The sequence below is a fragment of the Musca vetustissima genome, unplaced genomic scaffold (assembly GCF_032173495.1).
Source record: "Musca vetustissima isolate MV318-11 ecotype Yass unplaced genomic scaffold, APGP_CSIRO_Mvet_v1 utg19239, whole genome shotgun sequence".
Classification (NCBI taxonomy): Eukaryota; Metazoa; Arthropoda; class Insecta; order Diptera; family Muscidae; genus Musca; species Musca vetustissima.
This window is the reverse complement of record NW_026873873.1, coordinates 1-72089: the sequence shown is the minus strand read 5'-3', so window position 1 is coordinate 72089 and position 72089 is coordinate 1. Positions and strand designations below refer to the sequence as shown.

Here is a 72089-nt window from a genome sequence, read left to right as displayed (position 1 = left end):
TATAGGGACTTTTGATGCACCATTTACATGAAATCGGACGAAACTATATATGGGAGCTATATCTAAATCTGGACCGATTTTCACGAAACTTGGCAGACATCATTCTAGACCGAAATGATTAGGCTGTACGAAATTTCGTGCAAATCGAAAGATATATGTGGACTTTGGTGCACCATTTACATGAAATCGGACGAAACTATATATGGGAGCTATATCTAAATCTGGACCGATTTTCATGAAACTTGGCAGACATCATTCTAGACCTAAATGATTAGGCTGTACCAAATTTCGTGCAAATCGAAAGATATATAGGGACCGTTTACATTAAATCGGTTAAATATATATATGGGAGCTATATCTAAATCTGAACCGATTTTTCCCAATTTCAATAGGGTTCGTCCTTAGGCCGAATAAGTGACCTATGCCAAATTTCATCCAATTCGGATCATAAATGCGACCTGTACTTTGTTTACAATTTAACATGGACAGACAGACGGACAGACGGACAGACGGACAGACGGACGGACGGACGGACGGACATGCATAAATCGACTTCAAAAGTGATTCTATGCATATTCTCAAAAGGAACCATGTGTCTATCTCGTTTCCTTTTGCCTGTTACAAACATATGCACAAAGACATAATACCCTGTACCACAGTGTGGTGAAGGGTATAAAAATATTGAAATTTGAATTCCTTTTTTCAAACGAATCCCATATATCTTCTTTCAAAGCCATTGCATTTTGCAGTCTAAAATTTAAATAATTTTCTTCCTCTTTGCCTTGTTTTTTTTTTTTTAAATTGCCAAGAAATTACAGAGGCCAGCACCATCACACAAACACCGACACTTACACACACTCACACCAACACTTACTCACTTTCACATATCCGGTACATAATAATGTTGAATTGTGAAAGGAAAAGGAATATTCCGTACAATGGCAATAATACTAGCAACGAAGCAACAGCAACAACCAACAACGGCACCAGCTACAACACTAACAACGATAATCTAGCCAAGCGACAAAAGGGGGGAGGAAGAGCAGCAAAAAAATGTTTGCACTTCCGGTATGTTAATGACGTTTGGTATGCTGCTGCTGCTGTTGCTGCTCTGTGTGTTGTTCCGTTCCGTTCTGTTCGGTGTAAATGTGTGGGCGGTTTGGTTTGGCATTTGGTATGGCTGCAAAAATATCTGCCATACATTTGCGTTGTTTGTTACAACGAACGCACCGAGGTATGAACATTCTCGCCTATCAGTTTACGCGAATTCAAATGAATGTATGTTTGGTTGTATGTGCGTACACACATACATATGTGTCACAAATAATCAGCATGTGTAAAAATGCAAAAAGAAAAAAGAAACGCGTTAGTATTTTAAAATTAAATTTAAACGGCAGGCAGCGAATGTAAAGGGACCTCTATCAGAAACATAGAAACGTAGATTTTTAAATAATTTTTCCATGGGACTATAAGAAGTGTAGATTTTTAAAAAATATTTTTCCAAGGCCAACATTAGGCGTGGATTATTTTAAAGAATATTTTTTCAAGGACTATAATAGGCGTGGATTTTTTAAAGAATATTTTTTCAAGGACTCACACAAGGCGTGGATTTTTTAAAGAATATTTTTCCAAGGACTCACACAAGGCGTGGATTTATTACAGAATATTTTTTCAAGGACTCACACAAGGCGTGGATTTTTTAAAGAATATTTTTCCAAGGACTATAATAGGCGTGGATTTTTTAAAGAATATTTTTCCTAGGACTATAGCAGGCGTGGAATTTTTAAAGAATATTTTTCCAAGGACTCACAAAAGGCGTGGATTTTTTAAGGAATATTTTTCCAAGGACTCACACAAGGCGTGGATTTTTTAAAGAATATTTTTCCAAGGACTCACACAAGGCGTGGATTTTTTAAAGAATATTTTTCCAAGGACTCACACAAGTCGTGGATTTTTTAAAGAATATTTTTCCAAGGACTCACACAAGGCGTGGATTTTTTAAAGAATATTTTTCAAGGACTCACACAAGGCGTGGATTTTCTAAAGAATATTTTTCCAAGGACTCACACAAGGCGTGGATTTTTTAAAGAATATTTTTTCAAGGACCATCCAAGGCGTAGATTTATTAAAGAATATTTTTTCATGGACCATCCAAGGCGTGGATTTATTAAAGAATATTTTTTCAAAAACCATCCAAGGCGTGGATTTCTTAAAGAATATTTTTTCAAAAACCATCCAAGGGGAGGATTTTTTAAAGGATATTTTTCCAAGGACAATAATAGGCGTGGATTTTTTAAAGAATATTTTTCCAAGGACAATAATAGGCGTGGATTTTTTAAAGAATATTTTTCCAAGGACAATAATAGGCGTGGATTTTTTAAAGAATATTTTCCCAAGGACAATAATAGGCGTGGAATTTTTAAAGAATATTTTTCCAAGGACAATAATAGGCGTGGATTTTTTAAAGAACATTTTTCCAAGGACAATAATAGGCGTGGATTTGTTAAAGAATATTTTTCCAAGGACAATAATAGGCGTGGATTTTTTAAAGAATATTTTTCCAAGGACAATAATAGGCGTGGATTTTTTAAAGAATATTTTTCCAAGGACAATAATAGGCGTGGAATTTTTAAAGAATATTTTTCCAAGGACAATAATAGGCGTGGATTTTTTAATGAATATTTTTCCCTCGACTATCAGACCCATAGGCGTGGATTTTTTAATGAATATTTTTCAATATTTTTTCAAGGGCGTGGATTTTTTAATGAATATTTTTCAATATTTTTTCAAGGGCGTGGATTTTTTAATGAATATTTTTCAAGGCCTATAAAAGGCGTGGATTTTTTAATGAATATTTTTCCAAGGACTATAATAGGCGTAGATTTTTTAAAGAATATTTTCCAAGGACTGTAAAAGGCGTGGATTTTTTAATGAATATTTTTCCAAGGACAATAATAGGCGTGGATTTTTTAAAGAATATTTTTCCAAGGACAATAATAGCCGTGGATTTTTTAAAGGATATTTTTCCAAGGACAATAATAGGCGTGGATTTTTTAAAGAATATTTTTCCAAGGACAATAATAGGCGTGGATTTTTTAAAGAATATTTTTCCAAGGACAATAATAGGCGTGGATTTTTTAAAGAATATTTTTCCAAGGACAATAATAGGCGGGGATTTTTTAAAGGATATTTTTCCAAGGACAATAATAGGCGGGGATTTTTTAAAGAATATTTTTCCAAGGACAATAATAGGCGTGGATTTTTTAAAGAATATTTTTCCAAGGACTATATATATATATTTTTTTTTTTTTTTGATAATTTACGCTTCATATAGTTATCGAAAAAATATTATTTCGGTCCCTTGGACTTAGGGGTTTCCTTGCTTTTCAATAACTCTTCAAAAATTGAAAAATAACTTTGTGTAGGGTGTGCATTACAATTGTAAAACACAAAACAGTAAAGAATTCAACACTCGTAATTTGAGTAGGTAGCCGACACACTGAGCGGAAGTTGTTCACACACACACACTAACTCACTTAAATACATACGTTTCGGAACGAATATATATCTCCTATTGCTTCTGTTTCTGTGCAGGTGGGAGAACGGACCCACAGCCCATTGTATAACACAAAAGACATACAGTCATATACAATTACACTATAGCTTCGAGGTGTATTGGACTCCCCTCTAAAATGTTCAGCGTGAAAAATAAAACAACACCAACGAGAACGAGAAAAAAATCACAAGTCAGGTTGTGCGAATGTGGTATTTAAAATATGGCTTTCACTGGCGGCTTGTGGAAATGTTAATTCCGTGTAATTTTTACAAACATTTCTCGTTTTGTTTTCAGCAGCACCGCACCACAACTCCACCTACTTCGTCCTGCCTTCCCTACTTGTTTGTTCACTCATTCCAACAAACACACACAAATTAAGCTTTAAATAATTTGCCATACCAGTTGAAAGAAATAACAAAAAAATGGAAAATTTTCGGTTGGTATGAGAGCGAGCGAGCAATATAATAGCAAACAAACAAAACAATTGAAGTAAAATTACGCTCTTGGGTGGCAAGGCCATTATAATTTGAAAACAATTGCCCGTGCACACACACATCGTCGAGTAAAAGTTAAATCTAGAAAATTTGCACCTAAGCGTTACAAATGTTTTTCAAGTGGTTACAATAATTATACCCAGCTAAACATTAACAAATATGGGCAAGTATTTATATAAATAATTATATACTTTTTGAAATGGCGGAAAATGCATTACGGTTTTTATTGCATAAAACGCATAGGGAAATTATTGTACGCATTAAAGGTCATGAGGATCTTATGGACATAGATTAGTAATAATGGAAAATCTACTTAAATAACAGAGATTATTTGTAAATGAATTACAAAATTAAAACATAAAATTACACTTTAATCTTTAAATGGAGGTCTGGTATTGAAAGGTTTGCAAAAAATCCAATTTAATGAAATCAAGCTGGAGCATGTCTAAATTTTTAAAAATGAGATTCCCAACTTCCCGGAGACCAAATGTACCAAATTGCAGTCACTAATTAAGGAATATATACCCCAAACCTCAAAATATTGAAAATTGTAAATTTATTTGGAGGTTGTACCTAAAGACGTTCTTATCCATATATGAAATAAATCGAGATTCCTACCGAATATCTTTTTTATATTAATATATTTTGCGTCTTTGTAATATTTTGTAAGAATGTAGACCAACAACCTTACGTAGGATTCGCCATTAGTGACGCAGCGAATATGTAGGCACTAAATCTATTGTACGCCTACTAGGTAGCGCTTTACAGACAAAAACTGAGGTTAACGCTCTTCATTCACCGACTATGAAATTTGGTAAGTTTAATAATTTGAAGACGTCCTTTCGTGTACGGTAACACGATGAAAAAGTTTATGTTTCTAAATATACTTAATTCGAGAATATATGCACAATGTTTGTAGGAGCTATATATACATGCGAACATATTTTAAACTCCATTCTCGCCGTTCTAGTCTCAATAGGTAGATTCTACTAATGTTCATGTCATACCATTCGTACGAAATTATATATGATGCAAGTTGTATATAAATATGAACATGTTTTAAGCAAAATTAGCTTACGTCATTCTGGACTCAATTGAGGTAATCGGGCAGAAATACTTCTGTGTACCAAAATCGGACGAAAAAATATAAGGGAGCTATATTATAATCTGTACTGATTTAATAGACCTCCGTATAAACTAAATTCGTAATGCTGTGCCAAATTTCGTGTCAATCGGATTTGTGTGCCAGTTACATGAAATCGGACGAAAGAACAAATAAAGCTATATTTAAATCGGAGTTAAAGCGAACTTCACCCACGGCATTTCAGACTCAATTTAGTACGCTATGCTAAATTTGTTGTCAATCGAATAATCGATGGATTTTCACACAATCGAAAGAAAATATGCGTGGAGCTAAATCTGGACTCATTCTCATCAATTTGGGGTCTTTGGGAGCATCGCAATTGAATAATAAATGCGACCTGAATATTAAAACAAACTTAAAATCAATTTTCGTAAATGAGGCGGGTATGTTATATGGCGGAAAAATTGCAAAGCTATATCTTAAGTATTGGAAGCTATCTCGCGATTTTTATAGACATATCATTTTATTGCAATAAAGAACATATCGCTCATTTACTGCAAGAGAGGCATAACTCAAACTCACTTTATATGGGGTAGAGTGTATAAGAGATATTCATATGTTTTTTTTACCCAATAATAGGCCTATTATAGCGAACAATCATTAACTCGAAAATCACGTTTTTTGAGTTATGTCTCGATTGCAGCAAATGAGCGATATATATTTCATCGTAAGGTCGATGTATTACATTTTGCTAGGTACACATTTGGCAAAATTTTAAGAAATTCTTAATGATTGTAATCTTTTGCTTTTTGTAGAAGTTGTTAACGTTTATATATTGGGTTTTCCGCAAACTATTAAGCGAAATTTATCATAATTAAAAAAAAAAAATATTATGATGCGAAATATTTCGATGAAAACTGTGACATACTTAGGAAAAGACTTCCGTACGTTTCATATGAGATTTAAACATTTTAAAAATATTTACCGTTTGGAAGGAGAATACTAAATGGAATGCACCGCCTTTAAAAAATTATAGAAGCTTAGTTAAAAAATGTATTTAAAATCCAATTGTTCGCATTAAATTATTAAATAAAAGTTGGGAGGAGAAGTGAACCGATATTCACAATTTTTCGAATTTGATTTAAATTTCAAAGATGTGTAAAGCTTGAATTAATTCGATAACTACCGCCGATAGTTAGCGTGCCCACCAGCCAAACACGCAATTGATTTGGTCTAAAGTAGCTTGAGGTCGAAAATCAACATTTCGATGAGACACAGATTTCTTTGTCATTTTATACCCTGAGCCATATTGTGAAAATCTGCCTCATCGAAATATTTGTTTTAGACCCCAAGTTTCTTTGAACTAAATCCGTTTCAGAAAATCTGGAGTCGATTTGGCCATGTCCGTCCGTTGTCCGTCTGTCTGTTTGTCTCACTGGCTGGTGCGCACGATAACTCTCGAAGGGAGCAACCGATTTCAACCAAACTTTGCACATCTTAATATTTCTTCCAAACTTAGTTTAAGTTCGAAGATGGGGAATATCGGCCCACTCTTTCTGGTACCTAACCCACAAAATGGTCAAAATTGAGCTGAAAATTAATTGTATAATAACATGAAAAGCGACTATCCGATTTTAACGAAGCTTTGTACAAGCCTAGATCAAGTTTGAAGATGGGACCCATTCGTCCACTCTTTCTGGTACCACCCCCACAGAGGGTCAAAATTTTCAATATATATTATACCAATATCAAGCTAATGGAATGTCCGTTTTGAACCAAACATTGAACAACCTATTTCCTTTACCAAGCCTAGATCAAGTTTGAAGATGGGACCCATTGGTCCACTCCTTCTGGTACCTCCCCCACAAAATGGCCAAAATTGTGCTAACAATTAATTTTATAATAACATGCAAACGGACTATCCGATTTTAATGAAACTTTGTACAACCTATTATTTTTACCAAGCCTAGATAAAGTAGGAAGATGGGAACCATGGGTTCACTCTATTTAGTACCTCCCCCACAAATGGTAAAAATATGGTCAATAATATTTGTAAATCCAATATCAGGCGAATGGAATTTCCAATGTGAACCAAACTTCGCACAACCCATTATATTTACGAAGTCAAGATTAAGTCCGAAGATTGGACCCATTAGTCCACTCCTTGTGGTACCTCCCCCACAAATGGTCAACATTTTCAATATTTGTAAATCCAATATCAGGCGAATGGAATATTCGATGTGAACTAAACTTTGCACAATCTATTATCTTTACGAAGTCTAGATTAAGACCAAAGATGGTACCCACTGGTCCACTTCATCTGCTACCTCCCCCACGAATTATAAACATTTTGAATATTAATGAATCCAACCTATTATCTTTACCAACCCTATATCAAGTCCGAAGATAGGACTCAGTAGTCCACTCCTTCATGTAGCTCCTTCACAAATGGTCAATATTTTATAAAATTGTATCAACATTAAGTCCGAAACCTCTTTGATAAAAATATTTTTCTTATATAAATCTAATAATAAAATCTGTGTGTAATTCCAAAAACCTCCCCAAATCATAGGCTGGGGGTATATATCTGTCAGCAACACCAACTGACACTTTTTTAAGCAAAGTCATTAGGTATAAGGCTTATGATATAAAAGATACACACCTGTAGTACTTATTTCATCTATTTTGTAAAACAGATCAAACCTAAGTAGATGTAAACTATAAATTTTCATGGAATCAGGATGAATATTATAGATTATATAGGCCAAAGCCTATTAAATGGAAGGTATATCGAATCTTGGTCCTATCTATCCAATTTTTGTTCACTTACTCTTCCAGCCCAAAATCCACACCACACACCACATTGACACGTTGAGAATCCCAAAAGTGACAATTCTGTGGAAAATGGTTTTATCGGCAGAATCAGCATTTTCATGTTTCAACTTCTCCAGTATAAAAATGGAGCTCGTGTACCATTTCTATACTGTAGAAGTTGCGACATCTTTAGAAAATATATTCATGTATTATACTTTAAATTGGTTGTTTCGTAAATATCTGAGAAAAGCTCCACTACGGAATCGGAGTCAGAGTTTGAGTAAAAAAAATTTTTTACAGACAACATTTATTTTTATGATTTTTTCTAATTCATGGCCTTAAATGATAAGTATATCACTGCACCCATCGATTGGCCTTAGACCATAAATAGCCATACATTTTAGGAAAATATGAGTATGTAGTAGAAGTGGAACAAAGTGTTTCTATATTGAAATCATTTTGCACTGACTCCCTTTTAGAAGTCCAATCAGGACAGGTAATATTTATTTATTACTTTATTGTCATACGTGTCCTAAGACGTTGAAACACACGACTATTACCTGTTTTAACTCCATTTTGCTTAAAATTTCTTTTATAAGGCTAACTTGCCTCCAAAGACCTTTTCACTATCTTCGATTGTAGTTTTTTCAAAATTTTATTTTTTTTATGTTTTTTTAAGAAATTGTAGGACAGTGAAAAAAACATAAAACTGTCATTGAAAAAAAAAAAACAGTTCTGATTGTTTTAGATTTCCAAATGATCCAATATATTTTGTACCGAGAAATACCCCCTTATTTTCATAAAAAAAATATTTTCCTTATTAACAAATCGATGTTTTATTAAACAATAATTTCAAACTTTGACTACACTTGATTTTTTTCGAATAGAAAAAAATATTTAAAAAAAAGTATGTGAAAAAGTCTTGGCTACTTGAATGTTTTAAATACATTTTTTAAATTTTCCATAAGACATGTAGACCTTGGAAGGAATTATAGTTTGGTTTTAACTATTTTAGTTTCGATTCATCTTCAAAGCTTCCACAGAAGTATACTAATTGAATTTCCTCCAAAAAAGTATTTATTAACCTCCTGCAAAAAAATAATGTGCTTAGATTTCATTTCGCTGGAGGTTAACAATCTTTGATAACACTTTATGAACCCGTTGACACATTTATTACAACACGTTCTGAACATTTTTCATATACATTGTCAACGGCTGCGATATAACCCGATATCTGTACACATACATACACTTCCATAACAGACATGCCAGCACCAAAAATCATAAAAAAAAATTCACACATTCACATGTGACACAATCAAATTACACAGTCTAATTGGCCCTCCTTTTCCCTCGAAAAATGATAATTAAAATCTGCGAACAAAAAAACCAAAAACGAGGGCGAGGGAGAGGGAGAGAACTCAGAATGCTATTAACCAAAAATTTTTCAGCACTTCATAATTGAGGGGGGTGGTTGGTTGGGGGTTGAATGGAAATGAGTTGGGTAAGGCAAGGTTGGGTTAGGTCGTATGGAGATACAAAATTTCAACCCAGCACGTGTTAGGTGAATTAAAATAAAATATACTTTTTTATTACAATTTCAAAATGATTTTCTAAAAAAAATCTCGTACTTTATTAAGGGGAATTGATTATTTTCCCTGGGGCCAAAGGTTAATGTTTTTGTTTTTTTTTTTTTAATTTTAATATATTTTGGAAAGGGTTTAAAACGAACCTTTAACTTAAATTCAAATTAAATTGAAACAAAAATCTCTTTACATAGAGTTGGGGCTATGACATAGCCATTGAATTACTTGGTGTTGAGGACGGACTTCTGGATATGATATTTGAAGTTTAATTTTTTGTTTTGGGTTACTTTAACGCGTTTGTTTTTGTGGGTGATTTTTTCAGATTTCTTTATTCGCTGGCAATTTCTTTATTTGCCACAATTTCCGCCAAAGAAAACAAACCAACCAAAAATATTGAAAGAGGAATTCGAAAAACACAACGAAAAAAATCTAAAATTTATAGAACACCAAACCGTTACCGGTATTATTTATGTTGTTGCGGGTTTTCGGTTGATAGCATTCAAACAGACGACGACGAAACGACACACTGCTGTAACACACTGACTAACTTCACTCTATATATAGATCACGTATTTTCTTTAGCTACGTTGTTTTTCTGGGATTTCTTTTTTTTTGGTTGGCCAAATAAAAATAAGAAGGAACCGAAATCGCTTGCTTGCTTTCTCTATAGGTATTTTCTTATTTTGTTGTGAGGGAAAGAAGAAATAAAACCAAAATTCCGCTAACGATTTACCGACTCAGCTGCACACACATACACAGCGAAAAATACATACGCCCGCAAAAAATACAGAACTTAGGGCAATGAAAAGAATTTGATAATTTTTACTAAGTGATGATCAAATTCGATTTGAGATTTTACTCGTTTCGTTTACAACTCGAACCGTAAAAATTATTTTTCTTTCTCCTCTTAATTTTTTTTACTTTCAATAAACCCAGAAAAAATGATTCGATATTTTTCTTTTAATTTTTCTCGCTTAGAATAGAAACACTTTTCACAATACAATTAGGTTTACGCGCTGCGTGAAAAAATTCCGCTTTATACATCCGTACGTTTTGATAGCAAAATTTGTACTAAACTTGTGTAGGAAATTTCGAAAATTCGTATAACAAAAAAGGATATCATCGCCGCCATACACAATGTAAAAATTCCTAACCATGGCTACAAGCAAATAGTCATCCCTCGCCACACACACACGAACAGACTTGCACAAAATTGTATTTCCACACAATACTTGCTCTTCATGTGAAAATACATATAACAGAGTATACTGCAAGTCCTTTGCCTTCACAGCAAGCCCTTCACAAAATCACAAACATTTTATTTTCCAAAAAATCCCTTAAAGTATGCTTCATTATATTACAAGCATGTAATGCTAAAAGTATGCCTCACATCTACACTCTTTTAAAGAGAAAATACAACTCTCTTTTTTATCTTCCCAAACTGTTATACAAAACAAACTCTCTCGCTCTCCCTCTCTCTAAAATATTACAACAAAATCAGCTGTTTTCCAAAATACCTAACTCACATGTTCTCTGTTTACAACTTTCAATACAAGTGTTTGCAAAAATTGTTCTCTCACTACCTTTCTCTCTCATCAAAATAAAAGTACTGCCTTACTACTCACCAACTGGCGAGTGAATGAAAATTTTGTGTACGACCGTAAAATTTTTAGTACAAAAATTCACACACACACTGACAACAGGCACCTGTTAGTGCTGTTTTATCCTTTCGTAGCTGTTATGGCCAAAAGGAATTCGTTATTGACGATAAGAAGAACGAGAGTGTTTTTTTGTTTCGGTGTTTCTGTCTGATAAATAGCACGTGCCGTAAACGAAGCCAGTATGTTTTTTGCCCGGCTGCCAAAGGGGGGTTTTGCCCATAGAGCATAATGAAAGGGTTTAATTGAAGACAATGTGAAATTAAATTTTATTTGTGAATTATTTTTGTGCTTGGTTGGGATAATAATACAAGTAAATATCAAATGAAGGATGGCGGGACAGAATATGCCAAAAAAAAAAAAAAAACAAAAATAATGACCATCAGCAAGTGAGGATTTTTTAAAGGAGATTTTTTAAAACATATCTTTTGGACGACCCATCCATGAGGAGTCGATTTCATTGAGAATTTTTTTTAAGGACCACTGCAGTCGTGGATATCTCCTAAGAATATTTTTTCCATATTAGCATAGTCGAGGATCTCCTAAAGAATATTTTTCCTAGGACCACTACAGGCGTGGATTTCCTATGAAATATTTTTTATGCACTACAATAAGGAGTAGATTCCCTAAAGAATAGTTTTTCAAAGACTTATATAGCGGTTTTTAAAATAAAACCAGTAAGGAAAGTAGTAAAGTCGGACGGGGCCGACTCTAGGATACCCTTCACCACTATGGGTACATTAAACAGGACTATTAACATGAAATTGGATGAAATAAAATATGTGATATTTATCTAAATGTGAATCTACCTAGATTTGTCCATAAAGTGTGTAAATCGACTTCAAACAAATATAAATAGGTCATCCGGTTGACTATGTCTGTACTTCTAGAAAACGCAACTACGTAATTCTATGCTCAATTTTGTACGTTGTGGAAAATTTGATGTCAATCTGACTAACATGAGGAGTATGATGCCCAATTTGCTTGATATCGGGCGAAAAAATATATGTAAGCTATATCCACATATTAAGCGATTTCAAACAAACTTGTCACAGGTTAGGTTATACTAACTTTAGAACGTTTTGTTCCTATTGGTTCCTTGGTGCGTCAATTACATAAAATCAATCTATAATAAAATGGAGCTATATCTAAATCTGGACCGATTTTCACGAAACAAGGCAGACATCACTCTAGGCTCAATTCAGTACGTTATGCCAAATTTCGTGCAAATCGAAAGATATATAGCGACTTTGGTGAACCATTTACATGAAATCGGACGAAACTATATGTGGGAGCTATATAGAAATATGGACCGATTTTATCGAAACTTGGCAGACATCACTCTAGGCTCAATTCAGTACGTTGTGCAAAATTTCGGGCAAATCGAAAGATATATATGGATGTTGGTGCACAATTTACATGAAATCGGACGAAACTATATATGGGAGCTATATCTAAATCTGGACTGATTTTCACGAAACTTGGCAGACATAACTCTAGGCTCAATTCAGTACGTTATGCCAAATTTCGTGCAAATCGAAAGATATATATGGATTTTGGTCACAATTTACATGAAATCGGACGAAACTATATATGGTAGCTATATCTAAATCTTGACCGATTTTCACGGAGCTTGGCAGACATCATTCTAGACCTAAATGATTAGGCTGTACCAAATTTCGTGCTAATCGAAAGATATATAGGGACTTTGGGGCCCCATTTACATTAAATCGGACGAAACTATATATGTGAGCTATATCTAAATTGGGACCGATTTTCATGAAACTTGGCAGACATCATTCTAGGCCCAATTAAGTACGTTATGCCAAATTTCGTGCAAATCGAAGGATATATAGGGACTTTGGGGCACCATTTACATGAAATCGGACGAAACTATATATGGGAGCTATATCTAAATCTGGACCGATTTTCTTGAAACTGGGCAGACACCATTCTAGACTCAATTCAGTACGTTATGCCAAATTTCGTGCAAATCGAAAGATATATAGAGACTTTGGGGCACCATTTACATGAAATCGGACGAAACTATATATGGGAGCTATATCTAAATCTGGACCGATTTTCACGAAACTTGGCAGACATCACTCTAGGCTTAATTCAGTACGTTATGCCAAATTTCGTGCAAATCAAAAGATATATAGGGACTTTGGGGCACCATTTACATTAAATCGGACGAAACTATATATGGGAGCTATATCTAAATCTGGACCGATTTTCACGAAACTTGGCAGACATCATTCTAGACCTAAATGATTAGGCTGTACCAAATTTCGTGCTAATCGAAAGATATATAGGGACTTTGGGGCCCCATTTACATTAAATCGGACGAAACTATATATGTGAGCTATATCTAAATCGGGACCGATTTTCATGAAACTTGGCAGACATCATTCTAGGCCCAATTAAGTACGTTATGCCAAATTTCGTACAAATCGAAGGATATATAGGGACTTTGGGGCACCATTTACATGAAATCGGACGAAACTATATATGGGAGCTATATCTAAATCTGGACCGATTTTCTTGAAACTGGGCAGACACCATTCTAGACTCAATTCAGTACGTTATGCCAAATTTCGTGCAAATCGAAAGATATATAGAGACTTTGGGGCACCATTTACATGAAATCGGACGAAACTATATATGGGAGCTATATCTAAATCTGGACCGATTTTCACGAAACTTGGCAGACATCACTCTAGGCTTAATTCAGTACGTTATGCCAAATTTCGTGCAAATCAAAAGATATATAGGGACTTTGGGGCACCATTTACATGAAATCGGACGAAACTATATATGGGAGCTATATCTAAATCTGGACCGATTTTCACGAAACTTGGCAGACATCATTCTAGACCTAAATGGTTAGGCTGTACTAAATTTCGTGCAAATCGAAAGTTATATAGGGACTGTTTACATTAAATCGGTTAAATATATATATGGGAGCTATATCTAAATCTGAACCGATTTTTCCCAATTTCAATAGGGTTCGTCCTTGGGCCAAATAAGTGACGTATGCCAAATTTCATCCAATTCGGATCATAAATGCGATCTGTACTTTGTTTACAATTTAACATGGACAGACGGACGGACGGACGGACGGACGGACGGACAGACGGACATGCGTAAATCGACTCAGAAAGTGATTCTATGCATATTCTCAAAAGGAACCATGGGTCTATCTCGATTATTTTTGCCTGTTACAAACATATGCACAAAGACATAATACCCTGTACCACAGTGTGGTGAAGGGTATAATAAAATACAGTTGAATAACAACACAATTCGGTACAATGTGTACAATTTTAATGGTGTAATTTCAATAAAGTTAGGGTATTTTGGGCTATATATATATATATATATATATATATACTAGCACGCAATTCGGGCATAAACGTTTGTTATTGGTGCAACATTTAAATTAATCATATAATTCAGACTCAAATCGATGTGCTAAATTTCGTGTACCTACATCTAAACCGATTTCAATCCGGAAAACTGAGTGTAGTTGGTGGGAAATTTGCATAAAATTGGTAAAAAATTGGATGAAATAAAATATGTGATATTTATCTAAATGTGAATCTACCTAGATATATCAATAAAGTATGTAAATCGACTCCAAACAAATATAAATAGGTCATCCGTTGGGCTATGTCTGTACTTCTAGAAAACGCAACTACGTAATTCTATGCTCAATTTTGTAAGTTGTGCAACATTTGATGTCAATCTGACTAACATAAGGAGTTTGATGCCCAATTTACTTGAAACCGGGGGAAAATATATATGGAAGCTCTATCCAAATATTAAGCGATTTGAAACAAACTTGTCACAGGTTAGATTGTTCTAATTTCAGAAAGTTTTGTTCCTATCAGCCTATTGATTCTTTGGTGCGTTAATTACTTAAAATCAATCTATAAAAAAGGGAGCTATATCTATATCTAAATCTGGACCGATTTTCACGGAAAAAAGCAGACATCACCCTAGGCTCAATTCAGTACGTTATGCCAAATCTCGTGCAAATCGAAGATATATAGCGACTTTGGTGCACCATTTACATCAAATCGAACGAAACTATATATGGGAGCTATATCCAAATCTGGGCCGATTTTCTCGAAACTTGGCAGACATCACTCTAGGCTCAATTCAGTACGTTGTGCCAAATTTCGTGCAAATCGAAGGATATATAGGGACTTTGGTGCACCATTTACATGAAATCGGACGAAACTATATATGGGAGCTATATCTTAATCTGGACCGATTTACACGAAACTTGGCAAACATAATTCTATGCTCAATTCAGTATGTTATGCCAAATTTTGTGCAAATCGAAAGATATATAGGGACTTTGGGGCACCATTTACATGAAATCGGACGAAACTATATATGGGAGCTATATCTAAATCTGAACCGATTCTCTCGAAACTTGGCAGACATCACTCTAGGCTTAATTCAGTACGTTATGCCAAATTTCGTGCAAATCGAAGGATATATAGGGACTTTGGTGCACCATTTACATGAAATCGGACGAAACTATATATGGGAGCTATATCTTAATCTGGACCGATTTTCACGAAACTTGGCAGACATAATTCTATGCTCAATTCAGTACGTTATGCCAAATTTGGTGCAAATCGAAGGATATATAGGGATTTTGCTGCACCATTTACATGAAATCGGACGAAACTATATATGGGAGCTATATCTAAATCTGGACCGATTTTCACGAAACTTGGCAGACATCATTCTAGACCTAAATGATAAGGCTGTACCAAATTTCGTGCAAATCGAAAGATATATAGGGACCGTTTACATTAAATCGGTTAAATATATATATGGGAGCTATATCTAAATCGGAACTGATTTTTCCCAATTTCAATAGGGTTCGTCCTTGGGCCGAATAAGTGACCTATGCCAAATTTCATCCAATTCGGATAATAAATGCGACCTGTACTTTGTTTAGAATTTAACAAAAGGAACCATGTGTCTATCTCGATTATGTTTGCCTGTTACAAACATATGCACAAAGACATAATACCCTGTACCACAGTGTGGTGAAGGGTATAAAAATGGGAGCTATATCTATATCTAAATCTGGACCGATTTTCACGGAAAAAAGCAGACATAACTCTAGGCTTAATTCAGTACGTTATGCCAAAATTAGTGCAAATCGAAAGATATATAGCGACTTTGGTGTACCATTTACATGAAATCGGACGAAACTGTATATGGGAGCTATATCCAAATCTGGGCCGATTTTCTCGAAACTTGGCAGACATCACTCTAGGCTCAATTCAGTACGTTATGCCAAATTTTGTGCAAATCGAAAGATATATAGGGACTTTGGGGCACCATTTACATGAAATCGGACGAAACTATATATTAGAGCTATATCTAAATCTGAACCGATTCTCTCGAAACTTGGCAGACATCACTCTAGGCTTAATTCAGTACGTTATGCCAAATTTCGTGCAAATCGAAGGATATATAGGGACTTTGGTGCACCATTTACATGAAATCGGACGAAATTATATATGGGAGCTATATCTTAATCTGAACCGATTTTCACGAAACTTGGCAGACATAATTTTATGCTCAATTCAGTACGTTATGCCAAATTTGGTGCAAATCGAAGGATATATAGGGATTTTGGGGCACCATTTACATGAAATCGGACGAAACTATATATGGGAGCTATATCTAAATCTGGACCGATTTTCTCGAAACTTGGCAGACATCAGTCTACGCTCAATTCAGTACGTTATGGCAAATTTCGTGCAAATCGAAAGATATATAGGGACTTTGGGGCACCATTTACATGAAATCGGACGAAACTATATATGGGAGCTATATCTAAATCTGGACCGATTTTCTCGAAACTTGGCAGACATCACTCTACGCTCAATTCAGTACGTTATGGCAATTTACATGAAATCGGACGAAACTATATATGGGAGCTATATCTAAATCTGGACCGATTTTCTCGAAACTTGGCAAACATCACTCTACGCTCAATTCAGTACGTTATGGCAAATTTCGTGCAAATCGAAAGATATATAGGGACTTTGGGGCACCAGTTACATGAAATCGGACGAAACTATATATGGGAGCTATATCTAAATCTGGACCGATTTTCACGAAAATTGGCAGACATCATTCTAGACTTAAATGATTAGGCTGTACCAAATTTCGTGCAAATCGAAGGATATATAGGGACCGTTTACATTAAATCGGTTAAATATATATATGGGAGCTATATCTAAATCTGAACCGATTTTTCCCAATTTCAATAGGGTTCGTCCTTGGGCCGAATAAGTGACCTATGCCAAATTTCATCCAATTCGGATAATAAATGCAGTAACAATTTAACATGGACAGACAGACGGACAGACGGACAGACGGACAGACGGACGGACGGACGGACGGACATGCATAAATCGTTAGAAAGTGATTCTATGCATATTCTCAAAAGGAACCATGTGTCTATCTCGTTCCCTTTTGCCTGTTACAAACATATGCACAAAGACATAATACCCTGTACCACAGTGTGGTGAAGGGTATAATGAGATATCAAATGACAGAAAATCGTGGTTCTTTGGAGAAGTTGTTTACCCAATAAGGTCCCGGAATGTCAATTTACAGCCACTACGTAATATTAAACTATATTCACTGGAGTTGGACCACCAAAATACAACTACTGCCACAAAACTACTAATAAGAGGACATTAATATTTTATAGATGGGCAAATCAATTAGAAATCAAAATATCAAATAAGAGACACACGGTTTAAAACATGTCAGAAATCCAAAATACCAAAATTTAGGGATACTGCAGCTGGACCATAAAAACTCGCCTACAAAAGTGCCTATAAAATAACCTTTATATGGAGGTAATATTCAAAGATCGACCGATTTTTATAATTTTCAACAGTAAGATGAGCAACAAAATGAAAACAAAAAATATAAACTAAGAACCAACTGGGTTGACAACATATCTGAAATCCAAAATATCGTAATTTGGGGATAATAAATTGACTGTACCACAACAGGGTCATACATTGAAAAAACTCGAAACGGGCTCAAAAACCTGCCCAAATTAACGAACAATTTGAGCGACCGTTATATTTGGGCTATACCAAAAGGTGGACCAAGGACAACCTACAATTTGTGAGCTACCCAGAAACATCGTCCAACATTTATAATTTTTGGTACGGAAATTATTAACCCAACGAAAATCTAAAGTCGGACGGGGCCGACTATATGATACCCTTCACCACTTTGGGTATATTCAACAGATGAATCCTAATAGACGTCGCATTTTTAAAGGACCAGTAAAATGAAATTGTATCCATAAACATGTCATTCTGCAACCGATACTAAATTTTTCATTTGGTCAGATATAGAAGCTATATCTATTCCGATTTTTAGGTAACTTAACACACATTATTCTAGACCTTATTCATTACGCTGTGCCAAAATTCGTGCAAATCGAAAGATATATAGGGAATTTGGTGCACCATTTACATTAAATCGGCTAAAAATATATATGGGATATATATCAAAATCTGAACCGATTTTCATGAATCTTAAGACACATCATTCTAGGCCTAATTCATTACGCTGTGTTAATTTTCATTCAAATCGAAATATATGTAGGGACTTTGGAGCACCATTTACATTAAATCGGACAAAACTATATATGGGAGCTATATCTAAGTCTTCACCAATTTTCACGAAACTTAGCACACATCATTTTGGACCTAATTCAGTAATCTATGCCAAATTTCGTGCAAATCGAAAGATATATAGGGACTTTGGTGCACCATTTACATTAAATCGGACGAAAATATATATGAGAGCTATATCAAAATCTGAACCGATTTTCAGGAAACTTAACACACATAATTCTAGACCTAATTCATTGCGCTGTGCCAAATTTCGTCCAAATCGAATGGTATATGGGGACTTTGGTGCACCATTTACATAAAATCGGACGAAAATATATATGGGAGCTACATCCAAATCTGAACCGATTTTTCCCAATTTCAATAAGGTTCGTCCTTAGGCCAAATAAGTGACTTGTGCTAATTTCATCCAAATCGGATCATAAATGTGACCTGTACTTTGTTTAGAATTTAAAATGGATAGTCAGACGGAAGGATGAATGCATAAATCGACTCAGAAAGTAATTCTATGCATATTCTCAAAAGGGACCATGTGTCTATCTCGTTTCCTTTTGCATGTTACAAACATATGCACAAAGACGTAACATTTTTTTGAATTAGTATTTTAACCAGCAGAAAATTCGAGTTTCCAAATATTCTGAAGCCGTACCAAAAAGTGGTATCCTTCTTTGATTTTAGCTGTATCGATGTATCCCACGACAAAAAGAGAATTTCTTCTTTGCAATTTTTGCGTTCCTCTGGTCTCCCGGAGACTTAACCCTCTTCGCTGCTTCCAAGTAAATGGAGGAGAGCTCAGGTTTATCCTTAAAGAAGGACCTCGAAGAAGATAATTAAGTCTCAAGCCTGCTGTGCGCTGTTACTTCCCAGGTTCACCCTGTGGAGTTACAACCCCAGACAATTTTTTATGGATTTTGACAATATCTTTATTCATTTCTTCCACTGTCTTATTGTCCATTCACTCCTTCGACATTTTATGACAGTTATGTCGTGTTTAATTTGAGTTCTCCAAAGGTAGAGTCGATATTGTTCTTCCCCCTTTTTCTTGAACACAGATCCTAGTTTGTCTCCTTACTTATTTCTTCCTGAATCTGATATGTCTGACATTATAAATGGTTCTGTCGTTGTTGTTATTCTTGTTCATCGATGGTACTTATACCATCGACTACAGATGCCAAGGCAACCATATCCATAGGAGATGTTTGCTTAGTTAATGTAGGAGATGCTTGCTTGCAGGATCAATAAGGGGCGTAAATTATGGGCAGATCAACGGGTTATTTATATATATATGATAACCAAGCGAGTATACAGTATTACCAGCTTAAAAAGGCATAGATATTTTAATAAAAATAATTTTTGAAAGCCCCTAAAAGGAGAATTTTTTTTCATAAAATAGTTTTAAGGCTTATCAATACGTAGATTTTTTAAAGGAGGTGTTGATTTTTTAAAATATTTTTCGAATAGGCGTTGGTTTGGAAAAAATCTAGCACAGCGCCATTGATTGAAATTCCAATTAGGCGTAGATTTTTTAAAACTGTTTTTAAAGGACCTAACAAGGCTTAGGGTTCTTTAAAAATGTTTTTAAAGGACCTAAGAAGGCGTAGATTTCCTTAAAAATGTTTCTAAAGGACCTAACAAGGCGTAGATTTCCTTAAAAATGTTTCTAAAGGACCTAACAAGGCGTAGATTTCCTTAAAAATGTTTTTAAAGGACTTAACACGGCGTAGATTTCTAGATTTCCTCGATTTCTTTAAACATATTTTTTTTTTTTTTTGAAAAGCCTTGCAGGGCGCATTTTTATTTTTTTACACATGCATTATACTCTGTACCATACTATGGTGTAGGGTTCAAAAAACCTCCTCGTCCTTATCCTCACAAAATGCAACCCCTATGACACACTCAAAACATCCAAAGCAAACCTTACTCAACATTTAAAATCCTGCCAAAATATTCTTTCATTTGATTTGGGTTCTTGTTAACCGGGGCAAATAAATTTTGTGGTTAGAACATTGAAAGAAATATGGTTCCGTCACACCCCTACACAATCTGAAATTCAAAAATCCACAACAATTCGTATTCAAGGACTAAAATATGTCAATGCACACAGAAAACGCAATATTTACGTTCGGAAAATCTCTTTAAGGAACATTAATCAAATGTTTTGCGTTGTGTTTTTCTTTTTGTGGCGTTTTGTGTGGCTGTCGGTCTGAGCTTGGCGGAAAATTTAACAAGTGATGAGACTGTCGGGAAATCTTTCAAGATATGTTTGTGTAGGTGTTACACACACATACACTCAAAAACCACAACACTTTTATGTATGCCTGCCTGTGTATTCAAATTTTGTGTCTTTGTGGGAAATATTTTAGCAAGATTGTTGAAAATTTCATTCTGTCACTTTTCCACTCTACCTTTCAACAGAAACACACACAGAGAGACATACATATATACAATTCACATTGTATTAGCATAAACTTAGACAGTCACTTAGGTTTTCGTGCATACGTTATGCTAACACTTTCATACATATTTTGAAAAACGTTGATGCACACACCGACACACACACATACATTGAATGCCAATCAGTAACCAAATCCAAGCCTTGCCACCTTCATGGAATCTCTGTTGAACTGGTTAACGACGTTCATTTGAATGTCAAACCGCAACAATTTAGTTTTGAATTTTCTTTCAGCTGGCAATTGTTTGGGGGAGGGCGGGTTGGCCCTAAAATTGATGGTGGAAAAGGTGTGTACTGTGTATAAATTTTATGGTTAGCAGTGTGGAGAATTTATACAGGCTTCCACTTGAAAATTTATTACTGTTTTGTTTTACAAAATTTTGAGCCATAGTGTACCTATTTAAATTTCGAAAAGGGCTTCTCCCAAAATGTCAATGCCTCTCTTCATCACTTAAATATATTTATGTGCACACTTATCTTAAATACACACACGAACACACCCTTACGTATACCCACACACACATACATGCATACATATATATGTCGCATGTATATGTTAAAATATAACAAAGTGACAAAATGCCCGCTTACCTTGGTGGTGGATCCGCTTGAATTTCACACGCAACTTCGACAGTTTCATCCTTTGAGGCTCCAATTAAGATGACACGATCTAAATGTTTGCAAATTGGTGTATCTGTGAAAAAGAGAAAATTAAATGAGAAATGTATGTAAATATGAGATGTATAATGTATGCATATATACATACATATATTATATACAAATTCTATATAAGTATATGTTGAAGATTTAAATTATGTTGAAGTATGTGTGGATAATATTGCCATGGGTATTTCCTGCCTACATTCCCTCATTATGATGACATCAAATATGGTTGTATGGCTTTGAGCGGGTTGCTTAAGTGTGTGTGATTGTGTGTCACTTTAATTTAGGTGAAGTTGGTCTGAGAGTTTTGCGGAATATGTGTGACAATAAGTGAAGCTATAAGTGTGACAATAAGTGAAGCTAATGAGACTTATTAAAAATATTTTTATGAAGTTCCAACAAGGCCTAGGCGTAGATTTTTTAAAAATATTTCATAAGGGCCTAGTTAGGCATAAATTTTTTAAGAGCCTAGAAAGGGCGTAGATTTTTTAAAAATATTTCATAAGGGCCTATATAGGCATATATTTCTTAAAAACCTAGATAGGCGTAGATTTTTTAAAAATATTTCATAAAGGCCTAGATAGGCATAGATTTCTTAAAAGACTAGATAGGCGTAGATTTTTTAAAAAAGATTTCATAAGGGCCTAGATGGGCATAGATTTCCTAAAAGCCTAAGATAGGCATAGATTTCTTAAAAGACTAGATAGGTGTAGATTTTTCAAATATATTTTTAAAGAGTTAGATAGGCGTCGATTTTTATATCCTTCACCGCACTGTGGTACATGGTATTATGTGTTTGTGCATATGTTTGTAACAGGCAAAAGGAAACGAGATAGACACATGGTTCTTTTTGAGAATATGCAGAGAATCAATTTCTAAATCGATTTATGCATGCCCGTCCGTCCATCCTACCGTCCCTCCTGTCCTCTGTCTGTCTGTCCATTTTAAATTGTAAACAAAGTAAATGTCGCATTTATTATCCGAATTGGATGAAATTTGGCATAGGTCATTTATATGGCCCAAGGACGAACCTAATTGAAATTGGGAAAAATCGGTTCAAATTAAGATATAGCACCCATATATATTTTCGTCCGATTTAATAAAATTATGTACCTATATACCTTTCAATTTTGACGAAATTGGGCACAGCGTAATGAATTAGGTCTAGAATGACGTGTTTTCAGTTTCCTGCAAATGGGTAGAGATTTAGATATAGCTCCCATATAAAGTTTCTTCCGATTTTCAATAAATTGTGCACCAATATACCTATATATCATTCGATTTACACGAAATTTAGCACAGCGTACTGAATTAAGTCTAGAATGATGTGTGCTAAGTTCCGCGAAAATCGGTCTAGATTTAAATATATCTCCCATATATATTTTCGTCCGATTTTCAATAAATGGTGCACCATAGTCCTTATATATTTTTCTATTTGCACGAAATTTGACACAACTTACTGACTTAAGCCTAGAATGATGTGTGCTAAGTTTCGCAAAAATCGGTTAAGATTTAGATAAAGCTCCCGTATATATTTTCGTCCGATTTAATGTAAATGGTGCACAAAAGTCCCTAAATATATTTCGATTTGCACGACATTTGGTACAGTGTACTGAATTTAGCCTAGAATGATGTGTGCCAAGTTTCGCAAAAATCGGTTCAGATTTGGATATAGCTCCCATATATATTTTCGTCGGATTTCTGGAGAGTTATAAACCAAACTCCCAATATTTGTCCGATTGGCACCAAATTTTGCACAGAGTATTGAATTAGGTCCAGACTAATGTCTGCGAAGGTTTGTTAAAATGGGTTCAGATTTAAATATAGCTCCCATATATAGTTTCGTCCGATTTTAAGTGAGTGATGCACCAAACTCCCAATATTTGTCCGATTGGGACAAAATTCTGCACAGAGTAATGAATTAGGTGCAAACTGATGTCTGCGAAGTTTTGTTAAAATTGATTCAGATTTAGACATAGCCCCCATATATAGTTTCGTCCGATATTTTTTTTTTTTTTTTTTGCATGATACACTAAACTCACAATATTTGTCCGATTGGGACAAAATGTTGTACAGAGTACTGAATTAGATCCAGACTAATGTCTGCGATTTTGTAAATCGGTTCAGATTTTGATATAGCTCCCAAACTCCCAATATTTGTCTGATTGAGTTAAATTTTTTGCATAGCGAATGCTACTGAGAAAAAAAATATGAGTGATAAGGTTCGTTGAAATCGGTTCAGATTTTGATATACGTCTTATAGATATTTTCGTTCGATTTTATGTAAATGTTTGTTATACGAAATTTGGCAGAGGGCATTAAATTGAGTAAAGTGATTACAAAAAACAAATGGTGTATGCAACGGTTACTCAATTAGGTCCATGTGCTTATATATAGCTCCCATACATAATATGGCCCGATTTCATACATATGGTACACCAAAGAATCCAATTCCGTCCATTTGACATGAAATTTTTCATTGTTTTCAGAATGGTATGTGTATGGGGATTTTCAATTGGTTCAAATACCTATCTAGATAGCACATTTAATTTCGCCCGATTCCATCTCAATGGTCCTCCAAAGATTCTATGAGCGTCCTATATACAGGATATTGTAGATATTAACATGTCTGGCATGTACCCAAAGTGGTGAAGATTATATAGTCGGCCACGTCCGACTTTTGAACTTTCTTACTGGTTTTTAAATCATTTTTTTCAAAGCCTAAACGATTTTTTAAATAAATTTTTTCAACACCTAAACAAGGCGCAGGTTTTTTAAATAATTTTGTTCACACGTAAACAAAGCGAAGATTTTTAAATAATTTTTTTTCGAGGTCTAAATTTTGAAGCCCTAATAAAAAAATGTTTTATTTTGTCAAACCCCAAAATAAATAAATAACCTTGTCAAAACCTCAAAACAATTTATTTCATATTTATATAATTGCATCTTTATGTGTGCGGTCACACAAACAAAAAACAATTTTTTTCTCTTCATTTTTAAGGACTTCTTAAAAATATTTTCCAAACAATATATCATTTTGTTTGAAAAAAAAATTACTTACAAAAGACAATAATTTATTACTTTTATTTAAATGTCACACAAAAATGGGCCATCTCTTTGTCATCTTTTTTTTTTTTTGTTTCCATCCCAAAGCCAAACCGCAAAGTTGTTACCCTTGTAAAACTGAAACTTTCAACAGCAGCAGAAACAACAACAACAAGAAACAATCTTATCACTCCCTTCGTCAAACACACCAGGAGTCCACAAGGAAGTCAAGTGTGCGTGTCGGTGTGTGTGCGTCCATGGAAAATGATGCAAACGTAAACGCAACGACAAACACACTTATCATCATCATTTGACTTTGACATATTGTTTAACAACTTCAGAAAAAACAACTAGAAGGAAAAACTAAAGTTCAGAATAAAAATAACAGTTGACTGGATTTTGTTTTCCCTCTCATAAGAAGTTCGTTTATTATAATAGTTATTGTAGTTGTTGTTCTTTTGCATATCCCTAAAAGATTGCAATTGGAGCTGGGATAGTTTGAGGGCAAACCATAATTGAAACAATGTTATTTTTTCGGTTGTATGGAACAAAATTTAAGGACTGACAGAAAATAGATTTATAAAAATTAATTTTTTGAAGAGCTGACAGAACATAGATTTTTTTGAAGCTGGCCAGAGCGTAATTTTTCACAAAATAATTATGATGAAGATTTTTGTACCTCGAAAGCCGTACATTTTTAAAAAAATATTTTTTGAAGCCACCACAAGGCGAGGATTTTTTTAAAAATATTTTTTGAAGGATCTAGCAAGGTTTAGATTTTTTAAACATATATTTTACAGCGTCTAGAAAATCGTAGATTTTTAATAAAATATTTTCAGAATAGCCTAAAAAGGTTTAGATTTTTAATAAAATATTTCATGAATGGCCAAACAAGGCGTAGATTCTTAATAATATATTTTCTAAAGGTCCTAACAAAGCATAGCTTTCAATAAAACATTTTCCGAAAGGCCTAACACGACATAGATTTTTAATAAAATATTTTCTGAAAGGTCTAACAAGGCCTCGATTTTGAATAAAATATTTTCTGAAGGGCCTAAAAGTCGTAGATTTTAAATAAAATATTGAATAAAAATTTTTCCGAAGGGTCTTACGAGGGTCTAAAGGCCTAGCTAGGTAAAAATTCTAGATTTTTTTCGAAGGATTATCACATTGTAGATTTTTAATAAGACTTAACAGACTTTTAAAACGGCCTAACAAAGCGTAGATTTTTAAAAAGGCCTTACAAAGCGTAGATTTTTAAAAGGGCCTTACAAAGCGTAGATTTTTAAGAAGGCCTTACAAAGCGTAGATTTTTAAAAACAGCCTTACAAATCGTAGATTTTTAAAAAGGCCTTACAAAGCGTAGATTTTTAAGAGGCCTAAGGCCTAAAAGCCGTCAATTTGTAAAAAAAGTCAGAAGGGCCTAGCAAATCCTAGATTAAACCAGTAAGGAAAGTAGTAAAGTCGGACGGGGCCGACTATATGATACCCTTCTCCACTATGCGTATATTAAACAGCATTATTAACATGAAATTGGATGAAATAAAATATGTGATATTTATCTAAATGTGAATCGGACTAGATCTACCCATAAACATGTCATTCGTTTGGGACAAAAGTATGAAAATCGACTTCAAACAAATATCAATAGGTCATCCGTTGGGCTATGTCTGTACTTCTATAAAACGTAACTACGTTATTCTAGGCTCAATTTTGTACGTTGTGCAAAGCTTGATGTCAATCTGACAAACATGAGGAGTTTGATGTACAATTTACTTAAAATCGGACGAAAATATATATGGAAGCTATACCCAAATATGAAACGATTTCAACGAAACTTGTCACAGGTTAAGTTATACTAATTTCGGTACGTTTAGTTCGTATCAGCCACATATTGGTTTCTTGGTGCGTCAATTACATCCTTACTTCATATCAGCTATATCTAAATCTCAACCGATTTCTACGATAGTTGGCATTTATATGAAATCGGACGAAACTATATATGGGAGCTATATATAAATCTGGGCCGATTTTCATGAAACTTGGCAGACATCATTCTAGACTCAATTCAGTACGTTATTCCAAATTTCGTGCAAATCGAAAGATATATAGGGACTTTGGTGCACCATTTACATGAAATCGGACGAAACTATATATGGGAGCTATATAAAAATCTTGTCCGATTTTCACGAAACTTGGCAGACATAATTTTAGACTTAATTCAGTACGCTGTGCCAACTCGAATGATATATAGGGACTTTGGTACACCATTTACTTTAAATCGGACGAAACTATATATGGGAGCTATATCTAAATCTGAACCGATTTTCTCGAAACTTGGCACAATAACTCTGGACCTAATTCAGTACTCTGTGCCAAATTTCATGCAAATCGAAAGATATAGAGGGACTTTGGTGTCCCATTTGCCTTAAGTCGAACGAAAAAACTATATATGGGAGCTATATCTAAATCTAAACCGATTTTCTCGAAACTTGGCACATATCATTCTGGACCTAATTCAGTACTCTGTTCCAAATTTCATGCAAATCCAAAGATATAGAGGGACTTTGGTGCCCCATTTACCTTAAATCGGACGAAAATATATATGGGAGCTATATCTAAATCTGAACCGATTTTTCCCAATTTCAATAGGGTTCGTCCTTGGGCCAAATAAGTGACTTGTGCCAAATTACATCCAAATCGGATTATAAATGCGACCTGTACTTTGTTTACAATTTAACATCTACGGACGGACAGACGGACGGACGGACGGACATGCACAAATCGACTCAGAAAGTGATTCTATGCATATTCTCAAAAGGAACCATGTGTCTATCTCGTTTTCTTTTGCCTGTTACAAACATATGCACAAAGACATAATACCCTGTACCACAGTGTGGTGAAGGGTATAAAAATATCTTCTTCTTAAAAATATATCTTCTTCATAAAAAGGCGACGATTTTTTTAATAACATGTTTTCTGAAGGGCTTAGCAAGGTGTAGATTTTGAATAAAATATTTTCTGAAGGGCCTAAAAGGCGTAGATTTTAAATAAAATATTTTCAGAAGGGTCTGAAGGCCTAGCTAGGTGAAAGTTCTAGATTTGCTCCGAATGACTATCCCATTCTAGATTTTTTAATTAAATATTTAAATTTTCGCAGTCAACAAAAGCACAAAGAATTCGTCTTATATATTATCTATTGCATCTCGATGCAACAAACATACCACCCACCAGCCAAGCTAATCAAGGATTTTTTCCCGTGAAATTTTGACTCACTGAGTGAATTGCCATAGCATGACAAGAAAACTAAAATAAAAAACTTCAAAACTATAAGAAATTACTTTTGAAGTAACTGCTGATTAATGTTGGGATTTATGAAAGTGAACAGATAGAAGCTGTGTTGCAAACACCGACACTGGGTTTGCGAGATGCAGCGAGTGGGAGACCAAGATTAAGTTATGAGTTTCAGGAGGAGAGGGGGAAATTTAATTTCCCTAGTTAAACTTAATTTCAACTGGGTTGTATGCAGCTAATAGTAATTGAAGAAAACAACAATAACAACAACAACAACAACGTTTAATAATTACGAGGGTGGTTGAAAAAATGGGAGGACTATTTTGATAAATGAAAAATATTAATTCCATAGAAATATAATCCATATGATCGGCTAAAAAACATATAAAATTTGAATATATATTTTGAAAAATATTAGTATTATTATTTTTGTTAATACTACCCTCGTTCCATTCCAAATCCAGCAGCTGCATCATTATTCACCACTTTATATATGTGCATCGTATTTAGATATTACATTACTAAGGTTACCAGAAACTGTTTTGTAATATTCTTTCCAGTGCAACTGCTCTTGTCGCCCGTAACTACTTAGCTTGAAAAAGTAATGCCAAGTAGTTCAGTGAAGAACTGCATAATTTCAAATGATATATTGTAAGGTGGATTAAATGTGAAGTGTTTTGAAAAATTATTTCAAGTTTGCTCCAACAAACTAATAAAATATAACATTTAATAAATTTCAAAGAAATATGTATTATTTTAATAATAGGTTTTTAAGGCCCGAAGCCCGAACATGCCGTAGAATTTTAATAAAATATTTTTTTTAACACCCTTAAAGCGTAGATTTATTATAATATATTTTTTTAAGACCCATTAAGGCGTACATTTTTAATAACATATTTTTGTAGACCGAACAATGCGTAGATTTTTAACAAAATATTTTTTGTAGATCGAACAAGACGTAGATTTTTAATAAAATATGTTTTTGTACACCCAACATGCCGTAGATTCTTAATAAACAACACTTTTGAAAACCGAACAAGGCGTAGATTCTTAAGAAACAACATTGATTTTTAATAAACAATTTTTTTGAAGGCAGAGACGTAGATTCTTATTAAAAAGGCATTCATTTTTAATAAAAACAAGTGAAAACGCGTTAAGCTCGGCCCGGCCGAACTTTGGATACCCTCCACCATAGATATACTGACAGGTACTTGAAATGAAAATATAGGGAACATACTAGCAAGTGAGCTTTCTTTAAACTGTTTACCATAATGTACACCAAATACAAATTTCAGCAATTTTTAATGGATATTTATACCCTCAGCCTTATGACTAATGAGGATGTATACACTTTGATACAGTGCAAATGTGCCTCATCGAAATATTGGTTCTAAACCCCATGTTTCTTTGGACCAAAACCGATTGTCAGGAAACTTAACACACATCAATTTAAACCTAAGTCATTACGCTGTTCCAAATTTCTTGCAAATCGAAAGATATATAGGGACTTTGGTGGTCTATTTACCTAAAATCGGGCTAAACTATATATGGGGGCTATATCTAAAACTGAACCGATTTTTCCCAATTTCAATAGAGTTTGTCCTGGGGCCAAATTAGTGACCTGTGCCAAATTTCATCCAATTCGGATCATAAATGCGACCTGTACTTTGTTTACAATTTAACATGGACAGACGGACGGACGGACATGCATAAATCGACTCAGAAAGTGATTCTATGCATATTCCCAAAAGGAACCATGGGTCTATCTCGATTATTTTGCCTGTTACAAACATATGCACATATGAAGGGGGATGAACTGAGGGAGTATTTTTAGACGAGGAGAAGGAAATCTCAGTTTGGGGTCTTTATAGAGGAGTTGATGAGAGTCTTCGTGCTGTAGGGAGTCTTTATAGACGTGCTGGAAGGAAGTCTTTATAGACTTGCTGGAAGGAAGTCTTTATAGACAAGCTGGAAGGAGTACATGTAGACGTGCTGAAGGAAGTCTGTGTAGACGTGCTGAAGAAAATATCCAGTCACCATCCATTTTAATTTTTGCACAACATGGCGTTTTCTACACAGAGACTTGCAATGAAAATCGACAAAATCCGTTTGGCGAAAGTTTTTTTTCGGCATAAGGTGTATATATTCAGAAAGTACGTTTCGAGACCTTTCATTTGATGTGGGTCTCCATACTGCGTCCATTTTAGTTTTTGCGCAATATGGCGTTTTCTACACAGAGTCCCCACTGCCACTGAGACTTGCAATGAAAATCGAGAAAATCCGTTAGGCGAAAGTTTGTTTTCGGGCATAAGGTGTATATATTCTGAAAGTACATTTCGAGACCTTTCTCCATACTGCATCCATTTTAATTTTTGCGCAATATGGCGTTTTCTACACAGAGTCCCCTCTTTTTTCCACAACATGGCGTTTTCTACACAGACTCCCCATTGTCACTGGAAAATCGAGAAAATCCGTTTAGCAAAGTTTTTTCTTCGGTATAAGGTGTACATATTCTGAAAGTACATTTCGAGACCTTTCAATTGATGTGGGTCTCCATACTGCATCCATTTTAGTTTTTGCGCAATATGGCGTTTTCTACACATAGTCCCCACTGTCACTGAGACTTGCAATGAAAATCGAGAAAATCCGTTAGGCGAAAGCTTGTTTTTCGGCATAAGGTGTATATATTCTGAAAGTACATTTCGAGACCTTTCAATTGATGTGAGTCTCCATACTGCATCCATTTTAGTTTTTGCGCAATATGGCGTTTTCTACCCAGAGTCCCCACTGTCACTGAGACTTGCAACCAAAATCGAGAAAATACGTTAGGCGAAAGTTCGTTTTTCGGCATAGGGTGTATATATTCTGAAAGTACATTTCTAGACCTTTCAATTGATGCGGGACTCCATACTGCATCCATTTTAGTTTTTGCGCAATATGACGTTTTCTACACAGAATCTCCACTGTCACTGAGACTTGCAATAAAAATCCGTTAGGCTAAAGTTTGTTTTTCGGCATAGGGTGTATATATTCTGAAAGTACATTTCGAGACCTTTCAATTGATGTGGGTCTCCATACTGCATCCATTTCAGTTTTTGCGCAATATGACGTTTTCTACACAGAGTCCCCATTGTCTTAAAACAATTTTCTGTAAATGGCGCCCAACGTCAATTTATTTATAAATATTATATTGGTATTCCTCACTTAAATCATATTTTGAAATAATTAACAATTTTAATGTGTATTTAGTGAATTTTTAATCAATATTTTGAATCTAAATTGTTGTATTTTATACATACATATAAAATCTAATAAAAAAATCTAATTTCCTTACAGTAGACGAATTTTTAAATACAAAAATTCTGCAAATCTCACGTAGAGTTTTTAGCAAACTCACGCACACCTTTACAAAAGCCAGCATACAATTAGACATTCAAAATTCTAGATAAGCACATCAGAATTTCCACCAAACTTTCGGGAGGAGACAGTAAGGGAATGCAGATACAGGAACGTTTACAATAACTTGTATCTTTGTATATATGTATAGACTAAAGTTTCTTATACTTACATTTAACACGTAGCGGCAGTTGGTTGCTGACAGTTTCTCCTTCATCATTTATTGCGCTGCATGCATAATTTCCCGCATAGTGTTTGGTAATTTTTTGCAATACCAAACTTTGATTAGAGCGTATAACACGGGCTGAAGTGTTGTGCTCCAGGTGAGCACCCTGAGAAAAGTAAATTAAAAAGTAATATTATTATGTGTTTTCATCGTGTGTGTGTGTGTGTGTTTGAGTGTGTATGTGTAAATTTCTTTCACTTGGGGAGATGGTGTGGATCGGAGATTTCAATGCTGATTTAAGATATATTGGATTTTCTAAATAAAATGGGAGTAGAATTCTTTAAAAAAAAATTCAGGTCCATTGAAGTGTATAAAAAAGGTGAAGAATTCTTAAAAGTATTTTTACAGGTCTATTACAAAAATAAGGGTGTAGAATTCATGAAAAATATTTTGAAATGTCTATTGAAGTGTGTACTTAAAAAATATATTTTTCCAAGGACTTTCGAGCCGAAAAATCTGTGAAAATTTATTTTTTAAAAACTTAAAAAATATCTTTTTTAGTTTTTAGGGTCTACCAAGGTATCGAATTTTTAAACATCAAAAAGTGCTGCATATTTTGTGTAAAACTACATTGAATCGATATTGGAGAATACCAAAAATTGTGCCCTCTATAAGTAATCGCCCGTAGCTTAGTAAATTTAAAAATGTGTGTGTCCATTTTTTCCACTTAACCAGAAATTATTTCCTTTCACTTTTTCTCCCCTTGCCCTTGAGCTTGAGTAAACTAAAATTTTTCTTTTCTTTGGTTACTTCCTCAAAAACCTCTAATTGCTGATTAATGGTTTGTGGTTACTGCTATTTTTCTTTGCCATTTATGTTGTTTTTGTTGCTCTTTTTTGCTTCTTTTTCATTTCTTCACAAGTCATAACTCTTAAAGTTAAACGGCCCCATGTGGTTTATGGCTAAAGAATGTACAACAGAACACAAATCAATTTTTTTTTATATGGAACATTATTCTTAGAAATTGTTGTAGTTTTTTTTCTGTAACTGGACTTTGGTGTAATGGTATATTTTTCGTTTCGACCCTTTTGTTGGGGATAATAATACAAGGGGAGGTGGAGAGGTGGGGAGGAAAAAGGCATTATGGTTAAGTATTTGAAGTATATTAAAGGACGGAGAATAAGAAGTAATTGTCTTTGTGGATTGAGGGAAGTAACCTGAACCGAAAATTCAAGGTAAGGATGTGAGGTCCTAGAAGGGAGTCTTTATAGAAGGGATTCTTTATAGAGGAGCTGAAGGGAGTCTTTATAGACGAACTGAAGGGAGTCTTTATAGACGAGCTGAAGGGAGTCTTTATAGACGAGCTGAAGGGAGTCTTTATAGACGAGCTGAAGGGAGTCTTTATAGACGAGCTGAAGGAAGTCTTTATAGACGAGCTTAAGGGAGTCTTTATAGACGAGCTGAACGGAGTCTTTATAGACGAGCTGAAGGGAGTCTTTATAGACGAGCTGAAGGGAGTCTTTATAGACGAACTGAAGGGAGTCTTTATAGACGAGCTGAAGGGAGTCTCTATAGACGAGCCAGGAGGGGTTTTTATAGACTAGCTGAAGTAAGTCTTAACAGACTAGCTGAAGAAAATATCCATACCCGAGCCCTAGGTAGTCTCAAAATAATTTTTCAGTAACTGGCGCCCAACGTAAACATTCTATAAATCATATATTGGTTGGTAACCATTTAAAGGTGTATTTAATGAATAAAACGTTTCGGTAATGAAACTAGAATGAATCTCCATCCATTCCTCTTTCATTTCTATAATTGAATTTTAAAGAGGCGAACAAAACGGCGGCAATGAAATCTTTTATAGACAGCGACACACCAAAAGCAAGTGAAAACACGCAGCTGTAATTTTAAAAATGCTATCAAATACTTACATTATGCAGCCATAAAAGTTTACGCCATTGAGGATTCGATTGTACGTGACACTCAAAATAGACATCGTCACCTTCTTTAATGTCATCGGGTGAAAGTGTTGAGCCCAAACGCAAGGTAACCAAAGGTGGATCTGCAAAAAATGCAAAAAAGAAAACAAACAAACAAATGAGAATAAAGGAAATTTTAATATTCCATAAGCATCTACTTGAACTTAAGAAATCGGAAACCACTTTACCCCCATACATCTACAGCTCTCAACAAAGAATCAATAGCCAACGAAAAAGAAATACCAGCTAAAAATACCAACAGCATCACCATCCGCCGCATCCTCATCAGCATGTGCCGAAGTACATCCCATCATCATCGTTATGATTGTTATCTTTAACCGGAATCAGTATTATTTCAACGCCCCACCACCACAACTATTATCAAAACATTGTCATCGCAACCATCAGTGTCAGTTGGTTGGTTATTGTTTTTGGTGTTCGGCGAAGTTTGTCGTTTGAAGCGTTTGCTTCAAAACTTTTGTCAAAAGCACACAAAAGACAAAAACAACAAGAACAACAACACAAATCCGAAACTGTAAACTTTTACTTAACCAACTTCCGTTTCCAACTAATCTTGGTTACTTGTTTGTCTTCCACACTGCCTTTGGCTAAAAAAAGAGTTTTTACTTAGTTGGGTCTTGTCGCTTCCGCCTAAAATTTTCTGTTAAGCTATGGCATACCAAAAATAGTGTGTGTGCTTGTGCTATGACATAAAAAAGACGGATGCTGTACAAAAACTTTTGCATGATTATGTTAAGGATGTGGGGAATATAATGACAAGTGGGCAATACCAGGAAATATGGGATATTCCATGGGGAAATGAGGAAGATAATGAGTACGGAATGCAATCATATTTGTAAATGAGCACACGGAACTTATAAGATTACCTACACACAAGCTGAATGAAGTCCCTATAGACTGGCAGAAGGCACCATTTTTAAGCGAGTTGATGTGAGTCTCTATAGACGAGCAGAAGAAAGTCTCAATAGACTGCTGAAAGTAGTCTTTCTACACGAACTGAATGGAGTCTCTATAGACCAGCTTAAGAATATATCTATAGACCAACTGGAGAGAGTCTTTATAGATGAGCTAATAGGAGTAAATAAACTAGCTGAAGGGAGTCTTTCTAGACAAGCCGAATTGAGTCTCTACCGACGAGTTGAAGCGAGTGTTTACATATCAGCTGAAGTAAGTGTTTATAAACGAACTAAATGGAGTATCTTTAAACGAGGTGAAGTCAATCTCTATAGACTAGGTGAAGGGAGTTTCTATAAACGAGAAGTATAAAAAAGGGAGTCTCTATAGCAGCGTTGACGGGAGTATTATTAGACCAGCTGATCGAGTCTCTCTCTATGAGGTACAATGAATTTTATAGTCTAACTGTAGGCCCAATGAGGGCAGTTCAGAGCTGCACACAGTACTTATAGACGATCTGAAGGGAATATTTATAGACGAGCAGGAGAAAATCTCTATAGACGAACTGAAGGGTGTAATTATGGACGAATTCAATTGCATATTATTTCAATGGCATATTTACGAGCAGAAAGGGGTCTTTATATGGATCCCCATTTTTTATAACCCTAATATAATAGTACCCTGTAATTGCGACAATTCGAAAGCTGATATCGGTTATCCAACCGAAGTGACTGTCATTTGGCATTCGGAGTCTTTGGTGAATAAACAACATATTTGCACAACATTGTTTATATAAAACTTTTTTTAACACAGCACCTTTATAAAATTCCCGTCTCCTATTCGATATGCTGAAGGTCCAATCCGAATTTCCTAGCCTGTATTTTTCCTGTCCCCAATTTGATAGAAGTTACATGTAGCTCCCATATAAGGATCACGACCGATCTTAGGTATGTTGAATGTCCATCCCGCGATAAAAAGTAATCAAAATTTGTCCCGGACCATGCCCTAAATTTCCTTACCTCTGAGATAATGGTAGGCATGTAAAACGATTTTTTTCTGGGGTGTGATTTTGACGGCCGGCCGGGGACTTCAAGGTTGCTTCCGCTTACGGGACATATCTACCACTTCTCGAGGACGTAATAATATATTATTAAAATATCAGTAAACTGTCCGACCAAAAATAGTTCAGAGATTTCGTAAATTTTCGCTGCAGGGAACTGCCCAATCCTTCTGATGAATTTTTAGCCTGTAATTTCCCTGTCCTCCATTTAATATTTGTTTTCACAGGGGATATTAATCCTCATGGAGACATGTTTAAAAGCTACCATATAAGGATCCTGATCGGTTTTAGTTACTAAATCCCTTTCGCTCTGTGATAATGGCAAGCATGATTTTATGGCCGGCAGGGGACATTAAAGTGGTCTCGGCGGTGATCTTATTTGCTAGCAGTCGCCTGCTAAATACCTACGCGTCGAATACTCGAATTTAGACCTATATTCCTAGCCGAGGCAGTATGATAAGCAAATAAGCGTAATTAACTTCGTCGTATGACCCCTAATAATCTGGGTTCATTATGGGTCATGCGACGAAGTTAATTACGCACAATCTCCGATAACAATCGCCGAAAGTCCAATCTGCAAGAGCTCAAAGATTTCACCAATTGTCACTTCAGAAAAATGTCCATTCTTTCTGATGTTCGGCAAGCAAAAATAAAATTCCGAAACATACTCAGATTCGCAGCCGCCTGGTAAATATCTGCATGTCGAACATCTGAATTAAGACATAACTTACCTAGCAGGGGCAGCATGATAAACCAATAAGCGTGATGAGCTTCGTCATACGATCCTCAATTGGGGCCAGAATCAGAGATCACAATCCCTGAAAGTCTAATTGGTAATATTTCAAAGATTTCACCCATTGTCGCTTCAGAGAACTGTCCTGTACTTCTGATGTTCGCGTAGGGAAATTCCGGAACATACTCATAGTTGCAGACGCCTGCTATATTATTGCATGTCGAACATCTGAATTAAGACCTAACTTACCTAGCAAGGGCAGCATGATAAAAATAATAAAAATAAGCGTGATGAGCTTCGTCATCGACCCTCAATTGGGGCCAGAATCAGAGATCGCAATCTCTGAAAGTCTAATTGGCAATAGTTACGAGATTTCACCAAATGTCACTTCAGAGGGCAACACAATTCTTCTGCTGTTTGGCTAGCAGAAAGGGCATTTCGGAAGATACTCAGAGCTGCAACCGCCTGCTAAATACCTTCGGGTTGAATACTCGAATTGATACCTTAATTCCAAGCAGAATAATAAGAGAATAAACGTGACGAGTTTGTTCGTATAAAACCTCGTTACGAGATATCGAGATATGACTCTGAAAGTCAATACATTATTCGGTAAGCATAAGCGGTATGTGGGGCTAGAATATTTTAGATGTTGTGACAACGGATTTTAATATAATCGGTAAAGAGTATAACTTCTCTCCAAGCCGGGGAAGAACCATTGCCATTATCGCTTGGTACTTGTTAAATCAAAACATGAAAATTGGGCATGATTTTCCCACTATTGAAAACAGTCAAGCGTATGTGGGGATTTTGAGGACCAACAACACAAGACTTTCCGAGGATTTTCTTTTTGGGGATCAAAAGACCAATAAACGTGATTTTTTCAAACAAAATGGTATGAGCCTGCATTTACTGGCGCCCAACGTAAGTATTGCCATTTATTTGTTTAAAAAGAAATTGAGGCTAATGATGATAGGAGTTCTGCCTCATTTAATGGCACTGTAATAATTCCCGATGCTTGAAAAATGTTTACCCTGCACATTTTCCCGCAACTGAAGATAGTTAAAAGTATAAACCGATTTTTAACACACTTTTTATGACGAAATCAACAATAAGCAAGGATTTCTTAGATATTTTTGTCAAGGACCAACACTACCATATGCTAGGATATATTTAATAATTTTTTTAAAGTAATCAATATTTTCCAAAAACCAATAAAACAATCAGATTTTTTACAACTTTTTACAAGGACGAAATACTTGGATTTTTAAATACAACTGATATGGACCAGCAATAAATGGCGCCCAACGTAACAATTCTTATTGTTTAAAAAATTGTGGAAGGCGCTTAGGGTTCATTTTCTCTAAGTACTTTCCCTATTTAGATTCCTAATTTTATATCCGCCCATATCGACTTTTAATGAATCCTTAATAATTTCACTTCTAATATCCCCTCAAATGTAGGCTTCCTATACAGCTTATAACAGGGATTACGTTTCACAAAGCGCACAAAAAGAAAGACGCCCAGCATCGACCTAAACTAAGTCGTAGGAAAAAAACAAAAAAAAAAAAACTCAAACACACGCACTTCTGTTGCAATGGCAACACAAGCAACTTAGCGTTAAGTAAAGAAACTTTGCAAAGAATTCGAAAAGAAAATGAGAATCCCGTTTTTTATTTCGAACAAATGAATAAATGAAAAAATAATGAGCGTCTGAACATTTGTGCGTTTATTTTAAGTGAATTTTAATGAGGAAACGTAACAACACCACTTTCAACACCATTATCCAAATCTTCTGGTTTGTTTTTTTCGCCTTCTACTTCTTCTTTGTTATGGTGTCACAACGTCATTTAAACTGTCAGTACCACTCTCTTTTTTTGCGGATGATTGGTGTTGTGTATACAGCATACATGGTAGGAGAAGAAAAAAGTAGGAAGAAGAAAAAAAACGTTGGTGTTCCATTTCTTTGTGAGGGGATCTTGTTTGTTGTTTTTGTAAAATTTACACTTGTTTGTACTTCTTCTGTGGAACGCCCACCAAGAACTTTGTTGTGATGGAAAAAGGGAGTTTGAAGAAAACAAAACAATAACATCAAAGGAATTAGAACTCGATTTTAGGTAGTTTGTTTTAAATTATATCATGTGACCCATAAGTCTATTAAGAAAATTGAAGTAGTTTAGTATAGTCTTTTTTCAAAATTAATAAATGGCGCCCAACGTGAGATTTTTCAAAATTTGTACCCGTATCGTCTGATTTGGATTTAAATGATTTTCATATTAATATATAATAATAACAAAACCTTCAATTTCATTTATATGATTTTCAAAATGGTAAATGGCGCCCAACGTGGGGGTTTTCCAAATTAATGCAATGCTCTGCATTTGATTTTTCATATGAAATCATTAAAAGGACTTTCGTGGGATTTAAAATTTGCTAAAAATTGTTAATGGTGCCCAACGTGAAGATTTTCCAATTGGAGTCTTTTTACAAAATCGTTCGCATTTGTTTTAAGTGATTTGAACCAGACATTAATAAGAAGTCTCTAATTTGTTTTTAATGATTTTCAGAATGGTAAATGGCGCCCAACGTTAAAAGTTTTTGTAATGGAAACCTATATCAAAAATCGAATCCTTGACATTTTATTTAAATCATTTAAGGGGATATTATTAAAAAGTTATTCATTTCACTTAAATGAATTGAAAAATTTAAATGGTGCCTATTTTTCTATTGGGAACCTTTATCAAAAATCGTTTCGTGTTGAAGTTAATGTTTTCACATGTGAATTCAATAATTATACGTCCATTTGATTGATTGCATGTCTATCAAATCTGTTAATGGTGACCAACGACAAGGTGTAACTTCTGATTTGATTTATATTAGTTTTTCTATACATTTAATTTTGAGGACTTCCGCTAATTAAAATGATGTGAATTCATTAAATAGTCGTTCATTTGCTTTACATGTCTATAAAATTTGTATATGGCGACCAATGTGGGGATTTTGCACTGAGAAGTGATATAGAAATTATAACTTCCTAATTTGATTTATATGATTTGGCATATAAATTTTATTTCTGGGCCTTTCATTTTATTTAAATGATTAGCACAATGGTAAATGGCGCCCAATGAATTAATCTTAAAAAAATATATACATCTGCCTAGTACTTGATTTAAATGATTAAAAAAATTGTAACTTGCTAATTTGATTTTCATATAAATTTAATTTTTTATGGCTTCCATTTTATTTAAATGATTAGCACAATTGTGTAAATATTGGAAAATTCGCACCAATTTAATAATATATATATATACATATATATATATATATATACATATATATATACATATATATATACATATATATATATACAATCAATATTTATGGTTGGAGAATAAAAAAGCAAAGAAAAGTTTTTCTCGATTTGGAAATCACCGCTAATTGCTTTGTAAACTTCAAAACAACTCCGACATAAAAAACGGAAAAATTAACCCCTTTTAAGAACAGTGGTGAGGGCGAAGGGCCGGCCAGTGATTTAATCGAAAGGGAGTTGCCACTGGGTATTTTTTTTTATTAAAAAGAGGTGACAGGTTGGTTGGAGAGTCTTTGTGTCGGTTATTTCCATTCAAAAATACATAAAACGGATGGTATATTGACGAAGGACTTGTCTAAATATGAACAATTAGTACTTTTCATAAGCTTGTAATGCCAAATCTCAGCAATTTTGGTTGAAAAATGCGCATATGAGAAAACGGTGTGGGCTGACCCGTTCCCTATATTCATGCTGAACGAATATTCGAATTAAGACCTACCTTCCCACCAGAGGTAGCGTAATAGACAAATGAGCATGATGACATTTGTTTTAGGAACTCTGCTGACGCCTAAATCAGAGATCCTACACTTAAAGGCAGTAGATTTGCAGGCGAGATATAGTAAGCGGAGGAAATGGCTAGACCGATATCAAAACGAGTTCATTGGGGGCATCAGAACGAGTTAATTAAGGACTTAATGCTCTAGACACAGGAAGGAAGAATGATGGGACTTCTATCTCACTTAATCCGAATTATTGTAACACCTAACTTCCAACCAAGGCAACGGCTACATTGCTCTTGAAACCAACAAGGAAGTATAATAGAATATCTGCTTCATTCAGAGGTATTGAAGTGGCATATTCGAAGCAAGCCACAATTATTGTTAACCGACAATTTATAGATCATGCCAAGAACGGTAGTTTGGAGATGAATGTATTGCGTCGTATACGATTTACACAGGCCGAGAAAGAACACCACAATTTTCGATGGAGGATGGGGCAAGTGTCATCGGAAGTGATTGGTCCTGATGGAATCTCTATGGTATGGAGTACCTAACCAAGGTTTTCACTCTGTCGAAAGGTTCTTTAATGACTTCCGATGGCTGAACTAAAGCCAGGAGGTTGCCGCTACTGCTTCCAGACAAGGATGCCAACATACCGATTTCACTTTTGTAATCAGTGTTAAAGACTCTGGAAGCTTTGCTACTATCAAGTATTCGGGAACTCGAATCAGTTGCTGACTACTAAAAGGAATTCCGGAAGCAGCAGAGTAAGACAAACGCTTTGGATACAATTGTAATGCATATTACGAAGGAACTCAACCAGAATATGTCATGTGATAGAAGAGTTAAGGAATATGGTGGAGTAAGATTTATCAAAAGCATTTTATACCATCAATTACAAGATGATGTTCGATGGCATCAAATGAGCTACCCTCCAGTCAAGTTTGAAACTTTGAATCGTGAAGTATTTGTTCGAACTTCAGTCGTGCGTGGAATTTAAAAAAAAAAAAGCCAAATACCCGCAGAGTAAAACTCTCAGTTTTGCCATTTGCTTAGATAATGATATCTCCGGAACTGTCTAGCCTTAAATCTTACGAAACAAGGAGTGAAAGACCTGTAGAGTGAAACAAGATGTTACCTATGTTGGGATGATATCTCCGGAACGCTTTAGACTCACTATTTCAAAAGTCACCAGAAGACCATTAATTTCTCCCAAACTGCCGTATTGAGGACTGCTCGGGAAGTCTTCTCATAACTCCTGTAGACCACGAACATAAGGAAACAAAAATCCGTAATGTATGCCAACATAAAAACTCCTAAGAAGCTGTCAATAAAATCGCCACCTAATGGACAACTGTTCAGACCGCTAAGGAAGGATCTTCACGATCTTGAGAGAGAGAGATACAAATCTGCAGGACTATCAGAAAGTGTTAAATGCTACTAACCCTGATGAAATTGATGAAGTATTTCCAGAAAACAGGGTGAATACAATTATCGGAGTATATCCGCTACCGATGAAAGTGACTACCAGACAAAATAGAGTCATTTTGCCACAATTGAAACCAGGATAAGCCTCTATCTCAAATATTGCGATCTCTATCGTAATTTTAACAACAAGATAGACGGACCGACTTTGTGGGGTCTCCGGTGAATATATTTAATGGCAATCGGAATGGCTAATTTAATATGGAGGGTATAAAAATGGGACCCAGAGGACTTCAACGGCATGTCTCCTCAAGACTCCGATAGATCACTTAAAAAATCTTCATGATATACAGGTCCCAAGGTACAGAAGATATCCTCTAGATCAACTGGCATATTAAGCAAGATGGAGAGTTCGCAACCACCGTCGACAACCGCAACCGACTCAAAATATAGATCAGGGAAGTGTAGCATCAATACACATTGGGCCCTACACCTGACATTCCACAATTTTCAATTATCCTGTCGAAATCACTTTCTGAGTAGATTTATGCATGTCCGTCTATCAGAATATCAGACCATTTACTATCCGACTAATATGAAATTTGGCCTATTGACTCTAAAATGATTTAGATCTTGGATATTTTCGATCGAATTTATGCGATTGCAATGAAATTTTTCACATCATTGACTGTCGAATAAAATATGTTAATTTATCGGTTCAGATGTGTTAATTTATCGGTTCAGATGTGTTAATTTATCGGTTCAGATTTGGATATACCTCCCACATATATTATCGATCGATTTCATGTAAATTGAGCTCCAAATGCCCACAATTTTTTCATATTGGGAAAATTCGTCATTACATAGATTACACAAATTTTGATTAGAATGGACAAATTCCCAACACCAAAATTTTGAAACATGTGGCAACATCAAATTTAAATACCTTGGTAAACATAATGCAAAAAATTATCATATTTTCCATAAACAACCAGCCATCGCTTATGGTTAACTCTTGCAGGCTTATGCTGGCAACCACTTTCAAAGATCAAAGAACTTTTTTCCGTTGAATAAACAAGGAAACACCAATAGCCATTACTCAATACTTCGCCTCCGGCTAATTGCCCGGGCAATAAATGCCTATGGCGGTGCAAAAAAGAAAAAAAAAACTTCAAACTAAATAAACAGCAACCAATGGAATATTTCGAACACATTACCAAAAAAACAGTGGTACTGAAGTTTACTTTTGTTTTCATTTGCCAGAATCCACAATTGTTCAATATCCTGCCCATTGTAAGAAGTCGAACCACAACAAACCAGTTTGAGCCAACCTTCTGTTGTATAGTGGGCAATGGAAAGGAAATTTTTCTTTTCTCTCAGCCACCAAGAACAAAATACAAACGAGCGGACGAAACTAACGACCGAACGACAGGGGCAATATTGCCAACATAATAGGCTGCTGCCTATAATGGCAACTGGAACAAGACAAGTCTTTAGGTTCGTAGAAGCAGCAACAGCAGCAGGGTTATTATTGGGCGGAAAGATCTATAACGCCTTGTTTTTGCTGTTGTGAAATAATACCCAATAATTCAAGACTGTGTGGCACACAGAAATGGTAGCAGTTATTTCTTGGAATTGTGTGTGCCTCGTTATTGTTTTTGTTGTTGTACTATGACGAAGAAATAAATTGGTTTTTGGCTTCAGTGTCCTTTATCATTTCCTTTGTGGTGATGGTAACTTGGACCTGGTATACAACCAGCTGCCGCCTTGAATGGAGTTATAAATGTTAATCATTGCTGTGGAGGACAGAAAAAAGTCTCCCAGCAGATTGTAATGAATTGGACAGTAAAGACATGGCACACATACATACAAACACATTTACACACACCAAGAGCCAAAGACAACTAAGCCAAAGAAACCATAATAAACAATATTTATGCTTGAGGAAGATTTAAGAAAAATGTGGACAAAGGCAATCGTAAGGAAAACACCAGCCTCCGATTTTCGGAGACATTTGGCGGTTTTCATTTTCACCAAACATTTGTTGTTTTGTTTCGTTTGGTGTTTTAAATCACCAAAAATTATTTGCACCAATTTAAGCATCCCTCAATAAGTTGGGTGCTTTCTATTTCATTTTCACTTTTTCGCCGTTAATGTATTCCAATTTTTGTTGCTAAACTAATTTCTTGCATGTGTTACTTTCAAAGCGTTTCGATGTTTGAAACAAGTATTCACGCTATTTTGCCTTTTGTGATTTATTTGTGTTTAGATAACCATGACAAAGCAAGAAATGGATTTTGCACAAAAAAGAAATGTAAAGAAAAGGCTTTGAGAGAATTTCAAATTAATGAAAATACGTTGGCGGAATAAGAGGATAGCGGACCATGTCAATAATACAAGTAGCCGGCTCTGATTGCATGGCAACAGCTCGAAAATTAGAGTGCTAAAAATTAAAATTAAAAACAATATTCCTATACAAGGACCAATATTTATTAAAGAAGACTCTTTTCAAGGACCTATACAACGACCAATTTTGAATAAAGAAGACTTTTTTCAAGGACCTATATTTATTTAAGAGAACTTTTTCAAGGACCTAAAAGAAGATTTTTTTTTCAAGGACCTTTATTTATTAAAGGGCCTATATTTTCAAGGGCCTATATTTATGCGTGGATTTATCAACGAGTATTTTTTATACCGGCGTGTATTTATTAAAGAATATTTTTCAAGAACCTATACAACGACCAATTTTTATTAAGGACTCTTTGGCCCCACCGTCGGAAAATTCAGCCTCCATGAAGAAACATCAGACAACCGCATGAGGTTGATTGACTTCGCGGCAGCAAAAAACATGATAGTTAGCAGCACCAGATTCAAGCATCTCGATATACACAAGGCCACTTGGATTTCTCCCGATCGAAAAACGAGAAATCAAATCGATCATGTTGTGATAGACGGAAGGCATTCATCCAGTTTTCTAGACGTCCGATCGATCCGGGGATCGAATATCTACTCGGACCATTACCTTGTGGCAACCATGATGCACACACGTCTTAATGTAGCAGCAAAGATGCGATCTCATGTAACACGGAAATTTGACGTGGAAAATCCGCAAACACAACAGATAGCTGAAGCCTACTCCGCTTAACTTAGCCAACTGCTTGACGAAACCACCCTATGTCCCGATAATAGTATAAAAGCACAATGGCAAAGAATTGCCCACAAACCTACAAACTGCAGCAAAAGCAACACTTGGGTACCAAAAACCACCACCAAGAAACCCATGGTACGATCAGGAGTGTCGTAATGCTACTGATATGAAAAACGCAGCGTATAGGGCAACCCTGCGGACAGTAGCAACGCGTAATGCGATGGAGAACTATCGAGGAAAAGGAGAGAGAAGAAACGTATTTTCAGAAGAAAGAGCAAGAAAAACGTGAGCGTGAGCAAATCGAGATGTACAGGAGTCAGAATGAAGTCCGAAAATTATACAAACGGGTAAAACACCAAACCGAAGGCTTTGGTGCAGGCACATTCTCCTGTAGAGATAATGAAGGAAACCTGGTGACAGATACAGACATCGTGCTGAGGATCTGGAAAGAGCATTTTGAAAAACTTCTGGTATTAAATAGTAGCAGTGAAGGGGATATCCCAGAACCAATAATTGATGACGGTATAGAGTGTATACCACCTAGCCAAGATGAAGTAAGAATAGCAATCAATCGGCTGAAGAATAATAAAGCAGCATATGCCGATGGGTTACAAGCCGAACTATTCAAGACTGGCGGTCAGATGCTGGTAAGGAGAATGCACCAGCTGATTAGTACAATTTGGCTAGAAGAATGCATGCCCAATGATTGGAACCTCAGCATCCTGTGTCCCGTGCACAAAAAAAGAAGACAAGACGATATGTGCCAACTATAGAGTAATAAGTGTACTTCCCATCGCATATAAAGTGCTATCCAGCGTACTGTGTGAACGACTGAAGCCAATGGTCAATGACAAAGTGGGTCTGGCAGTAAACGGCAAGAAGACCAAGCTGATAGTATCAACACGCAAGATGTCCAGTAGACTCGGACCAACTGTGGAACTTGAGAACTACAGCTTCGAGGTAGTTAAAGATTTTATATACCTTGGTACCGCCATAAATAAAACGAATGACATCACTTTTGAAATTCGGAGAAGGCTAGTGATGGCCAACCGATGCTACTATGATCTGAGCAAACAACTCAAAAGCAAGGCCACCTCCAGCCAGACCAAACTCACACTCTACAAGACGCTGATACTACCCGTGCTGTTATACGGATCTGAAGCATGGGTACTTACGCAAGCAGATGAGGCAGCTCTTGGAGTGTTTGAGAGAAAAATTCTCTGAAAGATCTATGGCCGATCTGCGTTGATGATGAATAGCGCCGTCGAATGAAACATGAGTTGTACCAGCTATTGCCGGACATCGACATTGTTAGACGTATTGAGCTGCAGCGACCACATAGTCGCTAGGTCATGTTGTGAGAATGGATGAAGATGCCGCAGCCCAGAAGGCATATAAAAGCGAACCAGCTGATGGTTCACACAGAAGGGGAAGGCCAAGAATACGTTGGAAAGATCAAGTCGAAGACAACATCGCCGAAAATGGTCTTTCAAATTGGAAAAACTGCGTAAAGGATCGACGCGCCTGGAAAACTTTTCTGAGCTCGGCTTATGGAACGAAAGTTCTGTCACAAGCCAGCTAAGTAAGTAACTATACAGGCATGGATTTATTAAAGATTACTTTGTCTAAGTATATCCGATTCAAATGACTCCCGCAAACATGGTAAGAGTCAATTTTTCACTGTCAGTTCTGTTCCAAAAATGAAGCCAAACTTTTACAAAATACATTTATATTTAATATGACTTCAGGTACAATACATACACACACATACAGATTTTTCCCACACCAAGGCTACTGTGTAGGAGGGGGATTTTTTTCCTACATGCCATGCTATATAAAATTTTAATATGCGTTGAGTATATTTTTTGTTCTTGTGGAATATTATGACAGTGTTAACAGCTTCAGCCTCCATTCAACTTGTCATCCTTCAAAGAAACTAAGTCGCACGAAAATCTCACCTCAAGTGTACGGGGAATGAGATAACGATAGTATACCGTTTTTTGGGCATGAACTTATAATGTTAGCCTGTGTGTTCCACACTGATTTTTTACATGGCTTTGTTCATATATATGTATAAATATATATAAATTATTACCAAGCCATATAACCTGGTTACAGTTTCCAGGGCATTATATTTCTTTGTTGTTGTTGTTCGAGCCCTGTAATGGCTTTAAGGTTTTAAAGTTTATTCTCTTTCATGTAAGGTTTAAATGTTAATAAATGTCTGCTGCTGCTTCTTCTTGTTCGATATATGTATGCATATATGAAAAAAGTTTCATGTCATTACCTTTTTAGGTTGGTTTGTTTGGCTGGCTGTTGAAAAGTGGTGCGGTAACATGGAGATATCAGTTACCGAAAAAAAATCAGTCAGGTTTTGAAAAACAATAACGTTGATGATGAGTTCGTTCATTGTATCCCAGCCAAGTACACACCTACTTGCACACATATATCTAAATATATGAGAGTGTGCGTGTGTGCGTACAAGTCAAGGTTATGCATTAAAGAGCTTAAGTAGAGCGTTTAAGGTACTTTTCATGTTTCAGTTTTTTTTTAATATCCCACATCCTTAGCAAGAGTGAGTGAGTGGTAAAATATAATAAGGTTGTATATAAATTTCCTTATTTTGTTATTAACAAAAAATGTGAATATATACTTTCAGATAAGTGTGCAGGTTTTTTTTATTTTCATATATATGAGCGTTTATATTATGTGAATATTTCGTGGTAGTAACTTTTTCGATATTACTCTTTTTCGGTAGAGGGGTTTTGTGTGTGCCATAAAACATGCCATGAATTTTGTTATTGTTTTAAATACGTTGGTGTTCTCCGGTTATTTATTTTGAACACCTATAACCTGCTCAGGTTATGCCATAAACTTTATACATGAGAAATATGTGAAAATGTTATATTTATTTAAAATGCCGTTTTAATGTACAAAATATTTGGATTATTACAGTGTGCATTCAAGGTTAAATGGAGGTTAGGTCGTAATGAAAAATTTATTTAGGTTGTAGTCAGCGGAAACTTAGCACACATCGTTCTAAGGTATATTCAGTACGCTATACCAAATTTCGCGCAAATCGAAATGTATTTAGGGACTTTGGTGCACCATTTACCTCAAATCGGACGAAAATATATATGGGAGCTATATATAAATTTGAATCGATTTTCATGAAACTTAGCAAACAATATTCCAGGCTTAATTCAGTACTCTGTGCCAAATTTCGTGCAAATCGAAAGATATTTAGGGACTTTGGTGTACCATTTACATTAAATCGGACGAAAATATATAAGGGAGCTATATCTAAATCTGAACCGATTCTCAGAAAACTTAACACACATCATTCTAGCCTTAATTCTGTATGCTGTGCTAAATTTCAGGAAACTACATTCTAGACCTAATTCATTACTCTGTGTCGAATTTCGTGCAAATCGAAAGATATAAAGGGACTTTGGAGCACCATTTACATTAAAGCACACGAAATGATATATGGGAGCTATATCTAAATCGGAACCGATTTTCATGAAACTTAACACACATCATTCTAGCCTTAATTCTGTACGCTGTGCAAAATTTCATGCAAATCGAAAGATATGTAGGGACTTTGGTGCACCATTTACCTTAAATATAACGAAAATATATATGGGAGCTATATATAAATCTGAACCGATTTTTCCCAATTTCAATATGGTTCGTCCTTGGGCCAAATAAGTGAAGTATGCCAAATTTCATCCAATTCGGATCATAAATGCGACCTGTACTTTGTTTACAGTTTAACATGTAGAGGCAGACAGACGGACATGCATAAATCGACTTAGAAAGTGATTCTATGCATATTCTCAAAAGGAACCATGTGTCTATCTCGTTTCCTTTTTCCTGTTAAAAACATATGCACAAAGACATAATAGCCTGTACCACAGTGTGGTGAAGGGTATAAATATTTTTTAAATAAATCCACGTCCTTGAAAAAATATTATTTAATAAATCCCCGCCTCAGTTGGCCCTTGAAAAATATTATTTAATAAATCCACGCCTCTTGGCCCTTGAAAAATATTCTTTAATAAATCCCCGCCTCAGTTGGCCCTTGAAAAATATTATTTAATAAATCCACGCCTGTATAGGTCCTTGAAAAATATTATTTAAGAAATCCACGCCTGTATAGGTCCTATTCTTTAATAAATTTTTAAAATATAGGCCTATGGATGATCTTTGAAAAATGTGTTTTCTTTAAATCACCTCAAACAGATGATCCTTAACAAATATATATTTTTTTTTTAAATATGCCCCGCCAATGATGGAATCTTGAATAAGATTTTTTAAATCCAAGCCTCGATGAGCCTTACTTTATTTTCAATTGTTTTATTATTTTTTATTAAATTCCATATTTTCCCTGTAATATTTTAAAACCTGTCATTGTTGAAGTTTTTAAATTCATATTGTTTTCAGTGCCTTTGTTTAAACCACATATTACTTTGGTCATTGTTGTAGTAAACCGTAGCATCAATATCCGAACATGTTGTTGTTCGGATATGGTTTATAGGCCATTTAATGACACTTTTAAGTTGCTGGCAAACGGAGAAAAAATTACTACTCGCCTTACTTTTTTTACAAAACATAAGTGGGTCATTGTTGTTCTTTTGTTCCGTGCATTTTTTTTTTTTTTTTTTTGCCCTCCATACAATGCCCCATATGGATCACATATTGTTTTGGGGGTTATTGTAATGGCAATGGCGATGATGATGATGCTGTTGACAAAAAGTGACAATGTTTTTTTTTTTCATTGTCTTGCCAATATTTATTGTTTAAAATATTGTATAATTCATATTGGTATGTACGCTGGTTTTTACTACCTTATATACTGTATTTCCTTATTGTTGTTATTTTTTCTTTTTTATTTATATCTTTTTTTACTTACATACTACATTCAATTTCCACATAGTCTCCAAATATAAACCATTAACATTTGGGTTTTCTGCTCGACATGTTATCGATTTGCCATCATCATCTGTTGTTGGCACAAAACTCAATTCGGAACGTGTTGTGTTGTTCGATATGTCATCCTACAATGAAATCAAAACAAAAGGGAAAACATTTTTTTATTACCATTATTATTTATACATAATACATATGTGTGTATGACACACATATGTATATGTTTATATGCAACAAAACAGAATATTTTAAAAATTCACATAAAATAACCTAAAAATGCTGTATTAAATTATTTAATGCAAAATTTGTCGTAAAATATTAATAAACACATATACATACGTACCCACATAACAATGTTTGAAAATGTTCATTGAGTATTAATATGTAATGCGTGATTTTATTATTGGTGTTTCATTTCCTTTGTTATGGTTTGGTGAATATTTTATCTGTGGGAATAACAACCCCTAAGGAAAGAGCCGAAGTCGGATGGTTCCGACCACATTGTACCCTACATGACATTGGGTATATACAAGAGGTACTGCCAAGAATTTTATTGTAATCTACATAATTCGATACACTGTGCAAAATTTCGTACCAATCGGACAAGTGTTGTGTATTTATATATAAGGGAGCTTTTTTTTAAATTTGAATCGATTTTTATGACCTTGTGCTATAGAATGAAGTGGGTTATGTTTCATGGCAAAGAAATACTAAATTCAATCTGCATTTTGCCCACAAAACTACTTGAAAGGACAGATATGCAAAAATCGACTCAGAAAGTGCGTTTTTGAATACTCTAATAAGAAACTGCAGACGGAAGTATACGTGTAAATCGACTCCAAATAATATTGGGAGTCCAATTATATTGGGTATTATTGGGAAGTGACAACAATTTGCCACATATTTTGAAATAGTCATGATACAACTTTGATATTTTGCACATATGTACATAGCTAATACCCCTAAGAGGTTTGGTATTGAAAATAGGATATATCGGTACATGTTCTGGTATACAGTCCATAGAAATTTCACGTCCCTTTTCGGTATTTAGAAGTCTGTAGCAACATTTCTCCAACGTAGTGGGTGTAATTTGGCGATCCGTGTTTCTTGGAGGTTTCTTGGAGTTTCCGTCCCAATTTTGGTATTCTGAAGAATTTAGTCGCATTTCCCGCCAAAGATGATGTAATTTGGCAATAGAATTTTTTCGATAGAGGGCTACATCTATGGAGAAGATAAACAATATATGTGCATGTTATTACATAGTCCCCCAAATAAATGTGCCACCTTATGTTTGTCATTTTGAAGAGCTTCGCGTCATTTTTTCTACCAAAGTGTCTTGAATTTGGCATAATGAAAAGTACCAAATTATTTTCGGGAGATTTTCAACGCTTCTCTCAGAAGTGTCAGGAATTTGCCATTCCGAGCACCTGGATGACAGAAGTCGACTATGGAAAAACGCAATATATTGGCATGGATTTTTAACGAACGAATATTTCAACGGCCAACAAGGCGTTGACTTTTAAAGAAAAAATGTTTCAACGACCATGAAGGCGTGGATTTTTTAAGAAAAATTATTTCAACGAACAACAAGGCGTGGATTTTTAAAGAAAAAATATTTTAACGACCAATAAGGCGTGGATTTTTAAAGAAAAATTATTTTAACGACCAACAAGGCGTGGATTTTTAAAGAAAAATTATTTCAACGACCAACAAGGCGTGGATTTTTAAAGAAAAATTATTTCAACGACCAACAAGGCGTGGATTTTTAAAGAAAAATTATTTCAACGACCAACAAGGCGTGGATTTTTAAAGAAAAATTATTTCAACGACCAACAAGGCGTGGATTTTTAAAGAAAAATTATTTCAACGACCAACAAGGCGTGGATTTTTAAAGAAAAATTATTTCAACGACCAACAAGGCGTGGATTTTTAAAGAAAAATTATTTCAACGACCAACAAGGCGTGGATTTTTAAAGAAAAATTATTTCAACGACCAACAAGGCGTGGATTTTTAAAGAAAAATTATTTCAACGACCAACAAGGCGTGGATTTTTAAAGAAAAATTATTTCAACGACCAACAAGGCGTGGATTTTTAAAGAAAAATTATTTCAACGACCATCAAGGCGTGGATTTTTAAAGAAAAATTATTTCAACTACAAACAAGGCGTGGATTTTTAAAGAAAAATTATTTCAACGACCAACAATATATGCGTGGATTTTTAAAGAAAAATTTTGCAAGGTCTATCCGAGCCTTAGGCGTGGATTTTTAAAGAAAATTATTAAAAGACCTATAAGGCGTGGATTTTTAAAGAAAAATTATTTCAACTACCAACAAGGCGTGGATTTTTAAAGAAAAATTATTTCAACTATCAACAAGGCGTGGATTTTTAAAGAAAAATTCTTTCAACTACCAACAAGGCGTGGATTTTTAAAGAAAAATTATTTCAACGACCAACAAGGCGTGGATTTTTAAAGAAAAATTATTTCAACGACCAACAAGGCGTGGATTTTTAAAGAATAATTATTTCAAGGACCATCAAGGCGTGGATTTTTAAAGAAAAATTATTTCAACGACCAACAAGGCGTGGATTTTTAAAGAAAAATTATTTCAACGACCAACAAGGCGTGGATTTTTAAAGAAAAATTATTTCAACGACCAACAAGGCGTGGATTTTTAAAGAAAAATTATTTCAACGACCAACAAGGCGTGGATTTTTAAAGAAAAATTATTTCAACGACCAACAAGGCGTGGATTTTTAAAGAAAAATTATTTCAACGACCAACAAGGCGTGGATTTTTAAAGAAAAATTATTTCAACGACCAACAAGGCGTGGATTTTTAAAGAAAAATTATTTCAACGACCAACAAGGCGTGGATTTTTAAAGAAAAATTATTTCAACGACCAACAAGGCGTGGATTTTTAAAGAAAAATTATTTCAACGACCAACAAGGCGTGGATTTTTAAAAAAAAATTATTTCAACGACCAACAAGGCGTGGATTTTTAAAGAAAAGTTATTTCAACGACCAACAAGGCGTGGATTTTTAAAGAAAAATTATTTCAACGACCAACAAGGCGTGGATTTTTAAAGAAAAATTATTTCAACGACCAACAAGGCCTGGATTTTTAACGAAAAATTATTTTAACGACCAACAAGGCCTGGATTTTTAAAGAAAAATTATTTCAACGACCAACAAGGCGTGGATTTTTAAAGAAAAATTATTTCAACGCAAGCACTGATATTTTTTAAATAATACTAAAACTACGATACTTCCTTAAAGCGATATTCCTTAAAAACTATTTTGTAAAAAAATCCATACCCTGATATCCTAGGGAAAGTAAAAAAGTCGGACGTGGCCGACTATATGAAACCCACCCACACCACTTTGGGTATATTCAATAGAGGAATCCTAACAGATGTCGCATTTTTGAAGGACCCGTAAAATGAAATTGGAACCATAAACATGTCATTCTGCAACCTATACCAAATTTTTCATGTGGTCAGATATAGAGTTGCTTCTTAAAATGGGAAAAATTATGTAAATCAATTTAAAGCAAATGTCAATCGGACACCCGTTGATTATTTTGATAAATATCTGATAAATATGAAGAGTTTGGTGCACCTATATCTAAATCTGAACCGATTTCAATTAGACTTGCCAGAGATAAACCCTTTGAGCCCCGAATTTCTTTTCACAGATTTAATGCAACTACCCTAAATAGGATATGCACAAAATTTGACATCAATACATCCTTGCATTGGGGAAATACAATAAATTCTTTCGAAAAAAATAAAGTCCAACATCAAGAAAACCAAATGCAAAATCGACAGAAAAATTATTTAAATTATTCCCTATATTCATTTTTACAAAATCAAAAATAATTCTGATGGCAGAATTCGTACAAGATGAATACGAAACGATTTCAATAATAATAATAATTTGGACTATATACACAAAATGTGAAAAAACAAATCTGATAATTCTACAAACTACAAAGATCTTTTATACCTTGAAACCCTACTTAAAAAAATATTTTGTAAAAAAATTCACACCTCTGATTTTCTTTTAAAAAATTAATTTGTAATTTTTATATCTTTAAAAAAAATTATAAAAAAATTTTAAAAATTCACGTAAGTTGTTTAACCCCATGCATAGGAAATTCTTGTTTTTAAAAAATCTACACGTATGATATTTCTTGATAAATCCAAACCTTTGACATTTTTAGAAAATCTACTCTTGGCAATACGATATAAAATTAAAAAAAAAACCAGTAAGGAAAGTAGTAAAGTCGGAAGGGGCCGACTATATGATACCCTTCACCACTATGGGTATATTAAACAGGACTATTATCATGAAATTGTATGAAATAAAATATAATAAATGTGAAACGACCTAGATTTATCCATAAACATGTCATTCGTTTGTTACAATGGAACAAAAGTATGTAAATCGACTTCAAACAGGTCATCCGTTTGGGCTAGGTCTGTACTTCTAGAAACCCCAACTACGTTATTCTATGCCCAATTTGGTACATTATTTAGATTAAATCGGACGAAAATATATATATCTAGATCTGACCAAGAACTTGGTACATTATTTAGATTAAATCGGACGAAAATATATGTATATATATATATCTAGATCTGAATCGATTTTCACGAAACTCAGCACACATCATTCCAGCATCAATTCGTGCAAATCGAAAGATATATAGGGACTTTGGTGCACCATTTACATGAAATCGGACGAAACTATATATGGGAGCTATATCTAAATCTGGACCGATTTTCACGAAACTTGGCAGATATCACTCTAGGCTCAATTCAGTACGTTATGCCAAATTTCGTGCAAATCGAAGGATATATAGGACCTTTGGTGCACAATTTACATGAAATCGGACGAAACTATATATGGGAGCTATATCTAAATCTGGACCGATTTTCACGAAACTTGGCAGACATCATTCTAGACCTAAATGATTACGCTGTACCAAATTTCGAGCAAATCGAAAGATATATAGGGACCGTTTACATTAAATCGGTTAAATATATATATGGGAGCTATATCTAAATCTGAACAGATTTTTCCCAATTTCAATAGGGTTTGTCCTTGGGCCGAATAAGTGACCTGTGCCAAATTTCATCCAATTCGGATCATAAATGCGACCTGTACTTTGCTCACAAAAATACATGGACAGACGGACGGACGGACATGCATAAATCGACTCAGAAAGTGATTCTATGCATATTCTCAAAAGGAACCATGGGTCTATCTCGATTATTTTTGCCTGTTACAAACATATGCAAAAAGACAAAATACCCTGTACCACAGTGTGGTGAAGGGTATAAAAATGTTAAATCGTCGTTTTCAATATTCACAGAAAAAATATTTCTGTGAATATTCCTAAAAACCCTATAAAATAAAGGAACTCCCATTCTATCGCTTCACATAATTTCGAAGGAATGGGTCCACGCTTACAATATTGATCAAAAATAGAATTATTAAAAAAAATAGAAGCCTCTGGCATTAAAAAAATACTGTAAAAATAAGATAATAGAGTAAACAAATATTTTTAAAAAATCTATGCTTCCAGTATTTCTTTTAAATCGTAGTTTTCAATATTTATAGAAAATAAATTTCTGTGGACACTTTGAATCATTTCTAGAAAAAAAAAAAATGAACGAACTCCCAACCCTGACCCTTTATAACATTTAATGGGGTTGTCTGCAACGCAATTGCCAGTCGAACGACAAAGTCCATCCCCGCCTGTTTTCGTTGAGTTGTTGGTAAACAATGATAATGTGATTTAAATGTTTTTATTAAAGGGTCTAAGAAAATAAGTACAAAACAACGCCCACAAAAACGGGTTAGCTGGCAAGGCAAGTCCTTGCAGCTCACCTCGAACGTTTTTTTTTTTAGAGAGGCGAAAACAAACCTCAGTTATTTTGAAATTGAATTGAAATGCCAAAGTACATATCATGCACATTCGTTGTAATTGTTTGGTATGCATGTCCAAACATCAATTTACAACACCACGACCACTCCACTACCACCACCACTAGCAACAACATTATCATCTCTCGGCCATTACAGTTACAAATTGCTTTTGCATTACCAATGTTGGTGTGTTGTTATAACACCGTTGCAACACTGTGTTTATTCAATGATGAAAGAGAAATAGATGGGTGGTTGTGTGGGTGGGTGGGCGAGTCTGTGTGATTGATTTGAAACCCTGTCCAATGCAATTTTTTCCTGCATTCTCTGTGTAGAAAAAAACGTGAACGAAAAAAAACACAAAATTGAAATGTTAGACAAACCTTTAACGGAAATGTATTTCCATTTCCGTTTACGCGTAATCTAAATAGAAAACCACCATGGCGGTCTCAGACACACTCACATACACACGTATACAAGGTTTCACATAAAGTGCAAATGTTGAAGGTATTGGATATTATATTTTAATTTAAATCGATTTTTGTTGCTGTTGATTTGTAACCATGGAGGAAAAACAACAAATTAAATGTTATAGAAATGCAATGATGTGTAAATGTGTCTGATATATGACTGTTTGTTTAAAACAATTGATTTTTATTTCAAATGAAATATAAAGTGTATTTAAATATTTCTCTAAATTACTTGAAACATATTTTTAATCTATATTTTTATATCTACGAAATTGATATAGCTTAAAAAACACTTTTAAAAAATCCAGGCCTTTTATGTGGCTTGGAAAAACTATTTTTACCCAGTGAGCGGAGCAGTATAGTCGGACGGGGCCGACCATATGATAACCTACATAACTTCCACGAAAATCTAACTTTCTGCGATTGTATATTCTGAGCTTGGGAAATATTTCGCGATATTTGCACCCTTTTGACCGACTAGATGTCAACAAATTTTTCTAATATTTAGAAGACGTAGGCTGTACTTGTCCAGATTCTCTTTACCGTGGTTTATGTTGTGATGATGGGTTTTCAATAGTGGCCTATATATCGACTCGAAAAAAAAACACACACACACAAATTAAGTTTTAGGTCCACTTCATCCCAAAATTATTATCTGATTATCACCGAAAATTATAGGCGTTGTCCCTGACCATAACTGGAATCCCATGGAAATTTTCCGGCTTCTAGTGTGGTAATGGGTTACTAAATAATATCTCAGTACGTAAGCACCCGTTAATACTTAAGTGTAATTACCACATCTGAGTACATTCGACCATATAAGGTCCTTCAGGGGCAAATATATACGCCATAGAATACAAATTTTGTCATTTTTCACACAAAAGTCAGGGCCATTCGACCCGCTAAATATTGACCAATCCTTATCAAACCAGACATGCTTATCTTTGGTCCGATCCCCTACTCGCGTTGTTCGGCGTCTGGAGCGATCAGAAAAACCGACAAAAATTAACAAATATTAACCGATCTTTACCAAAAACAATACGGCTCTTTATTTATCCTACATGCAAAATTTCGTCAAGATTGATCCATAATTGTGGCCTGCATCATGTTTACAAATTATAATGGACAGACGGACGGACACACATGGATCGACTCAGCTAGTCGAAATATGATGATCGGTATACTTAGGACCAATATTTCGCGTCGTTACAAACTCTTGGGGCTGCACAAAGCTATAATACCCTGACAGCATAGTTGTATAGGGTACACAAATATTTTTTAAAAATCCACACCTTTGATATGACTTAAAAAATAATTTTTTAAAAAATACAGGCCTTTCATGTGGTTTGGAAAAATATTCTTAAAACATTTGTTTAAAAATCCACGCCTTTAAAAATTATTTTTTAAAAAATCCAGACCTTTCATCTGGTTTGGAAAAATATTTTTAAAACTATTTTTTAAAAAATCCAGACCTTTCATGTGGTTTGGAAAAATATTTTTAAAACTATTTTTTAAAAAATCCAGACCTTTCATGTGGTTTGGAAAAATATTTTTTTAAAACTATTTCTTAAAAAATTCAGGCCTTTCATGTGGTTTGGAAAAATATTTTTAAAACTATTTTTTAAAAAATCCAGGCCTTTCATGTGGTTTGGAAAAATATTTTTAAAACTATTTTTTAAAAAATCCAGGCAATTCATGTGTTTTGGAAAAATATGTTTAAAACTTTTTCTTGTAAAAATCCACGCCTTTGATATGACCTAAAAATAATTTTTTAAAAATCCACGCCTTTGATATGACTTAAAAAATTATTTTTTAAAAATCCACGGCTTTGATATGACTTAAAAAATTATTTTTTAAAAATACACGCCTTTGGTATAACCTAAAAAATTATTTTTTAAAAATCCACGCCTTTGGTATAACCTAAAAAAATATTTTTTTAAAAATCCACGCCTTTGGTATAACCTAAAAAATTATTTTTTTAAAAATCCACGCCTTTGGTATAACCTAAAAAATTATTTTTTTAAAAATCCACGCCTTTCGTATAACCTAAAAAATTATTTTTTAAAAATCCACGCCTTTGATATGACTTAAAAAAATTATTTTTTAAAAATCGACGCCTTTGATATGACTTAAAAAATTTTTTTTAAAAATCGACGCCTTTGATATGACTTAAAAATTTATTTTTTAAAAATCCACACCATTGACCTAAAAAATTATTTTTTACAAATACACACCATTGACCTAAAAAATTATTTTTTAAAAATCCACGCCTTTGATATGATTTAAAAAAATTTTTTTTTTAATCCATGCCTTGGATATGACTTAAAAAATTATTTTATAAAAATCCACTCCTTTCATATGACCTAAAAAATTATTTTTTAAAAATCCACGCTTTGGTATAACCTAAAAAATTATTTTTTAAAAATCCACGCCTTTAAATCCAAAAAATCCACGCCTTTGGTATAACATAAAAAAAATATTTTCTAAAAATCCACGCCTTTGGTATAACCTAAAAAACTATTTTTTTAAAAATCCACGCCTTTGATATGACCTAAAAAATTATTTTTTAAAAATCCACGCCTATGGTAGGTTCGAAAAAATATTTTTTAAAAAATCCACGCCTATAGCAGGTTCGAAAAAATTATTTTTTAAAAATCCACGCCTTTCGTATAACCTAAAAAATATTTTTTTTAAAAATCCACGCCTTTGGTATAACATAAGAATTATTTTGGTATGACCTAAAAAATTATTTTTTAAAAATCCACGCCTTTGGTATAACATAAGAATTATTTTGGTATGACATAAAAAATTATTTTTTAAAAATCCACGCCTTTGGTATAACATAAGAATTATTTTGGTATGACCTAAAAAATTATTTTTTAAAAATCCACGCCTTTGGTATAACATAAGAATTATTTTGGTATGACCTAAAAAATTATTTTTTAAAAATCCACGCCTTTGATATGACCTAAAAAATTATTTTTTAAAAATCCACGCCTTTGATATGACCTAAAAAATTATTTTTTAAAAATCCACGCCTTTGATATGACCTAAAAAATTATTTTTTAAAAATCCACGCCTTTGATATGACCTAAAAAATTATTTTTTAAAAATCCACGCCTTTGATATGACCTATAAAATTATTTTTTAAAAATCCACGCCTTTGATATGACCTAAAAATATTTTTTTAAAAATCCACGCCTTTGATATGACTTAAAAAATTATTTTTTAAAAATCCACGCCTTTGATATGACTTAAAAAAATATTTTTTAAAAAATCCACGCCTATAGCACTTAAAAAATTATTTTTTAAAAATCCACGCCTTTGATATGGCTTAAAATGTTTTTTTTTAAATCCACGCCTTTGATATGACCTAAAAATAATTTTTTAAAAATCCACGCCTTTGATATGACTTAAAAAATTATTTTTTAAAAATCCACGCCTTTGATATGACTTAAAAAATAATTTTCTAAAAATCCATGGCTTTGATATGACTTAAAAATATTTTTTTTTAAAAATCCACGCCTTTGGTATGACTTAAAAAAATATTTTTAAAAATCCACGCCTTTGATATGGCTTAAAAAATTCTTTTTTTTTTAAATCCACGCCTTATATGGGCCTTAAAATTCTTTTTTTTTAAATCCACGCCTTTGATATGGCTTAAAAAATTTTTTTTTTTAAATCCACGCCTTTGATATGACTTAAAAAATTATTTTTTAAAAATCCACGCCTTTGATACGACTTACAAAAATATTTTTAAAAAATCCACGCCTTTGATTTTTTAAAAAAATTTTATCTAAAAAATTATTTTTTAAATACCTTAAAGCATTCCAAATCCAAACAAACTCAATCATGCTTTAATAAAATGACTTCGAAATGAAGTATACCTTTTACCGTAGCTAGAAAGCACCCTGCCGTTAGCTATCATCAAGCGATAGTAAACAAATAAACAATTGCATTGTAACGATTTTACGTTAGTAGATATGCGTCCTGACGTCCTGGCGCACAGTCTGTCAATGGTTACGACTACATTTAGTATTCGTTTTTTCTTCTCCTTCTTTGTTTTCTATTTTTTCATTCTGACTCCCCTACCTAGTTCCGAACTCTTTAACAAAATAAACGTTTTTGAAATTCCCGCCAAGTCTAGTCTAGCACACCAAAGTAAAGTCCTAGGCAAACTCAGTGTTTGCTGTTTTATTCTGTAGTTTTTTTTAAAGAACAAATCGTACTGTCTACATTGCTAGTTCGCTGACTGCCCGCCTAGTCTGGCCGATTGCCTAACATGACCAGTAAACAAAGACAAACGTTCAATTTACGTGCACTTATTTTGTGCAAATTGCATGCGGTCATCCATAAATACTTCACTACTTAGTTACCAAATAGTCACAAAGTAGTCAACCGCGCTGCAAATGCATTGCAATGGAAGTGGAATGAAATGAAATGATATAGACCAATATAATGACAATTGTTGGACGGGTGAGCCAATACAGTTGCAGGCATACATACACACAAGGCACACAGTTTAAAATTCTAGTGTGTATATCCAATACACTTAGCGATTTATAAGTGCTTTTAGGAAGTTAGCCTTAATTTTTTTATGGTCACACTGCGGGGTATTAGAAAAACACCTAAAGAAAAATTGCGTCAAAAATACACGCTTTAGATGGTCGTTGCAAAAAGTCTTCTTTAATAAATCCTCGCCTTGGATGGTCATTGAAAAAAGTATTCTTTAATAAATCCACGCCTTGGATGGTCGTTGAAAAGTCTTCTTTAATGAATCCACGCCTTGGATGGTCGTAGGGAAAAGTCTTCTTTAATAAATCCACGTTGAAACCAATAAGAAAAGTAGCAAAGTCGGTCGGGGCAGACTATATGATACCCTTCACCACTTTGGGTATATTCAACAGATAAATCCTAACAGACGTCGCATTTTTAAAGGACCAGTAAAATGAAATTCGATCCATAAACATGTCATTCTGCAACCAATACTAAATTTTTCATTTGGTCGGATATAGAAGCTATATCTAATTCTGAACCGATTTTCAGGAACCTTAACACACATCATTCGAGACCTAATTCATTACGCTGTGCCAAATTTCGTGCAAATCGAAAGACATATAGGGACTTTGGTGCACCATTTACATTAAATCGGACGAAAATATATACATCTAAATCTGAACCGATTTTCAGTAAACTTAACACACATCATTCTACACTTAATTCAGTACCCTGTGCCAAATCGAAAGATTAATAGGGACTTTGGTGCTTCATTTTTCTTAAATCGGACTAAAATATATATGGGAGCTATATTTAAATCTGAACCGATTTTCAGGAAACTTAACACAAATCATTCTAGACCTATTTCATTACGCTGTGCCAAATTTCGTGCAAATCGAAAGACATATATGGACTTTGGTGCACCATTTACATTAAATCGGACGAAAATATATATGGGAGCAATATTTAAATCTGAACCGATTTTCAGGAAACTTAACACAAATCATTCTAGACCTGGTTCATAACGCTGTGCCAAATTTCGTGCATATCGACAGATATTAAGGGACTTTGGTGCACCATTTACATTAAATCGGACAAAAATATATATGGGAGCTATATCTAAATCTGAACCGATTTTCAGGAAACTTAACACACATCATTCTAGACCTAGTTCATTACGCAGTGCCAAATTTCGTGCAAATCGAAAGACATATAGGGACTTTTTTGCACCATTTACATTAAATCGGACGAAAATATATATGGGAGCTATATCTAAATCTGAACCAATTTACATTAAATCGGACGAAAATATATATGGGAGCCAAATTTCATCCAAATCGGATTATAAATACGACCTGTACTTTGTTCACAAAAATACATGGACAGACGGACGGACATGCGTAAATCGACTCAGAAAGTGATTCTATGCATAATCTCAAAAGGAACCATGTGTCTATCTCGCTTCCTTTTGCCTGTTACAAACATATGCACAAACACATAATACCCTGTCCACAGTGTGGTAAAGGGTATAAAAATATTTTTCTCGAGTGTACACCATAAAATTACATTACTAACACACAGTGACATGCATAATAATGTTAGTTATCCCTTTCATTCTGTTTTTATTGTTGCCCATAATATCCGCAACCTTAGTACTTTTCTTCGAGACCCAAAAACGTAGTATAAATTTGAAACCCCAACTTCATGTTATGCTCATGAAAATTTTCCAACATTTATATGTACGAGTATATCGTTTGTTCGTCAAACATATTATTTGCTACCTTTTTCCATTTCACTTACATTTTTTCACTTTTTTGAGAGTACAAAATAACACTCACACAAAATTACGACTTACCTTCGTTCGGCGTAATTGCCTTTTTCCTTTATACCAGGTAATGATGGCATTTGGTCGGGAACCGGTTGATTCACATGTTACCTCATAGCGTCTATCGGCCACCATTGAATTGGGTGGGTCAATTATTTTCACTTCAAGTGGTTTTACTAAGGGACAAAAAAAGTAAGAAGAAGAAGAATAAGAAATTAGAACCAAGAAAATAACAACAATGTAAGTAACAAATAAAAAATTGTAATATACCAAAGCCCACAAATTTACGATAAAATACCAGAAAAAAATAAAGGCTAGACTTGAAATTATGTCTCGCCATAGAAAATAATACCTTTTCTGAGGCAAATGGCGGGACGGCAGCGATATGTTGGCATTCCGCAAGGCAAATATTTCCTTACAAATGTCTTTTCCTAACATTTTCAAACATTTGCATGTGTTAAAAGTAGGAGTCTTCGCAATTCTATTGCACTGGCTTGGGTGGGAATCAACACAAAACCTCACCTTCTTTTCGGTTCGGTTTCACCTTCCTTTCATTTCAAATTCAATTCAAATTTTATATTTGTACATACATATATATACTAAGTCAATAGACAAATAACCTTTAGTTTAGGGTTTTGTTAGTTTTAGTGGCCAAAAAATAAATACTAAATGGGTGAATAAATTGTCGAGTTTTTTTGTTGAGTACGACAAGTCCTGTCGGAAATTAGCTTTGTAATTATGTTCGAAATTATAGTGTCTCGATTTCTTATGGAATTCGATTTTGTAAATAAATCAAATAAATGATTCCCGAATAGGGGTGGTGATAGACCTTATTTGAAAAAATGGGCTAACTTAAGGAATCGGCTAATATAGACACGTTACAATATCGTTATGTTCGGGCAATAAAAACCAAAAATTCACTATGAGACAATAAATACATAAAATCGATAGGGACCAGGAGAAAATAAAATACTATGAGGGCTATGACTAAATTAGAACAGAAAGGCGGGATTCAATGTCAAAATAGGGACCTTTATTGCAAATTTTTTGCCCATCGCCTTTGATATATAAAAACCAGTAAGGAAAGTAGTAAAGTCGGACGGGGCCGACTATATGATACCCTTCACCACTTTGGGTGTATTCAACAGATGGGATCCTAACAGACGTCGCATTTTTGAAGGACCATTAACATAAAATTAAACATGTTATTCTGCAAACCTATACTAATTTTGGTCAGATATAGAGTTGCTTCTTACAATGGGACAAAATTATGTAAATATATTTAAAGCAAAATATCGAAATCTAAACCGATTTCATCGAAACTTGTCACATGTTCTGCCACATTTTGAGTTCTTCATTTTCTTATAAATCCAAATTTCGGGAAAATGGTAGGATATATATGGACTTTGGTGCATCATTTAAACAAAAACTGACGATAATATATATGGGAGCTATATCTAAATCTGAGCCGAATTTCACGAAATTTAAAACACATCGTTCTAGACTTAATTCAGAACGCAATGCCAAATTTTATGCAAATCGAAGGATATATAGGGACTTTGGTGCACCAAGCACATAAAATCGAACGAACATATATATGGGAGCTATATCTAAATCTGAAGCGATTTTCACGAAACTTAACACACATCATTCTAGACAGTATGCTATGACAAATTTTGTGCAAATCGAAAGATATATAGAGACTTTGGTACACAATTTACATTAAATCGTTCGAACATATATATGGGAGATATATCTAAATCTGAACCGATTTTCAAAAAAAAAAAAAAATGCACACATCATTCTAGTCTCAATTCAGTACGCTATGTCAAATTTCGTGCAAATCGAAAGATATATAGGGACTTTGGTACACCATTTACATTAAAGCGGTCGAACATATATATGGGAGCTATATCTAAATCTGAACCTATATTCACGAAATTTAACACACATCTTTCTAAACTTAATTCAGTACGCTGCTCTAAATTGCGTGCAAATCGAAAGATATATAGAGACTTTGGTGCATTTTGGTGCTATATCTAAATCTAAACCGATTTTCAGCAAAATTAACACACGTCTTTCAAGGCTTAATTCAGTAAGCTGTGCCAAATTTCATGCAAATCTATGTATGTATAGGGACTTTATTGCACCATTTACATTAAATCGGACGAAAATATATATGGGAGCTATATCCAAATCTGAACCGATTTTTCCCAATTTCAATAGGGTTCGTCCTAGGGCCAAATAAGTGAATTGTGCCAAATGTCATCCCAGTCGGATCACAAATGCGACCTGTACTTTGTTCACATACATGGACGGACGGACAGACGGATATTCATAAATCGACTTAAAAAGTGATTCTATGCATATTCTCAAAAGGAAACATGTGTCACAGTACCACAGTGTGGTGAAGGGTATAATGACAGATTACAGCTACTTATGTTGGAAGATGGGACTAGGTCCTCCCGACTACATAAATTGCAGTGTCACCTTTGTGTGGGGATTATGCCAAAACATGTACCTATATTGTCAAGGTTATGTATAGAATAAATTTTATATGGGACCGTTTCATTCAGGGACTGTACTGATACCCCTTCCGAAAACAAGGTAATATTTGGGATATTAACTTAATTACGTGTTTTTAGTCAGAAGGCTGCAAATCGTTATTGAGAAAGAGCTGGATATTAACCAGCCAGATTCTAAACTCTTTAAGATGAGTAGATATCACCAAGAATTAAATTCTGATTTGGTGAGAGCTAGAAAAAGAATGCCCTGTCTTATTTCGCCTCTATTTCATGGGTCTTCCAAAGGCGACCTACCGCGAATTAGATTGACGAATGGAAACCAAATGATCACGAACTTAGAAAAATGTCAGCATGGCTGAAACCTTTACATACATTGTTTTATATTTTTTAAACCCAGAGGTAAAGGTATTATAGGTTTGGGTGGCTCCAAAAGTTTGTCGCCAAATATTGATCGCAAACTCACATTTTAGTTTACCGATCGTCATATCTCGACTAGCTGAGTTGGTCTAGACATGTGTGTCCGTCCGTCTGTCCATTATAATTTGTAAACACGATTGCGGTCACATTTATGGACCAACCGTCACGACATTTTGCAAATAGTATAGGTTATGTAGACCTATAATGATCGATCAATATTTAGTATCTCTAGGAGCCACAATTATAACCTGAACATCATGAAATTTTACACAGAGTAAGGTTTCTGACCATATATTATGAATGACAGTTTTGATGAAGATCGGCCACTGATCATATGATATTTTGCAGATAAACTATATAGTTCTCTGGTTTTCTATTCGCTCTAGACTCAAAAATTCGAGCATCACAAATGTTCCATGTGGAATGAAATCTGGCTAACCAATTAGGTCTGGCTGATGATCGGTTAATATTCAGCGGGTAAAATCCACCAAGACCTTTGTGCGTAAATTAAAATATTTGCATTTAATGGCGTATATGTTCACCCCGGCAAATCAAAATTCGGAAAATATGCCAGGGTAAGAAGGATAAGCTGGTGATGTAATGTTGGAAATATATCCCATACTCGGAATAGATCCGCAGAAAGTTCATGTTCCGTGGTTGTTGTGTGTGGTATCATTTGGTCGGCCCATTTCCGACTATACTACTATGCAGATTTAATTTTCTTCAAATTATAGCCTCATCCATTAGAAAATTCGGTTAACAATTGTTAATACCGAAGAAGAAGTTGAACTTTTAGGTGGGGTTATATTAAAACTTGAACCTATACATACACCGCCAAAATTTGTGTATAAGACAACCTTCCTGAATTATTTATACCAAATTACTGTCCCATGGGTTGGAAATGTGGCCATAATTTTCAAAAATTTCTGAAAATGGGAGGTTACCTTTCTAGTTTAGTTTATTTCCTAAACAGTGAATCAATATGTTTAGTAGGAATATTTGACACCCTATGGGAACCCTTAAAAATCAACTTAGAGCCAATTCGGTTAGAAAACGTGTCCAAACCCTCACAGAATAATTGCGGCTGCCATTACAGGGGACTATCCTAAAAAGTAGACCAATATTGATCATTTTCGGTGGGAAGACTTGATACCCAATGAGAACCAAACGCAGCAAATGTAATTCTACCTGTCTATTTCAAATCCATATTGAAAAGTTTGGTCATCCAAAAATGAAGGCCGAAATAAACTGCTCATTTAGTTATATACTTGATAAAAATGGGGATAATGTAATTTAGGACAAACTGCTTAAAACCCAGAATAAATTTCAAAGCTAATCATTTCACGAATCGAAGAATCCCTAATGTTTAAGTATTCCCTTTTGGAAATTAATTGATACCATAAAATGTTTAAAGTTTTATCATTTTCATTCAATTCAATCAAGTCTCATTTTTATTCCATTAACAATTCCTGCTGCAAATCTGTTGCCACGTATTTTGGACCACACAAAATTTGTCTAGTTTTTTCCCCATTTCTATGGATGTGTGGGAAATTTCTTTTTCCATTAGTCTGGTGATGTTCTTTTGCCATGCTTTCATTTTTTCTGTTTTGTTTTTTTTTTGGTTAATACTTACAATGCATATCCAAGATGAAACTCTTTTCTTTGGGCTTGTCTAATTGCGTATTCAGAGCCTGGCATGTGAAAACGGAATTTAAATCCGTTCGTTGAACTGATGGCCATAGTAAACGATTCTCGATAACATCACCGGAATAATGTTCATATTGGTTGTCCACTAGCAGACCATTGACCAGCCATCGTACTTGTGGTTGTGGTCGTCCTTTTTTTTGTGTAGTGGTGTGGGAGGGTGTTTAGCGGGGCGATTCAAATCAATAAACACCGTAAGTGAGTATGGATGGGTGTGTGAATGTGTACGGGTGTTTTGAAAGGCGATTTTCCATTAAGCCGGTTGCAATGCGATTTTGTTTGAGATTTGGGGGGTTCCATGAGTAAAGTTGAGCGGCAGCAAAAAATTGTGGGTAGATTTTTTTCGGTTTTCCACAAGATTCAAATACAACCAGCCGTTAACCAAAGTATTCATCCATATATCCATCCAGCAGACACCAGGCATTACCAAATTAGAAAAAAAATGTAGCCATAAAAAATGGAAAAAAATACGAAATAGGAAATAGAAAATCAGTTTTATTCTTTAACAATGTGCCAGAGAGATAGATACAGAGAGGAAATGAATGAAAAAAATACTGTTCACAGAAATAGCATTTTATTCCTTTCGTCCAAAAAAGTGAATAGAAAAAAATTTGCAGAGCACAAAAAAAACAAACGAAAACTCTAACAGTTGTGAGATTTTTTGGGCGAATAAATGTGTCTTGTGGATTTGCGTGAGAGACCACATGTGCGGCAGTCATATATGGGATCTAGCATTGCAAAATTTGTCTCATGAGATCTTCTATATATAAAAGGTCTCTCATAAACTCTTCTATGTAAACAAGGCCTTTCATGAAGGCCTCTCATGACCTCTTTGGTATACAGACCAATAGGTCTTCATAAAGACCGGTGGTCTCTATACAGACCAATTGGTCTTTATAAAGACCTTTGTTCTCTATACAGACCAATTGGTCTTTAAAAAGACCTTTGTTCTCTATACAGACCAATTGGTCTTTATAAAGACCTTTGGTATCTATACAGACCAATTGGTCTTTACAAAGGCCTATGGTCTCTATACAGACCAATTGGTCTTTATAAAGACCGGAGGTCTCTATACAGACCAATTGGTCTTTATAAAGACCGGAGGTCTCTATACAGACCAATTGGTCTTTATAAAGACGGGGGTCTCTATACAGACCAATTGGTCTTTATAAAGACCGGAGGTCTCTATACAGACCAATTGGTCTTTATAAAGACCGGAGGTCTCTATACAGACCAATTGGTCTTTATAAAGACCGGAGGTCTCTATACAGACCAATTGGTCTTTATAAAGACCGGAGGTCTCTATACAGACCAATTGGTCTTTATAAAGACCGGTGGTCTCTATACAGACCAATTGGTCTTTATAAAGACCGGAGGTCTCTATACAGACCAATTGGTCTTTATAAAGACCGGAGGTCTCTATACAGACCAATTGGTCTTTATAAAGACCGGAGGTCTCTATACAGACCAATTGGTCTTTATAAAGACCGGAGGTCTCTATACACACCCAATTGGTCTCTATACAGACCAATTGGTCTCTATAAATACCTTAGGTCTCTATACAAACCAATTGGTCTCAATAAAGACATGAGGTCTCTATACAGACCAATTGGTCTTTATAAAGACCTCGAGGCCTCTATACAGACCAATTGGTCTTTATAAAGACCGGAGGTCTCTATACAGACCAATTGGTCTTTATAAAGACCAGAGGTCTATATACAGACCAATTGGTCTTTATAAAGACCGGAGGTCTCTATACAGACCAATTGGTCTTTATAAAGACCGGAGGTCTATACAGACCAATTGGTCTTTATAAAGACCGGAGGTCTCTATACAGACCAATTGGTCTTTATAAAGACCGGAGGTCTCTATACAGACCAATTGGTCTTTATAAAGACCGGAGGTCTCTATACAGACCAATTGGTCTTTATAAAGACCGGAGGGTCTCTATACAGACCAATTGGTCTTTATAAAGACCTATGGTCTCTATACAGACCAATTGGTCTTTATAAAGACCTATGGTCTCTATACAGACCAATTGGTCTTTATAAAGACCTGTGGTCTATATACAGACCAATTGGTCTTTATAAAGACCGGAGGTCTCTATACAGACCAATTGGTCTTTATAAAGACCGGAGGTCTCTATACAGACCAATTGGTCTTTATAAAGACCGGAGGTCTCTATACAGACCAATTGGTCTTTATAAAGACCGGAGGTCTCTATACAGACCAATTGGTCTTTATAAAGACCGGAGGTCTCTATACAGACCAATTGGTCTTTATAAAGACCAGTGGTCTCTATACAGACCAATTGGTCTTTATAAAGACCTGTGGTCTCTACACAGACCAATTGGTCTTTATAAAGACCTGTGGTCTTTATAAAGACCAATTGGTCTTTATAAAGGCCTTGGAGTACCCCACATTGTTGTCTGACAATGTAATGGTGTGTTAATGCGTTTGGGAAATTAAAAAGGAAATTGAATTCTTAAATAACACACAAAAGTCTCACATTCCAACAACACAAAAACAGGGAAAGACAAATCCATTGACAAGCCTTAGTTTAAAAGCTATAGTAGCGAATGTGGAATGGGTGTCCCCTTCCGGCAAACATACACACATAAGTAGGGGGATTTAAAAGAAAAATTGGCCAGGGGTGCGTATGTGTTAGCCTGGCCAACAGTTGTCATTTGAAGATTACTTTAGTGTGGGTTGTTATGTGTGTGATGGGAGGGGGAGAAGAAAAAAGTTCTGTTTTTAGAACAGGTGGACATTTAAAAGCCTTGTTAAGGCTAAGGGAAAGAAGATATATTTTTTGGGTTCTAATTCTGTGAACAGTATTAATAGCTAGCTGTTAAATTCGTTTCATTTTTTTCGTTTGGTTTTAAACTCAGTAAACTTACCTCCCACAACACGACATGTGATAACAATATCATCACCTTCCTGTTTCGGACCCAATTTGGTGCCATTCAATTGACGACCCCAACGATCCAATATTATGGGTTGTTCTGGAAGAACTGTAATGACAAAATAATTTAAAAGGGGGGAAACATTAGAAATAAGCTGAGAATTGAAAAACATTACTGAGGAAGACATAGAAAATGAAATAAATTTAGCATTAAATTGATTAAGGTTCATAAAACAGAAGAATGAATGAAAAAATAGGTATTTGCTCGGAATGACTTAATTAATTGGAAAGGTAAATAAATTTTGTGTTATTTGTCTAAAATAAATTGATGCTGAGATGTCTATGAAAAATGCATTGATGTGTTCAATGGCCATCCAATTTATTTTTTTTTTTAATTTTTTGACAACTCACATGCCTTTAATTTATAAAAAAAATCAAAGGACTATCCAAGGTCTGTTTTTTCAAAGGACCATCCAAGGCGTGATTTTGTTAAAGAATATTTTTTCAAAAGACCATCCAAGGCGTGTGTTTATTATAGAAAATTTGTCTATGACCTTACAAAGCTTTGTTTTTGTTTAATAATATTTTTTCAAGGCCTTTTTAAGACGAGGATTTATTGAAAAATAGTTTCAAGGACCTTTTATAACGTGTATTTATTAAATTTTTTTCAGAGACCTTTTAAGGCGTGTTTTTATTGAAAATATTATTACAAGGACCTTTTAAGACGTGTATTTATTGATAAATATATATTGCATGAAAACTCCTGTATTGCAGGCCAATGCTCCTCTTCTGTCCTTTGGTCGAATTGCCACCAATAGGCGTGGATTTATTAAAAATATTTTTAAGGGTCATCCTAAGCGTGGATTTATTAAAAATATGGACCTATTTTTTCAGGCGTGGATTTATTAAAAATATTTTTTAATTGCCACCAATAGGCGTGGATTTATTAAAAATATTTTTTAATTGCCACCAATAGGCGTGGATTTATTAAAAATATTTTTTAATTGCCACCAATAGGCGTGGATTTATTAAAAATATTTTTTAATTGCCACCAATAGGCGTGGATTTATTAAAAATATTTTTTAATTGCCACCAATAGGCGTGGATTTATTAAAAATATTTTTTAATTGCCACCAATAGGCGTGGATTTATTAAAAATATTTTTTAATTGCCACCAATAGGCGTGGATTTATTAAAAATATTTTTTAATTGCCACCAATAGGCGTGGATTTATTAAAAATATTTTTTAATTGCCACCAATAGGCGTGGATTTATTAAAAATATTTTTTAATTGCCACCAATAGGCGTGGATTTATTAAAAATATTTTTTAAACCAATATTTTAAAAATATTTTTTAATTGCCACCAATAGGCGTGGATTTATTAAAAATATTTTTTAATTGCCACCATTTATTAATTCAATTCCTGCTACTCCTCCCCCGCCCTCTCTCTTACCCTAGGCCTTCTATCGACCATGTCATTTCGACTGGTATTCTATTATTATTTTATTTTGACTTCAGTACGTGGCGTACTGAAAATCATCATAAAATCAATTGCTATTACTATGGGTCTTAACTTGTTTTGCTATGAATTCCCCAGTTCTGATGGGTACGACCGTTTCGCTTGTCATGGACATACATATACTTGCAACGAAGTGACGGGAAGAAGGAACAAGTAAAACGTATAATATAAAAAAACAACACAACACAACGACAATAAAAATTGTTTAGACTTATGTCGTCTGAATATATAAATAAATAGAAGGTAGGACAGCAGTAATAGCAACAACAATAGCAGCAGCAAAAAAACATGGCCAAATAATAAACTCTTTCCTTCCATTCACCCTGGGAGGGTAGACAACAATTGTGCTAAGGTTGGTCACATAGGGTGTGTGTGTGCGT

The 72089-nt window shown here is 34.6% G+C and overlaps 1 protein-coding gene across 1 annotated transcript; it reads right to left on the bottom strand.

Annotated features, from left to right (window-relative positions):
- Positions 1 to 21934: 21934 nt before the first annotated feature.
- On the bottom strand, positions 21935 to 70362 carry LOC133328821 (nephrin-like). The gene is made up of 7 exons (XM_061537338.1): positions 70185 to 70362; positions 67214 to 67417; positions 62669 to 62814; positions 49894 to 50038; positions 33843 to 33973; positions 31918 to 32077; positions 21935 to 22041 (listed from the first exon to the last, which is right to left on the bottom strand). The coding sequence occupies exons 1-7, from the start codon at positions 70360 to 70362 to the stop codon at positions 21935 to 21937; spliced, it is 1071 nt and encodes a 356-aa protein (XP_061393322.1).
- Between the last annotated feature and the right edge of the window lie 1727 nt (positions 70363 to 72089).

Excerpts from the sequence above, each read along its gene's own strand:
- LOC133328821 (XM_061537338.1), bottom strand. The coding sequence starts at position 70,362 with ATGTTTTTCAATTCTCAGCTTATTTCTAATGTTTCCCCCCTTTTAAAT. Across the intron at positions 62,815-67,213 it reads TTTCATCTTGGATATGCATT|TAAAACCACTTGAAGTGAAA; the intron begins GTAAGTATTAAC and ends TTTGTCCCTTAG. Across the intron at positions 50,039-62,668 it reads GGCAATTACGCCGAACGAAG|GATGACATATCGAACAACAC; the intron begins GTAAGTCGTAAT and ends ATTTCATTGTAG.